Here is a 72,089-nt window from a genome sequence, read left to right as displayed (position 1 = left end):
TAACAGTCACACAGGGTCGGCATCGTACCCACAACTTCCTGCATCCAGACTAATAGTCTACTGGTCGACTCATGGTCCACTGGTAGACTAATAGTCCACTGGTAGACTACTAGTCCACTGGTAGACTAATGCACAGGGACAACTGCCACTGGGAGTTCCCAATGGCTGGACCACATAGCAACTTCGCCCCATATTTCCAAAGCCTGGCCTTCCTCACTGTGGAACCCAGGCCCTCAGCGATTTTGGCTCATTGCTCACTTACTGCACTTTCCTCAACAGATTGCTAAAGGTTATACCGGGAGACCTGCATCTTTGTCTGTGTGTGTAGATGGCCAAGGCTGAAGAGAAGGTGGGCTCCAGGAGCGACGTGCAATGGAGTGCGCTGCCCACATCGGACGGCGTTGCCATCGCCAGTAGTAAAACCCCACTAGGTGATAGATATGATTAGAGAAGTCATGGTGGGGGACGTCATGGTGGCCATAGTTGAAAACAAAATCAAGCATGTGAATGGTTTTGGAATAAAAATGTTGCGAGGCAGGGTGGCACAGCAGGAACACTCCTCGTGCATTTCTCTTTGGAGTCGGGATAATCTCCCCCTGCTCTACATGGGATTCCTCCAGGCTCTTCAGTTTCCTCCCACAGCGAAGGAAAATTATTAAAACATCCCAATGCAAAAAATATAGTGTTGGTGATTATATGCAGTTCAGGCACTCAGTGGAGCTTTCTTGGGTAAACAAGCATCATACATTTTATTATCATTTCAGCAGGAAGGGCCCAATAAGCAGCCACGTTATGTTTCATGGGTGTCCTGCGATCGTTTGGATGTTAAACAAGTCTTCATGTCAAAAGCGCGGTTACATAGGTGGTGATACCAAATTTGTCATTAGTCTGTTCTTCACATGTTATAGGAATACGGAATTGGTTAACAATCCAATGGAAAAAAACCCACTACATTGCTTAATGAACAAATTAAAGAAACGAAAACGTATTTAACAAAACAATATAACAATAGTACAGTGTTAATCATCATCATTGTTCTCATGTTTGCAGAAATCTTGAAGCTCTTTGGGGATTTCCTGACCCCCACCGAGAGAAGCGAGGTCCTCACCGTGAATAACGTCTGGTATTTCGGCGTCCATAACAAAGGCTTTGGCACCCAGAACCATGGCTACGATGATGTCTACAACCATTATGTCTCGGTACGACTCTCCTCAGGGCACGTAACACGTGGAGAACATACAAAGTCTGCACACTGGCAAACACCATGATCATCTGCAGAACATCCGGCCAACATACCTGACACATTCACACAATCACTCTTACACATGCCACACAAAATATTGCATCCATACTCAGTGACTGAATGAGCAGTGACTGGAACAGTATACTTAGTTGATGTGATTGCTCCGCAGGTCGAGCATGAGCACCTCAATTTCCGGTATGAGGTGCTGAAGAAGGTGGTCGGACCTTACAGCCAGATCTTCAAATGCCGTGACCACAAGACCAACACCCGAGTGGCTGTGAAGATGTGGAGACAGTCATTCAGGTAAGACTTCACAATGGCTTGCATGGAGAAGGCAGGACAGTAAATCAATTCCATCTTTATGTGGGTAGTGTTATGGTGCTCATATGTGCGGGTTTTCTCTGGATTTATGTTTAACGTCTTTCGCGCCGTACGTAGCCCACTGTATTAATCGCAGGTGTGATGAAGGACAACTGTCTTTTAGAGCGAGCGACATACTGCGTGTTGCCAGGGTCACTTCTTGTAATTAATATGAAGCTGTGGATTTCCGCTGTGCAGTGCCGAGGAAGACCACAGCCAGTGGATGGAGTACCACATCTTGCGCCAACTTCAAGGCTGGGCTAATGATGATGTCAACGTTGTCAGAATCCTCGACTTTTTCACCTTCAGGGGTCACAACTGCCTCGTCATGCAGCTCATACCGAAGTACGTACCCCGCTGTCTGAGCAGCTCAACAGAGACATGCAAAGCTGGCTGCTCCATTCCATTTTCTCCTCCAGACTTGCTCATTTTTCTACAGCCACGCCAACAACCGGCAGTGTGGCGGCAGTGGTAACACTCGTGCATCATACCAAGAGGTTGGGTTCGATTGCTGACTCGGATAAGTGTCTGTGTGGAGTTTGTTCTCCCCTTGTTCTGCATGGAATTCCTCTGCATTCTCCGGATTCCTCCAGTAGCAAAACACTCGCACACAATTTAACTGGCATCCGACAAATTTTCCAATTCTGAGAAAATACCTTAAAATGACTCAGTTGGGATTACACATAGGAACAATGTCACCCCGACAGGAGAACTTGGGGGGACCCTCGGGAGAAAGTGTTCACATTTAGTGAGGCTTCCATATGATAAACGAGTATAATAATTGTTGATAATTGTTATTGTTGACTCAGCCCTTTACAGGATGGCACTGACTTTGTGTTGTTGTCTCTTTAACAGAAGACGTCTGTTAAGTGCCGTTGATTGCACGGCACCCCAGCATATGGAGATGACAATGGTGAAACTGTTCACCAAGTCCATTCTCAAATTCCTCATTCAACTCCATGCAAAGGGAATCGTGCATGGGGACATCAAGCCGGTGAGTGGAGACCACGTTCAGTGCAAGTGCAGCATTAATTTGAGTTCCCGTTTGGGGCTCATCTTCGTAAAACCTAGACCCATTGATCAAAGCGTTAATGCATCCACTCTGTCCAACTGTCAATAGCTGCGGGTCATAACAGTCATACAGAGGGTTATGTATGGGTGAAACTTAAGTTTAAAGGTTTTTTGCTATTAGGGACTCGCACAAGAGAAAACCAGACACGTCGAAACAAAGCAATGCCCAAATCATGGAGACACAAACCAGTGCAAGTAAAAGGAGGCTTAGCAAATAAGCAGCTGTGCTTTAACCTGACAGCTGCCCACCTGTTTTCATGCTGCTCATGCGCATGAGAATACGTTACCAACTTCATGCATGTGCATGCTTCTGCCTAACTCAAACTCACAGCTACAAGCTCCGTTCGGCCCTCTTGTAACAATCGTTATTCGGGTATGATAAGAGTGCCCTCTTTTACGCCGGGTATCCAAGAGTGCTCTACATGAGATTATCGATTGGCATCATTTCATCTAAATACATTTGAATTGGCACCCCATTGGCAGCCGTCAGAAAACATTCTCTTGAGTCGCTTTGAATAACCTTGGCAAAAGCATGTCATCTCCAATTCCCCTTTTAATATTATGGTAATTTTGCTACATGATCAATGTTTTGCAGGCTGAATAGTTGTGCATGCCTGTAATTCAGCACTGTAGAGCCGCAGGTTGGTGGATCACACCAATGGTGTGAAACATCATCTGTGGCCTCTCCTCGTGCCTCAGAGTGGTTCTCGCTCTTCCAGATAGAGTGAATACTGCATGGCATTGGCGTATTACAAGTTGACATTATCATAACCTCTGAATGTGAATATCTTCTGCTGCCCATCGTCTAGAGGAACATGTCGATTAAAGAGCCTGGGGCAGGGACCATCCGGATGATGAGTTTTGAAAACAGCTTTTTGGTGGGACGCCAACGTGAGTCGTGAGTGTGTGGCTGAGTGTGAGAATGTGTGTTTATGCAGTTTGAGGAGCAGTAGTGTAGTGGTTAGCACACTGCACTACGAAACTGGCGACCCAGGTTCGAGTGGCGGTTTTCTGAACCGGTCATGGGCCTCCCCTAGGCAGACTCAGTCTCAAATGAGTACCTGGTGTGGTGTGTATACAATGCCACTCAGGAGACAAAGGCGGCCAGGCACGGTGCAGGCCACTCACCCCCTTTAAGTGTCGTTCCAGACTTCATAGGTTGTCACTAATTGCACTTACCCCAACAATGTCTAAGGCTACATGGGGGAACTTTTCTTTGTTTATGCAGTGAGGAGCCATAGTGTTGGGGTTAGTCGACAGCACTACAATCCTGGTGACTGGAGTAAAATACGCGTTCATGAATATCTGAACCAGTCCTGGGCCTCCCCTAGGTCGACTCAGCCATAAATGAGTACCATGTGCGGTGCCTAGGCACCACCACTTTAGGAGACAAAGGTGGATGAGCGTGGTGCTGGCCACCCATCCTCGTGTGTGTTGTTCAGGCCTTCATTAGGTGCTCGCTAAAAGAAAATTCCATAGAAATTTGTTAAAGGCTATATGGGGACGTTTTGTGTGTGTGTGTGTATATACACGTGTTTGCATCTCTGCGCCTGTGTGTGTGCATGTGTCTAGACCTATGGGTGAGTACATGTGTTTTTATACTTGTTTTTTGTGCCTGTGTGTTGCTGTTAAAGGCTATATTGGTGATGTTTGTCTTTTGTAATTCACAGGTTCACAGAATTTTTGTTCCCACGCGTACCTTGCCCCAGAGGCGTACCTGGGCCACATGTCATCTTTCCCGGTTGACATGTGGGGACTGGGTTGTACAGTGGCCGAGTTGGCTACCGGACGCATCCTCTTTCCGGCCATCAACAAACTCGACCAGCTCCCGTGTTATATGGAGGTATTGCCCACACAGCAGTAACACTGACAATTCCGTTATTGGCATCAATTTCATGACCAATTTGCTCTTGAAATCGCCCAACTCAGTCATTGCTTCTAACCACGTTCACTTCTCAGCGAGTATTTCCACATCAAGGGTATTAACATAATATTCAAAATTGGTATGACCAATAGAACATGCGACAGGAAATAGTTCCTTACAATTCCCTGAGCAGACCACTTAAGTCGTCTCTTCTGTGAGAAAGAGGCATACAAGTGCTCGCGACTGGTTGCAGGGTTGTCCACACACAAGCTACTGAGTTGCATACAACCGCGTGACAGAAGCAATTACTCAGGCGTAGACCCGTCAAGGTAACCGTGAGCAGAACGCATAGATTTTTAGAGCTGGTGTTATGACTCGTGATAGATTATTGCGTGAGGCCATGGATTGGCCACATGTAACCCTAAAACCACCTGCAAACAATTTGAATTGTCAGATGAACAAGCATTTATCGCGCCAATTATTGTTGTTTCATCTCAACTGCTTGTAATGAAGACAATTGTCACAACCATATAAGCAATTTCAAATGAAGCCACGGGACCCATAACCTCCGCTGTGAATGAGGCAGATGGTGCATAGTATTTTGTGGTTTATTACAGCAGGAAAGACCAGGGCAGTCACTGGGATTGATCGGTGAACTTCTGCAATGTGCTGCGTACGCGGTTTTGCTGGGCCATGCCAATAACACTGCCGTGTGCCTGCATGCGAGAACCATCGGGAGTGGTAGCTGAGTGGTTAGCGCCCTGACCGTGTGGTGTTGAATGTTGGATCAGTCCTTGGCCTCTCAAATATCGACTAAGCATTAAATCAATACCTAGAGTGATTTGTAAAATAGCTACTGTGGTGTGGCCTTGGGTACTGTGCCATCATCAGTAGGTGCTCATAGACAAAACATGCCACCCAAGTGTGTCAATACTGTATGGGTGATCATTGTCTCTTTGTAAATTGTGTGTAGACCCTCGGGATGCCTCCTCAGAATTTGATTGATGGCGCGCCTGGGAGAAACAAGTACTTTGGTGAGTGAAGGGGCGAGCGGGGGAACCGCATTAAGTTTGAGGCGGAGCTGGGTCTGTTAAGAGCTTAGTGGGGCATTACTTTGTATAGTTAACTACTTCCACACGTTTTTTTGCAGTCAATATAATTCATAATGCTTTTTTGGGGAAGGGTTAGACCTCATGGTGATCTGCCCAAATTTGTGTCATTAAGGCTCTCCACCACCTGACACAGGCAAGCAAATTAAAGTACCATGAAGTGCAAGCGATTAAAGAGACGCCAGTTGTGACTAGTAATCATTATTTTAGTAGAATCATCTGTAATGTGAAGGGCAATGCTCAAAACCACGTTTAGCAATCAGATCGGACGTTTTTGGGAAGCTGCAGAGGCGAGGAGACGTTTCCTCCCTCACCTGCAATGTAGAAGGTCGTCGCGTGGATCCCCACCCTGGCTGCTGTACATTGCGGGAACATATCTTCTCCCCTTTGCCTGGTCGCCTTTGAAGAAGAGGCAATAGTTCAGTGGGCTTTACCTGATAAAAAATAATGTTTTGCTTGAAAGAGATTCAATCGCAGTTAAAATAGCTCTTCTTTGTTTACCTCAAGGATTTATCATAGTTAATAAATATTGATTGCAATTGGTATTTGCGCTATCATTCTTAGAATGCAAAGCTATCACAAAGGAAGGTGCCTGCTGTGTTTCACAGACACCAACTGCAGTCATTTCACAGTAGCGGGCATAACGCCAGCACGGTAATTTTATTACTTCACAAGGTCTGTAATGTCCCATTTTAAATCTAACAGCGCAAAGCATCATATGGTTAATACTGAAGTAATAACCAGGGCGGCTTGCAGAATTAGAACCATGAACTTCTGCAACATGCGGTCAAAGCACTCCCACTGATCTATGTCAGAGCACTAAAAGATTTTGTTTCTACGCTGTGGGTGTACAAGGGTGCTGTGGTTTGTTGTGATGTTTTAACTGGTCTGCATCGTTCCTGCAGATGGTTCGGGGATGCCTTTGATGTCCGGACAAAGCAGGGTCCCAGGCAGTCACCCCCTCTACTTGGCACTCGGGAGCCAGGACTCGGAGTTCCATGACTTCATTAGCCGCTGCCTGGAGTAAGAACACCCCCCCGCTCCCACCATACCACTGAGAGGTTTTCCCATTCAGTCACCTGGTAAAAAGAAAAGAGTTTAATAGTTTAACATCACTGGTGAAAGCTCCTCTTTGATCACTAGCTCCACCCTCTATTCTGATTATTCTTCATCTTCCAAGCCATATCTCCCATTAAACACCATTGTCCATAGTCTTGCATGTAAAAACATGCACTTGCATAGAGACCCACAGACTCACGTACTTACATGGCCGATGCATGTGTAGTGACTCAGTCGGAGACAGGGTTCTTAAGGGACCTTCCTTATTCCACACGTCAGGAAACCATATGTGCCCCGCGTGCCTACGCACTAGTCACACATCCATGTTCTTGAAGGTACTACCTAGCTGGAACAGTCTGCAGGCTGTCTAGCTTGCGGCGTCTAAGGTGGTCGGAGACGGAACCGACGAAGGTGACGAACGGTGACACGGCGAGGGGATCCACTTCCAGCAACAGCCGCGAGCTCCCGTCCCGGGCCCCCTTTTATTCCCCTGGCGTGGCCTCGCCCCGCCCTTGCCACGCCCTCTTTCTCGAACCTACTAGCGGGTTCTCAGGCTTCCAGATCGATTTCTTCCTGGGCTTCCCTTTAGATCTCCCTCTGCTGATGTGTGTACTGCCCCCTGCTGCCTCTGCCGCTTCCCCGTCAGCAGCCCGCGTTATAACACTACACACGTAAAGAGAGACCCATATACTGTCATACACTCACATGGTCCATACCAATATCCACAGACTACGTGGTCGAAAAAGATGTTAAATAATGTGGGAGGCAGAGGACATCCCGTTCGCACCCCAAGGTAAACAGGGAATGGCTCTGACTTCAGGCCACATAGCTTTACCTGAGATTGCCCACCATCATGGAGGCCCTTAATGTCCACACACTTACATAGAGACCCACAAACTTGCATACACTTACATCAGCCATACATTTACAAATACATAGACAAATAGACTCACATGCACTGACGTGGTCCATACACATATAAAGACCCAGACTCATACACTCACATGGTCTATACACTTATAGAAACCAATAGACTCACATACTCTTACATGAAAGCCCATAAAAGGAACATATATCGATATATGTATATCATGTATGTGGAGGGGGCTCGGTGAAGGATGCCACTGGGCAACGCCAGGCTACACGTACCTTGAGGCTACTGGACAGTTGTAAGCATTGACCCTCCAACAACAATTGAGGGTAGTGGAGCGATGTTCACAATGAGCGGACCACCAGGGGGAAAAATACATCAAGGTGGCACAGTGGGGAGAACAGAAGGTTCATCTGCCAGTCATCACCAATAGTGGAGGATTTATGCTTCTCCCTTTTTTATATAGTCAGGTCCTGCAATTTTTTTTTAATCAGGGCTCTATGACACAATCAGCCACTATTGAGTCATGACATAGCCAACATCGTGGCGTATACGTTAGATTATTGCAACTCACTAGTCTACGGGACGTCTGCAAAAAGCATTAGGAAGCTGCAGCATGTACAATATTCTTTGCAAGATCCAACCATGTCCGTCCAGTGTTCACGGAGCTGCATTGGATTACACTTGCTAAACGAATACATCACACTCAATACACACAAAGTGCTTACCACAAATGAACCACAAATTAACCACAACACCACTGGGGCAATTAACTTTTAAATATAGATTGAAAACTACTTTTTTTAAAACTCATGATTGAATGTAGTTTGTTGTCCTTCACCCATACCTGCAATTGGCACGGTTGGCTATGTATGGTGCGAAATAAGTTGAACATACACACGTAAGTTAATGGACACAGTAAGAGAAAAAAAATCACGTAAATACATCATTATAACCCTTGCCACGTGTGCCACATATTTCTGTGTGCCTCAACAGATGGGATCCAGCTCTGCGGATGACACCAGCAGAGGCACTGGCGCACAGCTGGCTGAGGGATGAGGAAATTCCGAGGGATGAGGAAATTCCGAGGGATGAGGAAGTGCCGAGGGATGAGGAAGTGCCGAGTCAGTGTGTCCCTGTTGTGGACACATCAATCCACTCAGAGGCATCCGCCAAGGAGGAGACTAGAGAGTGGGGTGAACCCCTGCACAAAGAGAAGAAGAAGTCACGTCTGGTTCGAGCATACAGGGCCGTATGCTCATTCTTCCGTGGCTTTAAGAAATGCACCGCATGCGACCGTAATGCTCATCCTGGGCGCGTACACATTCCACACACCGTATACACACACGCTCGCCTAAGCGAATACATGAGCAACTTCCGGTGCTAGCATCAATATCAGATCCCATCTCCTGAGTTTTTTTACCCCTACACATATAGAATAAACCCCTCTTAACGACGGTAATTGGTTCCATGAATACGGTCATTAAGTAAGCTGGTAATTTAACAAGTAGAGTCGACCCTTCCACATCGCGGGGGTTAGAGGTGCAGGCCCCGCGATCTGAAAAAAACAAGTTAAATGTTTTGGTCCCCTTGGTGAGCGAAGCAAGCACCTCCAGTTACTAAACTTTTTAAATTATCTCTACATGTTCAGCCTTTGCGTGTCGTCTGCTGGCTTTTGCGTTCTTTTAGCAAACTTAACTTTTTACAAAATGTAACTTTAAAAAATAAAGTGTATATTTATGGTGTTGAAAGATACAATAGAATAATATTATACAGTACTGTACATATATTTTATGGATTTATGAGTCCCTAAACTTTTTGTGTTGTCTGCTGACCTTTGCGTGTCATCGGTGGCTTTCGCAAAACTCCCAAAAACTCCCCAAAAATTCCCATTTTATTTCTTATAACGACCCCGCAATATATTGAAACCGCAATGGGGAAAGTCGCGATGCAGAAGGGTCGACTATAATTTGGTCATTAGGCAAGTATAGGAAAGACATGTTAAAGGCTTAATTTGTTTCCATAGCATCAAAAGTTACCCCTTTTCCACCCATAAAACGTACTTTATAATGTTTAAAAAATGTATATTAACAAATAAAGTTACTAACAACATGATAAACACATAATATTAGAAGAAACATTGTTAATTCATTAATATTGCACTACAAAGTTGCATGATAAAGTGAGACGAATACAGCAATACTGTATAGAGTAAAACACTGTCCACGATGACACGCGAGATGCGTATGCAGGCTGAACAATGACCAAGGTGCATGGGTAGCATCTAGATTCGCCTTGCGTGATCTTATGCCGAGGCAGCCATACAACCGCTTATTCCAACTCGCACGGCATAGTTCTATTCACTCAATCGCGTTCATCCAATTCTCATCCGCGTTATAAAAATTATGTGTTCCTTAATACAATATTTGCGTGATGAAAACATGCTTTATAGCAGAACTGACTGTACACACATACACACTACACACACCACACACATGGGACTAGCCCATTAGTGTAGTTAGCCCTACGCTGGGCCCTGCCATCCTGGTTTTCATCCGGGCAGTCCTCAGAGGATGACCTCGCCACGGTTTCCAGGACATGGTAGGGCATAGCTGAACCAGCATTTGAGAGCTGAGGTGGCCTGGTGATATCACAGATGAAGCCAAAAAGGGCAAGTACCAAGGCCACCTGTTAACAGTTAAGATTAATTTTATTCATAGTTATATAAGTATCATTGTTGGTTTAATAGACGTAATAAAAAGACAATAATCGTAACATCGTCTCAAACTCGTCTGTATGTCATGCAACTCGAAGTTCACAGTGGGGGAGGGGACGGGGAGGGGTCTGGGTCTTGGCTTCACCGACTCCCCCTTGAAACCCACGGTGGGACTTGTGCCTCCTTGTCATGCATAGAACGGTTCCACTCGGTGTGGACGCTGATGCGCAGTGGCCCCGATGAGTCACTTTCGGTATGGTCTGATTAAGGGCCCTTGCAATCAATCAACTCAGCCTCTCGACTTGTCTACCGATATGATGTGTTTACACACACTACTTTGTGCATTTTTTCCTCTGGTCAAACAGTGTCCATTCCCTCTACCGCACCTTTAGGCCCCAGGTGTCTCCCAATAACCTCTATCATCTACACAATGCGAAAATGAAGCCTCGAGACCTCATGCACCACCTTGAACGTGTGGTTAAGATGGTGATGGCTTTAATGTACACACGTGGACCTCCGAGTAGTAAGGTTGGCTACGTATGCTGCGAAAGAAGTTCAACATACATACGTGGGCAGAGTCAACCGGCCCTTTATGTTCATGCAGGGCGTTGGATACTCACTTTAGTTTGGTAAACTTAGCATCCCACCAACTCCGAAAAGGCAAATACGCACACTCCCACCTTCTCTGATACTCTGTAACACTCGGCTTGCTATCAAGGCCGATGAAGACAAAGCATCAGAGGGCCTCTCTGGCTCACTTTAACCATTTGTTCTTACAAGTAAAACTCTGGACCGGTTTTAACATTCAGTGTCTCATCAAGAGTCAGGCTTGCTTGAACCATTTTTTCAGTTCCAGCAATACTCTGGACCGGTTTTGACTTTCATTGTCTCATCAGCAGCAGATTCACCTTCATCAGGCTCAATCTCTGCCGCTGATGAGAACCTGAACGTTGAAACTCGTGTGAAATGTGATTCTCATCGGCCCCCAGGCCCATGGTGTAAACCAATGGAGCCTGCAGCTCTTAGCATCCAATCTGCCTCTCTCCTGGCTTCTCTTTGCATGTGCTATGAAGAAGAAAGGGAGTCCATTTCCCAAAACGTCGCCTATTGTGCCTATTGTATATTTTAATGCAGTCAAAGCCTCACATGCTACGCTATTATTGATGACATGGAGAAGGGTTATTGCAAAAAAAGTCACCAGTTCATTGGTTGATGACGTCATTAGATGGGGAGGGGGCGGCTTCCCTGACGTGAAAAGAGTGCAGAACACTCAGGGCAAGAGAGAGACACAGACACAGAAATAAACACAGCGACACAGAATCATGAAGACATAAAAACACACAGAGACACAGAAACACAGTCACAGTGGCAAAGAGGCATACAGAAAAACAGAGATACATAAACACAAAAACACAGAAACACTGAGACACAGAAACAGTGACAGGGACACGGTCACAGGAATACAAAAACACAGACACACAAAGATACAGAAACACATACAGACAGAAACACAGCAAAAAAAACACTCAAAAACACATACAAAGAAACAAATATACAAACACTTAAACAGAGACATAAAAACAGACGGATAGAATCACAAAGACACAGAAACACAGACAGACGCATAGAGACACAGATACACAGATGTAGTTGAGGCGTAGGTTTCCCCCTTCTATTCCACTAACATGGTCCATCCGGCACTCACCCTGGATGCAATAACCCCTTTTTATTAACTCCAACACCACCACCACCACCACTCAGTCTGTCAGTTGGGGCATCCCTAATCCTGAATAGCCATGCGCATCGGGGTAACAAGGGGAAAAAACATAACTATTTACCACAATACGCCCGCACGCTTGTACGCACCTGCCATGCCATCCCACAGAGGTGCAGGCTGTGGTTTCTCGCTCTGAAGAACACGAGTAGCCAGGGCACAGCGTGAGTAGAACAGGCCCAGGGTGGAAGGTCATGGATTGTGTGAGCAGGGGGTGTATGGAATCTTCCGAGGGTAGTCACGATGTCTCAGCGCATACGACTGGGAGCACGCAGTGGTTACGAATGCCTGTCAACCTGATATCTTCAGCCAAGTGTCTACCGTTATGCTGACAATGCAGCATCGTGATAAGCCGCTTTGTATCTATATTCCTGGGATTCCCCGCTCCATGTCCCACTGGATCATGGTTCCGAGGTTAGCAGAGTTAGCCTAATAAACCCTCATAAACATTGTACACAGTTGTTTACAAATGGAGATGTTTACAAATGGTTTAGAGATGGGCGGGGTAGCTAATGTTAATGTGGGGAAGGTCTCTGACACCTGCAGTAGGTCTACACCAATCAACGGGCTGTTTACAAATGGTTTAGAGATGGGCGGGGTAGTTAATGCCAATGTGGGAGAGGTACTACGGAGCTGTGTGGGGTGGCCATTGTATTGTGAGGGTTTAGCATTTTTCTTGTTGCGATCGAAACGTCATGATATTGTTATTAGTTTTTTTTTATTTTTTCTATCTACGTGGCTTTACTGAAAGACCCAAAGAATATGAATTCCTGCAGTCATGAAAGCTTTAAGTCAAGATTCGTACCAGGTAAGGCACACCGAGCTAAAGAGTTATTTTTCAAAGCTACCTGGCCACAAATGATAGCTCAACGAAGTGGCTTTTCCTTTGGAAATTTATAGCATTCAAATACTTTGTAATTTGATTCAATGTGTCATATATGCAACACAGTACTATGGTGATAATGCAAAACCTGGTTAACAAGATGGTCAGATGTTTGTAAGAATATTGTTGCAATTGTTGATGTGACACGGACACTTAGATTATGAACCCAATGCATGAACATCCACACGGCTTGTTCAATCTACTGCTAGATGAATGCCTCACCACAATGTTTTGGTGGCTGTTTGACCATCCCTTGCCGGGCGGTCACGCGTGATGAATCCACTGCTGGATGAGGGCTTCCCTGAAGCCATCGCCCTTTCCACAAGCCCGCGATGTAACAATCCACGCAGCAGCAGCAGCTCGGGCTGCTGCTGCTGCTGTACGCACCACTTTATCTCCCCGGATGTGGTCAATCCCAGACGCGCTCCATTCGCTTGGTCGCCACTCCCCTCGCCGTTCGTGGCCATCAGTCATCGCCCCTTCTGGCCGGGACGCGTCCACTTCAAAGCCCCCTGATGATGATGATGTAGCAGATGATGATGATCATTATCATGTGCATCATGTAGATGATGTGGATCATGATGTAGATGATGTAAATCATGATTTGGACGATGCTGATGATGCGGACGATGGTAATGTGGCCGAAGACGATGGTGGTTGGTCATGGTGATGTGGATGATGGTGATGTGGATGAGGGTTATGTGGAGGATGCTGATGTGGCTGAAGATGATGTGGGTGGTCATGATGATGTGGATGATGATTATGATGTGGATAATAATGATGTTGGTGATGATGTCGATGATGATGTAGATGATGATTATGATGTGGGTGATGATGTTGGTGATGATGTGGATGATGATGTAGATGATGTGAATGAAATTAGATTCGAAGCTTTCGTGACTGCAGGAATTATGTGGTGCCACCACGGCGGAGTAGCTCCGTTGGGGACCGTGCCCACCGCGAGAGATCACCAGGCTGATAGGTTTTTTTTCCAGAAGCCCATAATGGGATTAAGTTTCATGGTTTCCTACGGCCAGGAATTTGGGCGATCTCCCCCCGTAGCTGGCACGAACCGCAGCGACGTGACCTGATATTAAAATCACGTAGTTGCGGCAGAGGCTGTAAAGCCATCACGGACGAAATTACACACGCGGCACGCGGCGTGTGAACCACGAGATGCCTGTTGTTATAGATGGAATTAGGAACTGAATGTCCTTGATTATAGGTGAGCTCACGGATCCAAATGACAACAGGATAGGAGCATTCAGGCCTTTGAATGAGCACGGCGACACGGGGTGGAAGCATCTGAATGCCTTTTTGCGCTAGATAAGGTCACAGAACGGAATGCCTTTGTTAGGATCAGGAATCTAGATAACAAAGGGGTAAGAACATCCAACATCTGAATGGACAGGGCCACCTGGGGTGTGAGAACCACAGTGCGCCTTTATTATGAATGGGATTAGGGACTCGATGACAATGAGATAAAAATAACGCGACTTCCGATTGGGCTGGGCAGCATAGGTGCGAAAGCATCGGAGTGCCTTTTGTTATAGGTCAGCTAATAGACTCGAAAATGAAAAGGCACGGGCGATGATGTGTAGGGTCCGTGCAATATGTTTGGTGATAGGTAGGATAAAAAGGAGTTGAGGGGGACAGTAAAAAAAGTCTTCTTCTGCAAAATCATCGTGGTCCACGGGGTAGGAGGATCAGCCGTTCGAGACGTCCGTGCGAGGAGCCCAGCGCAGCTAGACTCAACCCTCTCCGGAGACGACTCACAGTATCGCCTTTCTACAGCGTTCAGCGCAGCAGAGTGGAAGCAATCGTTAGTAGAGGAGAGGTAAGTTTGGGCTATTGAATAGAGGGTAGAAAGCGGAGCTATAGGCAGGATAAGCTGAATCTGGGCTCCTCGAGGAATAGGTTAGGAGGGTCTGCTGACTTGCGCAGACACTCGTAGTTAGCGGGATACTTGCGGGAAATAAAACCGCTAATAGAGGATAAAGCTGCATCGTCGTCGCTGTGAGTGCGAGGAGGGAGACGGAGTGTTTGGTGTTCGCATACCGGTACGAGTGTATACAGTACTGTTTTGCGCTCGTGCGCATACGCGGCTGTTTGCGGCAGATACGAGAGTAAAGAGTGCTTGGTGGTCGCGCGCACGCATGGTTGTTTACATCGGGGCGGAGGGCTTAGCGTACGCGTGCCTAAGCGGCTGTTTACGGATGTGCTGTTCGGCGGGCACGTGCCTAAGCGACTGTTTTTGGCGGTGTTTAGCGCTCGTGTGCCTGTGCGACGGTGTTGTGGTCGCGTACCTGCGCGATTGCTAATTGCGAAGTAGCGAGCTAAAGCACCGAGCGCGGGCGTATTCGTGCGCTGTTCGAACGGGCTCTTTAACTCAGAGCCGGACGACCCTCCTCAATCGGCGGCGCGCGCACGGCAAACGTCCCGCCCGCCCATCCCTCGACCCCAACCCCCTCGCGTACGATTGGTGTACAGGGCTGGGCATGGGGTAGAGGCGTGTTTGTTATTACCGGGGCACGTGGAGCGGGGGTGGGAGGGAGACACGTGCCAGGCTAGTCAGGTTCACGGGCGGGAAAGAGTTTTTATGGGCGAACGCGTTCCTCGCGGTACACCGCCTCGCAGCGCACCGCGAGCGTAAAGCGACGTGCCCTACCCATTGGTTAACACATGCAGACGTGGTCAGCAGCACAGGAGGGCGGGGTAGTGGAGGTCGCTAGCCCGATCACCCAAGAAGCAGCCGGGGGGTGGTGAGATAAATGTGGCAGGGGAGTCAGGAGCCAACGGCCCCGACAATTCGGTGATGGCGGGGGACATTCGCCCCCACAGTTTGGCGTCAGAAGCGGTACGAACCCCCGCGTTACCCCACGCGAAAATAAGGCATATATTCACCGGCCGGGGTACCCCTTCATGGAAAGCGTTTGCCCGCAACGTCCTAGGGGCTAAGGAAATTAATGGGTGGACGGACGCGCAGGCGTTACGTCAACTTAATATGAATCTGGATGGGCGGGCAGCCGATTTTGTGGAAGCCCTACCCACAAGCGCGCAGACACAGCTAGAGGAGCTGATGCGCCGACTTGATTTGCGTTTCGGTACGCGCGATGAGGAGGAGGCAAAAGCAGCCTTTGAGGCACGCCGTCGCCAACCCGGCGAGGATCTGCGCGATTATGCCGAGGATGTGCGCGAGCTAACAAAGATCGCACGCCCGGGGTACACGACGGAGGTGATTGAGGAGCTGGCCACAGAGAGAATCCAGCGATACTTAACTCGCACGGCGTGGTGGCAGCCAGACATGAACTGTTTGCGTCTCCCCTTTAACACCCTTGTCGAGCGCGCGCGCAAATGTGAAAGAATTTCTAGCAAATGCGCGCAGCTCCGAGGACTGGGACGGGAGCGCACCGTCGCAAGCCTGTCCACAGAGGAGGAAGAGGAAGAAGAGGAGGAACAGGAGCTCGCCAGGACGGTAAGGGTTCGGGAAAGGGAGCCCTCGGTATCCCGCGAGAAAACCCCGGGATGGGTAGCTGGGATACAGATGGGCATCGGGAGGATCGACAACAAGGTAACCCAAGTAGGTGAAAGAATAACCCAAGTGGACAACAAGGTAACCCAAGTGGGTGAGAGAATAACCCAAGTTTACAACAAGGTACCCCAAGTACGGGCACATATAACTGCGCTGCAGACTACGGTGGAGACGGTTCAGACCGAGGTGGGAGGGCTGGCCGGGAGGGTAGCCCGACAAGAGGCGGAGTCTGGGCAGCGGCGTTCGGGAGGGGAAATAGGGAGCGGGTGGGGAGGCTCCTACGGGGCCGCCGCCCTTCCCCGAGCATGTTACCTGTGCGACCGTCAAGGGCACCTCGTAAGGGACTGTCCTCAGATCGCCCGCGTCAGAAACGCGCCACGGTTAAACGCCAACGCCCCCTAGAGAGTGGACCACCTAGGGGTGCAGTCAACACGGTCCCTTTGCAGAACGACGATAATAATAATGGTGAGCGAGTGACCCCCACGCAGATTCCGACCACAACACCCAGGGACATGGTGAGCACGGGCGACTGGCTGCGGGAGCTGGTGGCGGGAATCACGGGAGCCACGTCACTGGTGGAAGGACAGGTGAACGGGCAGCGCACCTGGATCCTACTGGACACGAGATCCGTAGCCTCACTCGTGAGCGCCGTGCACTGCAGCGTGCTCGGGGTTGACGTGAGCTGCCTGCAGGCCCCGTATCACGCGCTGCACACAGCGAGCGCAGCCGGGATGGAGTTGCTGGGAAGGATTTCCCTCGAGGTCCGTCTCGGAAACCAGGTGTGCACAGAGGAATTCTACATCTCGAGTGTATTGTGCCAAGAGTGTATTGCAGGTACGGACCTCCTGGAGAAACTGGGACTCAAAGTGCATCACCGCCAGGGATGCGCCACCGTGGAGGGCAACGGGGAGCAGATCCCATTCCTGGGACCCGAGCCGAATCGCCCTCGCTTCACACCCGTGGCCGCTCCGCTGGTATCGGCCGTCACCATCGGGCCGCTCGCCGAGATGCTGGTGCCAGTTGCAACACCCTCCACCGACCCCACACACCGACCATCGGGCGAAGTAATGCTAACTCCTCACCCGGAGTTGGCAGCGCGGTACGGAGTCGTCGGGTCAGCCACGCTGGTAAACGCAGATGGGGCCGACTGTTCATGCGGGTGTTTAACCCACACAGTACCCCGGCGATGCTATGACGGCGCACCACAGTAGCCACCATACACCCCCAGCACGCGCGCCACTCTAACAACTCGGTGTTCGCACTCTGGGCGGAAGACCCTGGCCGGCCCGAGGACAACCAGGATCTGGCCTGGCGGGTCGGCCCGACTCCCCGAGCCGAGATCATCCCTTTGCATGACGTGTTACATGTGCCTTGGGTGGACCTACCTAAAGGGGAGGCCGATCAGCTGCGTGGGTTGTTGCAGGAGTACACCGACGTGTTCAGTGATCACGATTCGGATGTAGGTCGGACAGACTTTGTTAAGCACACAATTTACACGGGTGCAGCCCGAACTATCAAACTCCCCGTATACCGGGTGAGCGCACCTGAACGGACCCAGATCAAGGAGGCAGTCGCGGATATGCTACATGATAACGTAATCCAGACCTTGACGAGCCCTTAGTCTGCCCCGGTGGTGCTAGTGATGAAAAAGGACGGGTCGACTCGGTTCTGCGTTGATTACCGAAAGTTGAACGCAGTCACCCTCGGCGACGCATTCCCCATACCGCGCATCGACGACACCTTTGACAGTCTCGCAGGAGCTCGGTATTTTTCCACCCTCGATCTGGCGTCCGAGTACTGCAGGTGGAGATGGCGGAGGAGGATCGGCCGAAAACCGCATTTACTACCCTGATGGGGCTGTTCGAGTTTCGAGTGCTTACGTTCGGACTCACTAACGCGCGCGCGACGTTCCAGCGGTTGATCGAGTTGGTAATGCGGGGCTTACAGTGGGAACAGTGCATGATTTACCTGGACGACGTGATAGTGTTCAGCAGATCTCTGTCCGAGCACTGGTCCAGGTTGCGAAAGGTGTTCCAGCGACTGCGAGCAGCCCATCTCAAGCTCAAGCCGCATAAGTGTTACATTGCGCAGCGCGAGGTAGCGTACCTTGGACACCGAGTCAGCAAGGCGGGGGTGCGCACTGATCCGGAAAAGGTGTGCGCCGTAGTGGAATGTCCATGGCCCATGAATCTGACGGAGATCAGGTCATTCTTGGGACTCGCCACCTATTATCGTCGATTTGTAAAGGAATTCAGCGAGACTGCACGCCCCCTCACCCAACTCACCTCCCCTAAGAACCCCTATCGATGGACGGAGGCCTGCAAAACAGCCTTCACCACCCTCAAAGACCACCTCACCCACACCCCCACCCTAGCTTTCCCCGATTTCACCACGGATTTTATCTTGGGCACTGACTCCTGCAGCAGTGGGCTGGGCGTGGTGCTGTCACAGGTACAGGGTGGGACGGAGTGGATCATCGCATACGCCAGGCGGACCCTGAGTGGGGCTGAGCTGAATTATTGCGTGACCCGTCAAGAACTGTATGCCGTGATCTTCACGTGTAAACAGTGCCGATCGTATTTGTATGGCATGAAATGTCAGGTGCGCACCGACCATTATGCCCTGCAGTTTCTCCTTACATTCAAGGAACCGCGGGGGCAGATGGCCCGATGGCTGGCGCAGCTGCAGGAGTACAACCTGCAAATAGAGTACCGAGCCTGGTGTACGCACGCAATCGCGGACGCCTTGTCAAGGTGCCCTGCGGTGTGCGCCGAGACAAGGGTGGAGGAAGTCTGCCCGTGCTTCACGGGGGGCCATTGCCGGTAGGTGGTGGGCCACCAGGAGCGGACCGAGTCTAACCCCCCCCCCCCGGTGAGAGACAGTGCAGTATGCGCAACAGAGACCCCGGCAGGGGGAACCAGGGACCCGGGGGACAACTCGACGGGCATGGAGCCCACACCCTGGGGCCCGACGTATCGCCCAACCCCACCCGATCGGATCCAGGAGGACGTCGGCTGCGCCTTCCCGGGCCTGGACAACGAGCAGCTGAGATGGACCCAGCTGCGGGATCCAGATCTGGCAGCGGTGGAGACGGCCCAACGGTAGAAGAAGGACGCCCTACCAGGACCCTGGAGTGGTTTGTATGCCTGGTTGTGCGTGCAGAACGGGGTAGTATGGGAAATAACCGAAGCCGGCCAGCCGGGATGCAACTGCGTTCCCGCCCAGGTGCGGCCACAGCTGCTAAGTCTGGTACACGACCACCCGCTCGGGGGCCATGACGGGGAGCATCGCACTCGGGAAACCCTGCGTCACCAGTATCTCTGGCCCAAGTTGTCACAAGACGTGGCCACCTGGGTGCAGGGCTGCCGCGCGTGTCAGCAATGCGGGCCGAAACCGGCGCGCTATCAGGTACCCCTGAGACCGTTCCACGTCAGCCGGACGAACCAGCTAGTTGGGATCGACCTGCAGGGACCATTCCGCGATTCCACCGGGGCAACCGGTATGTTCTCATAGCGGTGGAGTACTTCACACGCTATCCTGTAGCGGTGGCCATCCCCGAAAAGACAGCCCTCGTAGTGGCCCGAGCGTTCGTTGAACACTACGCACTTTAGCATGGGATCCCCGAGCGACTCATTACTGATCAAGGTAGTGAGATCGAGGCAGAGCTATTCCATGCGCTGTGCCGGGAGTTTGGAATCCAGAAGGACCGAACTACGGCGTATCACCCCCAGGCAAATGGGATGGTAGAGAGGATGAACCAGACCCTAGCCGGGAAGCTTAAATGCATGGCGGCCGCGAATCAACAGGACTGGGACGAACATCTTCGCTATGCTCTGTTCGCCTACGCGACAACGGTACACACATCTACGGGACAGACCCCGTTCCTAATGATGTTTGGTCGAAAGTCTCACCTGCCTACAGATCTGCTGTTCGGTGTCCCTCCACCGCAACGGGAGGAAGGGAGCTGCCCCATGGACCACCTGATGGAGACCCTACGAGAAGCTAGGGTCCGGGCCTGCCCGCAAGGCGAGACCGCACACCAGCGGCAGGAGTGGAGCGCCCGACCCCGAATGGAACCCCCCTTCTACTCGGCGGGCTCTAAGGTGTGGCTTGCACACCCCTCGCGTCGGGGCCGGACAGGTGGGGACGTTAACCACTTACTGGCGAGGACCCTGGATGGTGGGGCGACAGATCTCCCCCTGGACGGTACTGATTCAAGGGGGAGAGAGGGTCCGGGAGATGGTAGTCAATGTCCGGCGACTGAAACCATGGAGGGCGACCCCAGCGAGGGAGAACCCCAGTTTCTACAACGGAGTCCATAGATAATATTATAGTGCTTAAATACCATTATTATTGCACGCCCGGGGGGATGGGTGTGGGAGTAGTGGCCCAGCCTGCCAACGTGTTACCTCCCCTGCCTCGGCAATGTAGGCCAGGATGGGTGCTCCGCACCGGCCTAGGCCTGACCAAGCCTATGGTAAGTACAAATTTCCTTGCTTCTTACGCTAAGAACTCAGGTTCATTGTTTACTATTATTAAACAAATACGTTGCCAGATATTACAATAATAATTTTTGTGTGCACATAGGAACTCTGGCTCATTGCTGACTATTATGAAACTTATAAGTTGCCACAAATTACAAAAATTATGTTTGTGTGCAGATAACAACTCGGGTTCATTGTTTACTATTATGAAACAAATACGTTGCCAGATATTACAATGATGTTTGTGTGCACAAAACAAAATTTTCATTATTAGCTTGATAAATATTCCCTTTTTTAGCTGTGCTTTTATCACGCTGCGACGGTGTATTGCCAGTCTATCATGTGCTCTGCTGCCTGCTGAATAATTAACGTCAGTGCACTGCCACTCTATTATCTACACTGCTAATATTCCTTTTGACAATTATGAGTGTATGCCAGTCTATAATCTGTTGCCTGCTTCTTTACCTCACTCAGTGTACTCTCAGCCTTTCATGTCCACTATATTCTGCTTTTTCAGCTGCTGCCTGAATTGGCAGCTTTTTATGTCAACTGTAGCAATGCTTATGTCATTGAGTCGGCGTACTGGCAGTCTATAATCTAAACTGTAGCCTGCTTCTCAACTTACCTGTGCGTAATGCTGTTCTTTAATTTACACTGCTTTCTGCTTATTTCTTCAATGCATTTCCATTGTTTCCATTGCTCATGTCACGCTATTTACTCATACGGAGTACTGCGATACTCAGAGCTGTGCCATCATCGGGGATTGCTGTGCGCGTCGATGTGTGTGTGTGCGAGTCGATGTGTGTGGGTTTGAGTCCATATGTGTGCGCGTTTAGGTCCATGCGTGTGTTTAAGTCCATGTATGTGTCTGTCTTTTACGATTGGACAACGCTGATGTGTGTGTGTATGTCCAAGTGTTTGTGTGTCAGTCCAAGTGTGCGTGTCAGTCCATTTGTGTGTGTATCAGTCGCTGTGTGTGTGTTAATCCATGTGTGTGTATCTAAAGTAGATGTCTGTGCGACACAGTTCATATATATGTGTGTGTAGGGCAATGTGTGTGTCAGTCTATGTGTGTGCGTGTAAGTCCATGTGTGTGTGTCTTAGTTGATATGTGTGTGTGTAAGTACATATGTATGTTTACGTCAATCTGTTCTTGAGTCCACGTATATCTGTGTGTGAGTCGATGTGTGTGTTTGTGTCGCTGTATGTGTCTACGTCCATAGATGTGTGTAACTCCACGTGTGTGTATCTAAAGTGGATGTCTATGCGTGTGTGAGTCCATATGTGTGTGTGTGCAAGTCCATGTGTTTGTGTGTGCAAGTCGATATGTCTGTGTGTGTCAGTCCATGGACATGTGTGTTAGTCGTTTGTGTCCGTGGCTCCATGTGAGTCCGTGTAAGTCCATTTCTTCGCGTGTCTGTAGGTCCATGTGTGCGTGTGAGTGAATGTGTGTGCTTTATTGACCTGGTCAAGGCCTATGATACCATCAGTAGGCCTTGCCTCTGGGTTGTTCTTCATACTTTCGGAGTCCCTCAGCCTTTGCTCAAGATCTTTAAGGACCTTCATGATGGTTTCGCGTCAAACTACGTGGCCGTCAGTCAGAGCCATTCCCTCTACACCTTGGGGTGCGACAGGGATGTCCTCTGGCTCCCACATTATTTAACATATATTTTGACCACGTAGTTCGTGAAGACTTGAATGGCTGTACCGGAGGAATTACCATATGGTACATATACAATGGGAGGCTGATCGATACCCGGGTACGGTCAAGGGATGGCTCCCTATTGATCAACCATGTAATGTATGCCGATGCTCTGGTGAATCCTGCTCACTCAGAGGAGGACTTGGAGGCACTGCTGCCGAACCTGGAGCTTGGCACTAAGAGGTGGGGCCTTACCATCAGCCAAATCAAATCTAAGCACCTGGCTGGGTATTTTGTACCATCGGACAATACACCCCCACAACTCACAATTTCTGATGCACTAGTTGTGGAGAGATTGGAGATATTCCCATACCTGGCCAGTGTGCTCATGACCAGCTCCGGTTTAACACCAGAGCTCTCACTCCAAATCAGTTGAGCGCCATTATCTTTTCATCGGCTGCGCTACACTGTGTGGAAGCTACCTGGTCTCTCGCTCCGCATGAAGCTCCAGGTCTTCTCGGCCATGGTAATCCTCTACCTTCTGTACGCTTGCGAAACGTGCACCCACCTAATGGAACATCTTCGCCGATTGGAAACATTTAGGCTGGCCTTCTAACGATCCACCCTGGGTTTAACCATATGTGTGTGTGTGCGTCTAAGTCGATGTGTCTCTATATGTGTGGGTCGATGTCTGTGTGTAAGTCCATGTGTGTGACTGCCTTTTTCGCCCGGGCAATGCCGGGTACTTCCCGCTAGAATTTAATACATTTTTGGTGTTCTTGTACTCTCGTGCTGATCATTTATCCTTTTTGTCCAACATAGCATTTGCCACACGTGCAATTAATCCGGTACACACCTTCTGTTGACAGCATCGGTAATACATCTTTCGTACAAGATATTAATTTATGTATTATATGTACTATGCCAAATATGATTCAGATGCTTTTTTTTCTACAACCATCTGGCTAGTTTACCAATTACTCCTGCAATGTACGGTATTTTAATAGTTTTAATTACTTGGTCAGATTCGACGGGCATGTTATTTGATTTGATTTGCCATTCAGTGCCCTGTTGATTTGTGTATCATTGTAACCGTTCAATTGCAGAGCTTCTTTAACATGGTTAATTTCACTTCCTCGACTGTCACCATTTGACACTTTCTTAGCCCGATGTCTGAGTATCTTGATGAGAGGATTTCTGTGCAGGATGATGGTGGGACTGCATTAATTAAATTAACACTCCAGAGTTTTGCAGTTCAACTTTCACTGATTGTTAAACACTCAGGGGTCATTTAATTATGCACTTGTTTATCAGTCATTAGATTTAACAAACCTAAAATGTGGAAGATCACTACTCCATCGCTACAGCTATTGAGAGAGCCATGCCTTAATCTCGACGCAATGACTATTGCAGAAGACTGCACAAGAGCAACACCTTAGTACCTTAAATCCAATAAAAGTTGTTTCATGGCAAATCCTGTATTTTTATAGAAACGGATTGAAACACCATTGCATAGTTAATGATACATCTACTGGCACAATGCAACTGCAGATCAAGTGTAATGCCTTCACTATTATAGGGGTCACCTTGCAGGGTTGAGAATAGATCACTATTCCATCACCGACGAGACATCTGGTAAATGCATTACCAATTTGCAGCATTAACAACATTCTTTGCAAGATTGTGCCATGTCCGTCCAGTGCTCGATTGAGCAGAATTGGCTTCCGGTTGCCCAACGAATACACTAGAATGTCGCCCTCATTACACACAAGGTGCTTGCCACAAATGTACCACAAAACCTAGCTGATCTCGTCAAGGAGCATAAACGATGACGAAAAATGCGGTCCCCCCTTGCAGCAGTTTTGGCTAACCATTGAACAAAGACGGTCACTGTATCATGCGGCACTTTTAGACGAGCTTCTGCGGATGTCTGGGAACGCTCTTCATTCCTATGTTAGGAAGCCACTGCAGCTATACACTTTTAAAGATAAATTGAAAACGAATTTCTTTAGACCAGATGTTTCTGTTTAGCTAGTTGTCCTTGCCCCGCGCCTCTGATTAGCAGTTGGCTACGTACGGTGTGAAAGAAGCTCACCATACACACAGACACGTGTTTAATACCGACTATACTGTACGACTAAGTGCACACGGTAGCAAGAGCGCACTTTATGAATGGAATCAGTCATTATTCACGAATGTGGGTAATTAAGTAAACAGCCAAAGAGTGTAGAAGCAGTGGCAAAGATGGCTAGGCACCACACTGCTCTACGACCCGGGCACACATGAGTTCAATCCTGGCCATGGCCACAACAATATACAATGGCGAGCGATGTCAGGGCTTGTTGCCCGCTGCCTTTACCGACCCGCACCGAGCACCCGTGGTGGCATGTGGTTAAACAACCCCCATGCTGGGGAGGCCTTCATGCAGCAGTGGATTGGCCATGGGCTGTACAGTATTATTACTTTTTCGCAAATAGCCATTGTAACCGTTCATTTGCAGCGCTTCTTTAACATGTTTAATTTCACTTCTCAGATAACTGATAAACTCGCCAGATGTTTGTAAAAACAAAACATCCGAGTCAGATTTGGCACGGTACATAAAATACAGAATTTTATATCTGTTACAAAAGATGTATTGCTGAAGCTGTGCACATGATTAACTGCACGTGTTGTAAATGTTGTTTGGCAAACAGGACGAATGATCAGCACAAGACTAAAAGAACATCAGAAAAAATATTAAATTCTCCCAAATGCAACTGTCAGCAGTAGCAGAACACGCGTGCTAACAAGGACACTCAATTCATTTTGAGGTTGAAGTTTTGTGCAAAACTAGCTACTACTGGCCAAGACGAATTAGATTATCTATCGAAACTTAAAGAAATCAAACTAACTTTAACCGTTCGGATAGCTACCGTCTTAGCGCTGCGTAGAAGCGAACCAACAAGTAATACATTATTTAAATGTATGCCTACAAAGGGCAGCATACTTCAATAGGGATTATCGTTGGTAGGACTATTTTAATAAACACTAGACAGGAAGGACAAGTTCAAAGGGCTCGCATAATGCACATGCATAATGTACGTTGCATCAGTAATCCCCCCCCTCCCCACATTGTGCAAGAGCACAGAAGGGTGGTCAACACAACTACGCCTCTATATAAGGAACGAAACAGTAAGACTTCACAAATCTGGCTGTCGCCTGATGAAGCTAGTTGTAATTACTGGCGAAACGTCGTACTCAGATTGTAAATGCTGTGGCTTGGCTCTCCAACACACCTGTGGCTGTTCTAGTGACGAATTGGCATGTTCTGTTTACGTGACAACCCTTACGAGTTGGCTGTGTCGGGTGGTGGTGGGTTTTAGCAACACATATATTTACGCGATCTAACCCAAAAAACCTCAATTATGAATAAAGAATTAAATGAAAAATGTTAAGTATTTAATTATGCCAATGTATGCAATTATCCCAATGTATGTAATTATGAAAATTATTCAAAATTAATAAAATAATCAAACGTGTGTGTTCAAATTCTTTGAGTGTAAGTGTAATGTGATCAATCTTATGTGTGGTTAAATGTGTGTAAAATATTACGTGAAAATGTATGTACATCATCTATGTGTGTGTGTGTGCTTGTATCGGAGTATTATTAATGTGTGTGTTAGTTTGTATAAGGATCAATATGTGTGCGTATGGTTACGTGTATTATTATTATTGGCTCGGCTTCGTGGTCTAGGGGTGTATTCTGTGTGTATGGTTATTAATGATTGATGTGTGTGTGAAGTGATGCTCGGCTTCGTCGTCTAGTGGCGTATCGTGTATGTGTGACGGTGTGTGTGATGCTGAGCTTTGTTGTCGAGGGGTGTATTGCCAATCGTGATAATGCAATGATTCTCGTCTAAACATTTCCTGATTATGATTTTCGCTTAAACATTTACTGGTTTAGTGTAATTATGTCCGGTCTCAGGATTCAGATCTCGCCACAGGATATAGTTCTCCTAAGTAAGATAATGATGCATGAACTTAGGAAGGAACCACTCAGACTCTTCTGTGTTAAGCAACTTGAATATATATTTTAAAAACTCTAATATGTGAACATACTTATGATCGGAATTACCACAACGGTACTCTAGCTTATATCCTACTCATATATCCGTAAATGAAACCCCAATGGTTAGGTTGTTAAACTGAGCAATAGAACAACAGGCTAACTCCTCGTAGTAGCGCGACAATACACGACGATAGAAAAGTTCTTAAAAATTACAATATGCATACGGAACCATGCTCAAGAAACATGTGCCCAATTGGTAGGATTATGCAATTAAAATAAATATCCCGAAAGAATAGTGTACATGCGAGTGTGTAGGTTTGGCTAATAGATGCTTATCAAATGGCTAGTGGCCATCAATGAATTCATTGCTATGATTTTGAAATTAAAAGAAATATCTCAAAAAATAATATTCATGCGAGTGTGTAGATTCATGACGTAGATGCGTATAAATGTTTAGTGTGACATCAATAAATTAATTCGTAAAATTACGTGATGTAAATAAAACGAATGACAAATACTTCTAAACGACCGTATTCATGCAACTCAAGGGACAGAACAATGCTTTTCATGACCAGCTAATTAACTCACCGCCTTGGAATGGTAACCCTTTTCGAAGCAAAAAAAGCTCTTGGAACAATCTTTTTCGTACCGAAATACGCATTGTATGTGTGTTGGAGGGCAGTCGCCATGAGGTCTAATGATTATAGTGGGCACTATGCACTGGCGGAGCCAGTGGGGCGGGGGGGGGAGGCGGGTGGGGTGGCCCGTGCACCCCAATGAATCAATCGAAATCCCTAATTTCGATCGCATCATTGGGGTTTATTAATAATATATCGGCATTTTGCGACCCCAATACCACTGTATTGCATACTATTACAGTGAGGGAAAAAAGTATTTGATCCCCTGCTGATTTTGTATGTTTGCCCACTGACAAATAAATTATCAGTCTATAAATTTTAATGATAGGTTTATTTGAACAGTGAGAGACAGAATAACAACAAAAAAATCCGGAAAAACGCATGTCAAAAATTTTATAAATTGATTAGCATTTTAATGAGGGAAATAAGTTTTTTACCCCTCTGCAAAACATGACTTAGTCCTTGATGGCAAAACCCTTGTTGGCAATCACAGAGGTCAGACGTTTCTTGTAGTTGGCCACCAGATTTGCACACATCTCAGGAGGGATTTTGTCCCACTCCTCTTTGCAGATCTTCTCCAAGTCATTAAGGTTTCGAGGCGGACGTTTGGCAACTCGAACCTTCAGCTCACTTCACAGATTTTCTATGGGATCAAGGTCTGGAGACTGGCTAGGCCACTCCAGGACCTCAATGTGCTTCTTCTTGAGCCACTCTTTTGTTGCCTTGGCCGTGTGTTTTGGGTCATTGTCATGCTGGAATACCCATCCACGACCCATTTTAAATGCCCTGGCTGAGGGAAGGAGGTTCTTACCCAACATTTGACGGTACATGGCCCTGTCCATCGTCCCTTTGATGCGGTGAAGTTGTCCTATCCCCTTAGCAGAAAAACACCCCCAAAGCATGTTTCCACCTCCATGTTTGACGGTGGAGATGGTGTTCTTGGGGTCATAGGCAGCATTCCTCCTCCTCCAAACACGGCAAGTTGAGTTGATGCCAAACAGCTCCATTTTGGTCTCATCCGACCACAACATTTTCACCAAGTTGTCCTTTGAATCATTCAGATGTTCATTGGCAAACTTCAGACGGTCATGTATATGTGCTTTCTTGAGCAGGGGGACCTTGCGGGCGCTGCAGGATTTCAGTCCTTCACGGCGTAGTATGTTAACAATTGTTTTCTTGGTGACTATGGTCCCAGCTGCCTTGAGATCATTGACAAGATCCTCCCGTGTAGTTCTGGGCTGATTCCTCACCGTTCTCATGATCATTGCAACTCCACGAGGTGAGATCTTGCATGGAGCCCCAGGCCGAGGGATATTGACAATTATTTTGTGTTTCTTCCATTTGCGAATAATAGCACCAACTGTTGTCACCTTCTCACCAATGTTGTATATGTGGGTGTGTGAAAATTAGATGAAAATGATGAAAATTAAATAAAATTTGAAATTTGCACAATTGATTTATGCACATAAATTATGCTAATTCGAGAGATAAGCATATTACTTTATGCGAGTGGGCGTGGTTATGATAATGCGAGTCCTTATGATAATTAGGTTCAGCCTCGGTGACGAGGGTTGGTTATTAATTGGAACAACGCAATTAGCCGTATGCAGTTGATTAGGTATTGTGAGCGTGAATGAGAGAGATAGTCAACTCGACTTGTTATTTAATTCCGTATTATCAATAAGGATATGATTATCTTCGATTTAACGTTTATTGATTATGTGATGGATTATGGATTAATGTGCTTATGAAAGGTCCGCAGGATTCAGATCTCATTCGCAGAACAATTCTATGCAGAATCACGGAAAGAATCACACACAACCTTTATGCTTTAATCAATTTTATTTTCTAGCTAAACTTTAATTTTTGATTAATATGAGAACTCTCAAATATCGGGATTTCAACACAGCATTAACATGGTACACATCAAGATTGCGTTGTTTCACTTCGATAACGGCACCTGTGGTTAATTCCCGACGCGTAACGCAATTGATCGGTTGTTGAGAGAGAGATTAAACATGCATAAATATTCTATCAAACCTTAACTCTATTATATGCAAATTCGTATACTTGAATTGTTACGCGACACGGCATTCGATCATTGATCATATGCGACCCTTAATGCAATTCTTGTCACGTTGTTAACCAGTAGGACGATTGATTATTATGCAACTCAATGACATCTGAAAAGACACTCAAGCCATTATTATTATTTCTAAAGGCACAAATATGCGTTCATAGATCCGTCATTTCATTCATGGATACCATCAAGATTATGCAGAGGGAAAAAAAAAATAACTCAAATACTTCTAATTTGACATTATCAACGTAATTCAATGGGTGGCGATGTTTTCCTTTGAGATCCTTATCAGCTAATAGTTGACACATTTATCATGAGTCTTCTTGTATGTTTTAATATGAGTGTTGTTGATTTCTTGCGTTAAGCAAACGCCTAGGTTGACATTCCTTGTAACAAAAAAACAATGTTTGTGCGTTGTGTAGCGGTGGGGGAGTGAGGGGGGGAGTGTGGGGGAGGGGTGGGGCATACGAACAGGCTGCCACAGTTTCTGTGCACCGCTGGCTGGATGAGTCAGCGCGATGCTCGCCGTCGTCGCACGATGATGGGTGTCGAGTGCGGGCCTGCTGCCCTCTCAGCGCTGGTGCTGATGGCGCGCGCTCCCTCTCCTTGAAGATGCGCGAACACGCCGTGCTGGTTCGCTGACAGCAGTTCTATCCACTGCTGGATGAGCTGTGCCGGCGCGCGCTCTTTCCGCTGCTGAATCGAGCCACGTCGCACGCGCTCTCTCTGTGGAGATGCTGACACTTTGTTGGCGTCTGGCCAAGCTTTTCCACTGCTGTGTGAGTCGAGTCGCACGCGCTCTCTCTGTTGAGCTGCGCGAACGCGCCCGTGCTGGTTCGCTGACAGCAGGTTTCCTCCACTGCTGTATGACTCAAGTCGCACGGGCTTGCTTGGCGGTGCTGTAAGCAGGCTCTCTTTCCGCTGCTGAATGAGCCACGTCGCACGCGCTCTCTCTGTGGAGCTGCTGACACTTCGTTGGCGGCTGGCCAAGCTTTTTCTTCTGTTGAGTGAGTTGAGTCGCACGTGCTCTCTCTGTTCAAGTGCGCGAACGTGACCGTGCTGGTTCGCTGACAGCAGGTTTCCTCCACTGCTGTATGACTCAAGTCGCACGCGCTTGCTTGTCGGTGCTATAAGCAGGCTCTCTCCACTGCTGTATGTTCTCGTTTGAGGCGTCGGCATGGCTGCTCGTGCTGGCAGATACAGGCTCTTTCCGCTGCTGTATGGCTGGCACTTGATGTAGGAATAAAGTTTGGAGTGATACTTTGTTCCCTGCCTAGACTCACTTTCATTGATACATCACGACTCAGCGATCCTCCCTACTCAGCGAGGCTCGGAGCCAGCCGTTCCATGCGACTGCTTGACTGCTGGACTGACTTCTTGCCGTTGATCCGTCTCGACTGCCTTGACTGACTTGACTTAGCCGTTATATTAAAACATACTCTACGCTCTGTGCAGTGAAAAGGGGGGGGGGGGCGTGGTCTGTGTGTGTGTGTGTTTGTGTGTCTGTGTTTTACAATTCTGGAGGGGAGGAGGGGGCGACCCTTCCCTTGACTGGTTTATTACTGTTTATTGCTCATCTCATGGATTTTCTGGTTTAATGGCCCTGTAACGATGGGCATCTGGTTTTCGTGTGTGACTGGCTTACGTGTTTTATTAATTATTTGTTTTTGTCACTTAAAAAAAAGAATGATATATATAACGGCAAATATTATTGTTAATCTTAATTTTGGTAAAGGCTCGATATCCAACACCAAGCTGCTTAGCAATGGTCTTGTAGCCCATTCCACCCTTGTGTAGGTCTACAATCTTGTCCCTGATATACTTGGAGAGCTCTTTGGTCTTGGCCATGGTGGAGAGTATGGAATCTGATTGATTGATTGCTTCTGTGGACAGGTGCCTTTTATACAGGTAACAAGCTGAGATTAGGAGAACTCCCTTTAAGAGTGTGCTCCTAATCTCAGCTCGCTACCTATATAAAAGACACCTGGGAGCCAGAAATCTTTCCGATTGAGAGGGGGTCAAATACTTATTTTCCTCATTAAAATGCAAATCAATTTATAAAAAAATTTGTTGTTGTTATTCTACCCTATCCCAGAGTCCTCTGGGATAGGGTAGAATAGTCCTCTGGGATAGGGTAGCGGTAGACGGTGTGTCCTGACCACTGGATACGCCGAGCATTAGCCCTCAGAAGGGCTGGAAAGCTGGTCCAGGGTCCTAGATAGTCTTCAGCCTGGGCATTGGTCTTCGTGTAGGGAGATAATTCCCTGAGCTCTGCGCGGTCACCCTTATACTCGTTTGTGGCCAGGTATAACCAATCCCACATTCCCACGTGGAACTGTCTGATTGGTTCTCCCCAAACTGCCTACGATCCACTTCACCTCGTCTGACCCCAACCGTTATGTACACCGAGGTAACGCTGCACTGCCCCCTTGATACCTGGTGGCAATGCAGGTTACCGAACAGTTTGTAGTTAACACCTCTACATATATATGGAAATCTATTACATTAAAAAAGGCAATATCACTCTTAATATAAATTCTTGGAAAAGGCATATATACAACATCACTCTCATCATCGCCGTATCGTTGTCACGGTATCACTGCTGTATCGTTATCATGGTATCATCATCGTCGTATCGTTGTCACGGTATCATCATCACCGTATTGTTGTCACGGTACCACTGCTGTATCGTTATGATATCATTATTGCCGTATTGTTGTCACAGTATCATCATCGCCGTATCGTTGTCATGGTATCATCATCGCCGTATTTTTGTCACGGTTTCACTGCTGCATCGTTATCATGATATCATAATTTCCGTATCCTTGTCATGGTATCATAATCACCGTATTGTCATCACGATATCATCATTGCTGTATTGTTGTCACGGCTTTCATCATCACTGTATCGTCGTCACGGATTCATCATCATTACCATTATATCGTCATGGTATCATTGCCATATCATTGTCCTGGTGTCATCGCCATCTCGTCATCACGGTACATCATAGCTGGATCGTCGTCACGGTATCATCATCACCATATTGTCATGGCGCTATGATCAGCTCTGTATTGTTTTCACAGTATCATTATTGCTATATCGTCGTCACGGTATCATCAACGTTATTACCTTATAATCATCATTGCCATATTGTCGTCACAGTATCATCGCAGCATAGTCATGGTATTATCATTGCCAAATTGTAGTCCTTGTATCATCATTGCCGAATCGTCATCACGGTATAAGCATCGCCATATTGTCGTCACGGTATCTCTATCGCCGTATCATCATCACAATATCATCATCATCATCGCTGTATCATCGTCCGGGAATCATCATTGCCATATCGCCGTCACAGTATCATCATCGCTGTATCATCATTGTGCTACGATCATATGCATATCGTCATCACAGTATCATCATTGCTGTATCGTCACGGTATCATCATCGCCGTATCTTTGTCGTCGTATCATTATCACGGTATCATCATCGCCGTATAGTCACGGTATCATCATCGTCATATTTGTGGTCCTGGTGTTATCATTGCCGAATCGTCATCACAGTATTCTCATCGCTGTATTATCGTCATGCTATCACTATCGCCGTATCATTGCCATGGTTTCATCATTGCCGTATCTTTGTTACGGTACCATCATTTCCGTACCATAGTCGCACTATCATTATCGCCGTATCATTGTTGTCGTGGTGAATCTTAGCCGTAGCTGCCCGACATGGTGATGCAGAAGAGGCTGCTGGGGATGCAATCATCGCCCCACTTGACGATGAGGATGGAGTTTCCCATCTTCGTCACCGTGTAGGTGACGTTGTAGATGACGTTGCCCGTGTGCTTCATGGCGTGCGGGGTCCGTTCACCCCCATCATCAGCATGTCGGTGCCTGTTGGAAGCAGTGGGGGGGGGAAGAGTGGTGGTGCAGTGGTTCACGTGCTGCGCTACAAACCCGGCAACCTGATATTCCGATATCTGAGCCGGACCTGTGCCTTCCCTAGGTTGACTCATTCTTAAATTAGTACCTGGTGTGGTGTGTAAAGCATCAGCCCTGTCGAGAAAAAGGCGGCTGAGCATGGGGCTGGCCACCCACCCTGTCCCCGATCGACCTTTATAGGTGATCACGAACAGAATTTAGCAATCTTTGAAATAGCGTGATCAACCGGACTATGCGTTAATTGTGTTTTGACCGACCGTCCGTGTTGCTTTATATGGTTTCCAAAATTTTGCTAAACCCTGTTTGTCTGGTATGCTTCTCTCTCTGTGTCCCCTGTTGTATCTGTGTTAGTTCCCCCTACTTGGGTGTCTGTATATACATCTGAGGTTATGTGTTTCCCCTCTCTCGTAAATTTAGCTCTTCTGTACCTGATGATGGCTGTTTGTGTTGCAACCGAAACATCGTACGCTATTATGTTATTTGATTATTTCTTATTTATACGTGACTTTACCGAAAAAACCAAAGAGTAATTCCTGCAGTCACGAAAGCTTCAAATCAAGTCTGAACCACCTATTCGGGGAGGTATGAGGTCTGTGTCTTTGTGTTGTCTCTGCTTTTGTATCTGCCGTTGTGTCTTGGCTTGTATTTGTGGCTCTGTGCTATCTCTACCTGTGTGTGGGCCTTGTTGCTTCTGAGTGGGTGCTGCCACGCCCCACTTTGATCCATGCACACCTCATGCTAATTTTGTCCCATTGTCTCTCAGCCTTACCTTCTCTGCCTATTTAAGGCGACTTCACTGTGTGCTTGTCTCTGTGCTGGTTCGCTCTACTTGGATGTCTGTGTGTGTGTGTGTGCGGTCTGTATTTTGAGTTTCATACTTAACTTGCAATTTAGCAATCTTTGAAATAGCGTGATTAACCGGACTATGCGTTAATTGTGTTTTGACCGACCGTGTTGCTTTATATGGTTTAAAAATTTTTGCTAAACCCTGTTTGTCTGGTATGCTTCTCTCTCTGTGTCCCCTGTTGTATCTGTGTTAGTTCCCCCTGCTTGGGTGTCTGTATATACATCTGAGGTTATGTGTTTCCCCCTTTCGTAAATTTAGCTCTTCTGTACCTGATGATGGCTGCTTGTGTTGCAACCGAAACGTCGTACGCTATTATGTTATTTTATTATTTCTTATTTATACGTTACTTTACCGAAAAAAACAAAGAGTAGTTCCTGCAGTCACGAAAGCTTCAAATACAGTCTGAACCACCTATTCGGGGAGGTATGAGGTCTGTGTCTTTGTGTTGTCTCTGCTTTTGTATCTGCCTTTGTGTCTTGGCTTGGATTTGTGGCTCTATGCTATCTCTACCTGTGTGTGGGCCTTGTTGCTTCCGAGTGGGTGCTGCCGCGCCCCACTTTGCTCCATGCACACCTCATGCTAATTTTGTCCCATTGTCTCTCAGCCTTAGATTCTCTGCCTATTTAAGGCGACTTCACTGTGTGCTTGTCTCTGTGCTGGTTCGCTCTACTTGGATGTCTGTGTGTGTGTGTGCGGTCTGTATTTTGAGTTTCATACTTAACTTGCAATTTAGCAATCTTTGAAATAGCGTGATCAACCGGACTATGCGTTAATTGTGTTTTGACCGACCATCTGTGTTGCTTTATATGGTTTCCAAAATTTTGCTAAACCCTGTTTGTCTGGTATGCTTCTCTCTCTGTGTCCCCTGTTGTATCTGTGTTAGTTCCCCCTGCTTGGGTGTCTGTATATACATCTGAGGTTATGTGTTTCCCCTCTCTCGTAAATTTAGCTCTTCTGTACCTGATGATGGCTACTTGTGTTGCAACTGAAACGTCGTACGCTATTATGTTATTTTAATATTTCTTATTTATACGTTACTTTACCGAAAAAAACAAAGAGTAATTCCTGCAGTCACGAAAGCTTCAAATCCAGTCTGAACCACCTATTCGGGGAGGTATGAGGTCTGTGTCTTTGTGTTGTCTCTGCTTTTGTATCTGCCTTTGTGTCTTGGCTTGTATTTGTGGCTCTGTGCTATCTCTACCTGTGTGTGGGCCTTGTTGCTTCCGAGTGGGTGCTGCCGCGCCCCACTTTGCTCCATGCACACCTCATGCTAATTTTGTCCCATTGTCTCTCAGCCTTACCTTCTCTGCCTATTTAAGGCGACTTCACTGTGTGCTTGTCTCTGTGCTGGTTCGCTCTGCTTGGATGTCTGTGTGTGTGTGTGCGGTCTGTATTTTGAGTTTCATACTTAACTTGCAATTTAGCAATCTTTGAAATAGCGTGATCAACCGGACTATGCGTTAATTGTGTTTTGACCGACCGTCTGTGTTGCTTTATATGGTTTCCAAAATTTTGCTAAACCCTGTTTGTCTGGTATGCTTCTCTCTCTGTGCCCCTGTTGTATCTGTGTTAGTTCCCCCTACTTGGGTGTCTGTATATACATCTGAGGTTATGTGTTGCCCCTCTCTCGTAAATTTAGCTCTTCTGTCCCTGATGATGGCTGCTTGTGTTGCAACCGAAACGTCGTACGCTATTCTGTTATTTTATTATTTCTTATTTATACGTGACTTTACCGAAAAAACCAAAGAGAAGAATTTTCCCTGTCTACAGGAGGGCCTTTGTGGTTGGAAGGTGGGGCTGGCATGGTGTGAGCGGGAGGGACATGAATTACTCGGTGTGAAAGGTTGGATTTTGTGACTCACATGTTGGAAAGTGTTGCAGGATACATGTGTGTGTATGACTGTTCTCCCTGGTTTTGCAGTTGACATAGCTACATGTTATGGGTACAGCTAGCTCCTAGAGCTAGCTGTACCCTAGAGACAATCGCCAAGCCCACTTAAGCACCTCTCCAGGATGGAATTTATGCTGTGAATGCGAGGGTTGGCAGTAGCTCTAATCGGCGGCACACCTCGTGGCAGAGCCACCCACTGCCACCTTCACAGTGGAGATTGGTCGACATCTAAGCGTGCCATTGCAGAACCACTGACCAGAGTGTCCACCACACAGTCGTGAACCTCTATGGGATTCGTGCGAGTTTGTGAGTCTCTTTATGAGTCTATTAGTCTCTATGTGAGAGTTTGTATGATCACACCCTGTTCCCTTGTGAGTGGAACCTCAAACTCGCACACAAAACCCCCAAACCCCACACACAAAACCCCCAATACAGAACCCCCAAACCCCACACACGGAACCCCCAAGACAGATGCCCCAAACCCTCTCTACAGCAGGGACGTGCGGTCAGGGAAGGCAGGGAGGCAGAGCCTCACCTGTCATACTCCAATGTAAATGGCGGTTTCGAAAAGTAAAAAAAATAGAATAATCTTGTAAATAAAAAAATCTCCAAATTTGCGAAGCTCCACTGCAAATACCAGAAGAGACGAGAGGTGAGGCAGCGACGAGCTCAGCCTCACCTCTGATTGCGCAACCCCTCAGTAACTGGATTGAGCTCGGACAATAAGCGCGTGCCTGTTACAATCTCAGTATGTCACCAATGTAATGGTTGTAGACCCCTTCATTTCATGTTCTCGCCTTCATGTAACTTATTTCACGTATATGTATGAAGATATCTAGGCTTGCTGGTCTCGTCATGAAACTGCAATGAAAAAGCACCAGGGGAGGCAGCTATCACATCTGCCTCAGTGACGGGGACGTATCTAACAGGCCCCCCTCAGTTAGGACACGCCCGCTCAGTGAGGCCACGCCCCCTCCGTAAGGCCATGCCCCCCTCAGTGTCTGAATCAGGCCCTGACACTAGCCAGTGCCTCACCAGCCATTGACCTCACCTCACGTTACTGCACTACAGATTCCCAAACCCTCCACGCAGAACTCGTGAACGGAACTCTCCTGGTTGTCCCTCATCTCAACCCCCCCTCTTTTCAACTTCATGCAATTTCCTACTCTGTCACACGCACTTTCACACTCTACATTTCATTCTCACGTTCACTGTCTCACTCTGTCCCTCACATTATCTCGCCCACTTTCACCCTCACCATCACATTCATTCTCATACTCAATCTCTCTCTAAATCACTCTTTCACTCACTCTCACACTCACTCACATTATCTCTCCCACTCACTCGCATACTCACAGTCTCACTCTCATTCTCACACTCACTATCTACTCACACTCACTGTCTCACTCAATCTCTGATTCACTTTCACACTCAACATCACACTCACTCTCGATCTCTCACGCACACTGTTCAATATAACACTCACTAACTCTTACACACACTCACTCTCACTGATACTCACTCTCCCACTCACTCTGACAATCACATTCACAAACTTTTTCACTCAAGTCTCACTCACCAGTTACACCACGAATGGTTGGGGGGACACGTGGCCACTCGTTGAGTGGGAGGGGTCTGAGGGTCTGACGCAACAGAGACAGAGGGGCGTGGCCATAGCCGTGGAGGTGAGTGACGTCACTGCACACGTGACTCCAGTGTAGTGAGGCGTGCAGAGAAGGTAGCTGCAGTAGCAGCACAAAGAGCCGAGCTCTTGTTGCTATTCTTTACGGGGAGTGGAGACGAGGAGGAGGGTGCACAGTGAGATTCACGCTCACTCACACACTTTCAGACTCGCTGTTTCACTCTCAAACTCTGCCTCATACTGTATCACTCTCACATACTGTCACATTCACTAATTTACTCATTCTCACATGCACTCTCACTCTCACACTAACTCACTATCACACTCACTCTCTTACGTTCCCGCTTAATAACTCACAAGCATTCAATCTCACGCTCAAATTCACTATCTTACTCATACTCATTGTCTCACTCGCTCACTCACATGCACTCTCACACGCACTTTTGCTCTCCTGCTCACTCTCTCTCACATTCACTTCGACACTAACTCTTAAACTCATTCACACTATCTCACTTACACTGTCTCTCACTGAATCTCACTCACATACACTCTCGCACTCTCCAACTCATTCTCTCACTCTAACTCACTCTCACACTCTTACTCTCCCGCTCAATAACTATTACATGCATTCACCTTCACACTCACTAACTCGCACTCACTCTCTCACTCGCTTTATTACTCTTCCACTCACTCTCATTAAATCCCCCACTCACTTATTCTCACATTCATTCACACTCACTCACACTCACTCTTTCATTCTCACTCAATCAATCTGTCTCATTCGCACTCACTCACTATCACACTCACTGTAACTCTCTCACTCACGTTCACACACATTCACTCTGACACCAACTCTCTCACTCTACCATGCACTCTCACAACATCAATTTCACACTTTCACACTCACTTTCACACTCACATCCCCTCACACACTGAATCTCACACTAACTCTCAAACTGACTCCCATTTAGTCTCAATCACTCATGCTCACTCACTAACTCTGATACTCACCTTCACACTATCTCAATCTCATGCATTCTCACACTTTCTCACTCACATTATCTCTCCCACTCACTTGTATACTCACTCTCGTTCTCACACTCCCTATCTACTCACACTCACTGTCTCACTCAAACTCTCACTCACTTTCACACTCAGCATCACACTCACTCTCAATCTCTCACTCTCTCATGTACACTCTTTCACTATAACACTCACTAACTTTTACACTCACTCACTCATACTCTCCCACTCACTCTGACACATTCACAAACTTTTTCACTCAAGTCTAACTCACCAGTCACGCAACGAATCGTTGGGGGGTCACGTGGCCACTCGTTGAGTGGGAGGGGTCTGAGGGTCTGACGACAACGGAAACAGAGGGGCGTGGCCATAGCCGTGGAGGAGAGTGACGTCACTGGACACGTGACTTCCGTGTAGTGAGACGTGAAGAGAAGGTAGCTGCAGTAGCAGCACAAAGAGCTGAGCTCCTGTTACTATTCTTTACGGGGATTGGAAACGAGGAGGAGGCACAGTGAGACTCCATCTCACACTCACCCACTCACTAACTCACTCACACACTCTTAAAGGCACTCTAACATTCACTGTCTCTCTCACTAACACTCACTCTTTCACTAAAACACTCACTAACTCTCACACTCAATCACTCTCACTCAAACTCACTCTCACACTGACTCTAACACTCACATTCACAAACTTTCTCACTCAAGTCTTACACTCACGGCACGAACCGTTGGGCGGTCACGTGGCCACTCGTTGAGTGGGGAGGAGAGATAGGGGCGTGGCCATAGCCGTGGAGGTGAGTGACGTCACTGCACACGTGACTTCCGTGTAGTGAGACGTGCAGAGAAGGTAGCAGCAGTAGCAGCACAAGTTGCCGAACTCTTGTTGCGATTCTTTACGGGGAGTGGAGACGAAGAGGAGGGGGCACGGTGAGACTCGCGCTCACTCACACACTGTCCGACGCGCTGTTTCACTCTCAAACTCTGTCTCACACTCACTGTATCACTCTCACATACTCTCACATTCACTAATGTACTCATTCTCTCTCACATGCACTCTCTCACTCTCCCACTCACTCTCACAGTAACTCACTATCACACTCACTCTCTTACGCTCCCACTCAATAACTCACAAGCATTCACTCCCATGCTCACATTCACTATCTTACTCATACTCATTGTCTCACTCGCTCACTCACATGCACTCTCACACACACTTTTACTTTCCTGCTCACACTCTCTCACATTCACTTTCACACTAACTCTCAAACTCATTCACACTATCTCACTTACACTGTCTCTCACTGAATCTCACTCACAGACACTCTCGCACTCTCCAACTCAATCTCTCACTCTAACTCACTCTCACACTCTTACTCTCCCGCTCAATAACTCTTACAAGCATTAACTTTCACACTCACTAATTCACACTCACTCAATCACTCACTTTATCATGCTCCCACTCACTCTCATTAACTCCCCCACTCATTTTCACATTCATTCACACTCACTCACACTCATTCTCTCATTCTCACTCACTCAATCTGTCTCACTCGCACACACTCACTTACTATCACACTCACTGTAACTCTCACTCACGTTCACACACATTCACTCTGACACTAACTCTCTCACTTTACCATGCACCCTCACAACATCAATCTCAAACTAACTTTCACACTCACTCTCACACTCACACCCCCTCACACACTGAATCTCACACTCACTAACTCTCAAACTCACTCACATTTATTATCAATAACTCATGCTCACTCACTAACTCTGATACTCACCTTCACACTATCTCACTCTCAAACTCATGCACTTTCACACTTGCTCTCACTATCTCACTAACTCTAAAACTCACGCACTCTCACACTCAATCTAATCCTTACAAACTCTCACACTCACGCTCACTCACCCTCTCATATTCACTTTATACTTTCATGCTCACTATCAGTCACACAGGGTCGGCATCGTCCCCACAACTTCCTGCATCCAGACTAATAGTCTATTGGTCGACTCATGGAACACTGGTAGACTACCAGTCCACTGGTAGACTCATGCACATGGACAACTGCCACTGGGAGTTCCCAATGGCTGGACCACATAGCAACTTCGCCCCATATTGCCAAAGCCTGGCCTTCCTCACTGTGGAACCCAGGCCCTCAGCGATGTTGGCTCATTGCTCACTTACTGCACTTTCTCCAACAGATTGCTAAAGTTTTGATTTAAAGCTTTCGTGACTGCATTAATTCATATTCTTAGTTCTTTCGGTAAAGTCACGTTGAAGGGAAACAATAAAATAATCAAATATATATATAAAACAATACAAATTCTCACGACGTTTTTATTGTTTTATATATATTTTATTATTTTATTGTTTCCCTTCAACGTGACTTTACCGAAAGAACTAAGAATATAAGATTGCTAAAGGTTATACCGGGTGACCTGCATCTTTGTCTGTGTGTGTAGATGGCCAAGGCTGAAGAGAAGGTGGGCTCCAGGAGCGGCGTGCAATGGAGTGCGCTGCCCACATCGGACGGCGTTGCCATCGCCAGTAGTAAAACCCCACGAGGTGATAGATATGATTAGAGAAGTCATGGTGGGGGACGTCATGGTGGCCATAGTTGAAAACAAAAACAAGCATGTGAATGGTTATGGAATAAAAATGTTGTGAGGCAGAGTGGCACAGCAGGAACACTCCTCGTGCATTTCTCTTTGGAGTCGGGATGATCTCCCCCTGCTCTGCATGGGATTCCTCCAGGCTCTCCAGTTTCCTCCACACAGCGAAAGAAAATTATTAACACATCCCAATGCTAAAAAAAATAGTGTTGGTGATTATATGCAGTCCAGGCACTCAGTGGAGATTTCTTGGGTAAACAAGCATCGTATATTTTATTATCATTTCAGCAGGAAGGGCCCAATAAGCAGCCACGTTATGTTTCATGGGTGTCCTGCGATCGTTTGGATGTTAAACAAGTCTTCATGTCAAAAGCGCGGTTACATAGGTGGTGATACCAAATTTGTCATTAGTCTGTTCTTCACATGTTACAGGAATACGGAATTGGTTAAAAATCAAATGGAAAAAAAAACACTACATTGCTTAATGAACAAATTAAAGAAACGAAAACGTTTTATTTAACAAAACAATATTAAAACAATAGTACAGTATTAATCATCATCATTGTTCTTATGTTTGCAGAAATCTTGAAGCTCTTTGGGGATTTCCTGACCCCCACCGAGAGAAGCGAGGTCCTCACCGTGAATAACATCTGGTATTTCGGCGTCCATAACAAAGGCTTTGGCACCCAGAACCATGGCTACGATGATGTCTACAACCATTATGTCTCGGTACGGCTCTCCTCAGGGCACGTAACAAGTGGAGAACATACAAAGTCTGCACACTGACAAACACCATGATCATCTGCAGAACAGGCGGACAACATACCCGACACATTCACACAATCACTCTTACACATGCCATACAAAATATTGCATCCATACTCAGTGACTGAATGAGCAGTGACTGGATCAGTATACTTAGTTGATGTGATTGCTCCGCAGGTCGAGCATGAGCACCTCAATTTCCGGTATGAGGTGCTGAAGAAGGTGGTCGGACCTTACAGCCAGATCTTCAAATGCCGTGACCACAAGACCAACACCCGAGTGGCTGTGAAGATGTGGAGACAGTCATTCAGGTAAGACTTCACAATGGCTTGCATGGAGAAGGCAGGACAGTAAATCAATTCGATCTTTACGTGGGTAGTGTTATGGTGCTCATATGTGTGGGGTTTCTCTGGATTTATGTTTAACTTCTTTCGCGCCGTACGTAGCCCACTGTATTAATCGCAGGTGTGATGAAGGACAACTGTCTTTTAGAGCGAGCGACATACTGCGTGTTACAAGGGTCACTTCTTGTAATTAATATGAAGCTGTGGATTTCCGCTGTGCAGTGCTGAGGAAGACCACAGCCAGTGGATGGAGTACCACATCTTGCTCCAACTTCAGGGCTGGGCTAATGATGATGTCAACGTTGTCAGAATCCTCGACTTTTTCACCTTCAGGGGTCACAACTGCCTCGTCATGCAGCTCATACCGAAGTACGTACCCCGCTGTCTGAGCAGCTCAACAGAGACATGCAAAGCTGGCTGCTCCACTCCATTTTCACCTCCAGACTTGCTCATTTTTCTACAGCCACGCCAACAACCGGCAGTGTGGCGGCAGTGGTAACACTCGTGCATCATACCAAGAGGTTGGTTTCGATTGCTGAATAGGATATAAGTGTCTGTGTGGAGTTTGTTCTCCCCTTGTTCTGCATAGAATTCCTCTGCATTCTCCGGATTCCTCCAATAGCAAAACACTCGCACACAATTTAACTGGCATCCGACAAATTTGCCAATTCTGAGGAAATACCTTAAAATTACTCAGTTGGGATTACACATAGGAACAATGTCACCCCGACAGGAGAACTTGGCAGGACCCTCGGGAAAATGTGTTTACATTTAGTGAGGCTTCCATATGATAAACGAGTATAATAATTGTTATTGTTGACTCAGCCCTTTACAGGATGGCACTGACTTTGTGTTGTTGTCTCTTTAACAGAAGACGTCTGTTAAGTGCCGTTGATTGCACGGCACCCCAGCACATGGAGATGACAATGGTGAAACTCTTCACCAAGTCCATTCTCAAATTCCTCATTCAACTCCATGCAAAGGGAATCGTGCATGGGGACATCAAGCCGGTGAGTGGAGACCACGTTCAGCGCAACTGCAGCATTAATTTGAGTTCCCGTTCGGGGCTCGTCCTCGTAAAACCTAGACCTATTGATCAAAGCGTTAATGCATCCACTCTGTCCAACTGTCAATAGCTGCGGGTCATGATAACTGTCGTACAGAGGGTTATGTATGGGTGAAACTTAAGTTTAAAAGTTGTTTGCTATTAGGGACTCGCAAAAGAGAAAACCAGACACATCAAAACAAAGCAATGCCCAAATCATGGAGACACAAACCAGTGCAAGTAAAAGGAGGCTTTGCAAATAAGCAGCTGTGCTTTAACCTGACAGCTGCCCACCTGTTTTCATGCTGCGCATGCGCATGAGAATGCGTTACCAACTTCATGCATGTGCATGCTTCTGCCTAACTCACACTCACAGCTGCAAGCTCCGTTCGGCCCTCTTGTAACAATCGTTATTCAGGTATGATAAGAGCGCCCTCTTTAACGCCGGGTACCCAAGAGTGCTCTACATGAGATTATCGATTGGCATCATCTTATCTAAATACATTTGAATTGGCATCCCATCGGCAGCCGTCAGAAAACATTTTCTTGAGTCGCTATGAATAACCTTGGAAAAAGCATGTCATCTCCAATTCCCCTTTTAATATTTATTATGGTAATTTTGCTACATGATCAATCTTCTGCAGGCTGAATAGTTGTGCATGCCTGTAATTCAGCACTGTAGAGCCGCAGGTTGGTGGATCACACCAATGGTGTGAAACATCATCTGTGGCCCCTCCTCCTGCCTCAGAGTGGTTCTCGCTCTTCCAGATAGAGTGAATACTGCGTGGCATTGGCGTATTACAAGTTGACATTATTATCATAACCTCTGAATGTGAATATCTTCTGCTGCCCATCGTCTAGAGGAACATGTCGATTAAAGAGCCTGGGACAGGGACCATCCGGATGATGAGTTTTGAAAACAGCTTTTTGGTGGGACGCCAACGTGAGTCGTGAGTGTGTGGCTGAGTGTGAGAATGTGTGTTTATGCAGTTTGAGGAGAAGTAGTGTAGTGTTTATATTCTTTGGTTCTTTCGGTAAAGTCACGTAGAATGAGAATAAAATAATAAATTGATCAAATAAAATAACACAATAATATTCTCACGACGTTTCGGCCACAACACAAGCGGCCTTCATCAGGTGAAGGGCCAAAACGTCGTGAGAATATTATTGAGTTATTTTATTTTATCAATTTATTATTTTATTCTCATTCTACGTGACTTCACCGAAAGAACCAAAGAATATGAATCCTTGCAGTCACGAAAGCTTTAAATCGAGTAGTGTAGTGGTTAGCACACTGCACTACGAAACTGGCGACCCAGGTTCGAGTGGCGGTTTTCTGAACCGGTCATGGGCCTCCCCTAGGTAGACTCAGTCTCAAATGAGTACCTGGTGTGGTGTGTAAACAATGCCACTCAGGAGACAAAGGCGGCCAGGCACGGTGCAGGTCACCCACCCCCGTCAAGTGTCGTTCCAGATTTCATAGGTGGTCACTAATTGCACTTGCCCCAACAATGTCTAAGGCTACACGGGGGAACTTTTCTTTGTTTATGCAGTGAGGAACCATAGTGTTGGGGTTAGTCGACAGCACTACAATCCTGGTGACTGGAGTAAAATGCGCGTTCGTGAATATCTGAACCAGTCCTGGGCATCCCCTAGGTCGACTCAGCCATAAATGAGTACCATGTGCGGTGCCTAGGCACCACCACTTTAGGAGACAAAGGTGGATGGGCGTGGTGCTGGCCACCCATCCTCGTGTGTGTTGTTCAGGCCTTCATTAGGTGCTCGCTAAAAGCAAATTCCAGAGAAATTTGTTAAAGGCTATATGGGGACGTTTTGTATGTGTGTGTGTAAACGTGTTTGCATCTCTGCGCCTGTGTGTGTGCATGTGTCTAGACCTATGGGTGATTACATGTGTTTTTATACTTGTTTTTTTGTGCCTGTGTGTTGCTGTTAAAGGCTATATTTGTGATATTTGTCTTTTGTAATTCACAGATTCACAGATTTTTTGTTCCCACGCGTACCTTGCCCCAGAGGCGTACCTGGGCCACACGTCATCTTTCCCGATTGACATGTGGGGACTGGGTTGTACAGTGGCCGAGTTGGCTACCGGACGCATCCTCTTTCCGGCCATCAACAAACACGACCAGCTCCCGTGTTATATGGAGGTATTGCCCACACAGCAGTAACACTGACAATTCCGTTATTGTCATCCATTTCATGACCAATTTGCTCTTGAAATTGCCCAACTCAGTCATTGCTTCTAACCACGTTCACTTCTCAGCGAGTATTTCCGCATCAAGGGTATTAACATAATCTTCAAAATTGGTATGACCAATAGAACATGCGACAGGAAATAGTTACTTACAATTCCCTGAGCAGACCACTTAAGTCGTCTCTTCTGTGAGAAAGAGGCATACAAGTGCTCGCGACTGGTTGCAGGGTTGTCCACACACAAGCTACTGAGTTGCATTCAACCGCGTGACAGAACCAATTACTCAGGCGTAGACCCGTCAAGGTAACCGTGAGCAGAACACATAGATTTTTAGAGCTGGTGTTATGACTCGTGATAGATTATTGCGTGAGGCCATGGATTGGCCACATGTAACCCTAAAACCACCTGCAAACAATTTGAATTGTCAGATGAACAAGCATTTATCGCGCCAATTATTGTTGTTTCATCTCAACTGCTTGTAATGAAGACAATTGTCACAACCATATAAGCAATTTCAAATGAAGCCACGGGACCCATAACCTCCGCTGTGAATGAGGCAGATGGTGCATAGTATTTTGTGGTTTAATACCGCAGGAAAGACCAGGGTAGTCACTGGGATTGATCGGTGAACTTCTGCAATGTGCTGCGTACGCGGTTTTGCTGGGCCATGCCAATAACACTGCCGTGTGCCTGCATGCGAGAACCATCGGGAGTGGTAGCTGAGTGGTTAGCGCCCTGACCGTGTGGTGTTGAATGTTGGACCAGTCCTTGGCCTCTCAAATATCGACTCAGCATTAAATCAATACCTAGAGTGATTTGTAAAATAGCTACTGCGGTGTGGCCTTGGGTGCTGTGCCATCATCAGTAGGTGCTCACAGACAAAACATGCCACACAAGTGTTTCAATACTGTATGGGTGATCATTGCCTCTTTGTAAATTGTGTGTAGACCCTCGGGATGCCTCCTCAGAATTTGATTGATGGCGCGCCTGGGAGAAACAAGTACTTTGGTGAGTGAAGGGGCGAGCGGGGGAAGCGCGTTAAGTTTGAGGCAGAGCTGGGTCTGTTAAGAGTTTAGTGGGGCATTACTTTGTATAGTTAACTACTTCCACACGTGTTTTTGCAGTCAATATAATTCGTAATGCTTTTTTGGGGAAGGGTTAGGCCTCATGGTGATCTGCCCAAATTTGTGTCATTAAGGCTCTCCACCACCTGACACAGGCAAGCAAATTAAAGTACCATGAAGTGCAAGTGATTAAAGAGATGCCAGTTGTGACTAGTAATCATTATTTTAGTAGAATCATCTGTAATGTGAAGGGCAATGCTCAAAACCACGTTTAGCAATCAGATCGGACGTTTTTGGGAAGCTGCAGAGGCAAGGAGACGTTTCCTCTCTCACCTGCAATGTAGAAGGTCATCGCGTGGATCCCCACCCTGGCTGCTGTACATTGCGGGACCATATCCTCTCCCCTTTGCCTGGTCGCCTCTGAAGAAGAGGCAATAGTTCAGTGGGCTTTACCTGGTAAAAAATAATGTTTTGCTTGAAAGAGATTAAATCACAGTTAAAATAGCTCTTCTTTCTTTACCTCTAGGATTTATCATAGTTAATAATTATTGATTGCACTTGGTATTTGCGCTATCATTCTTAGAATGCAAAGCTATCACAAAGGAAGGTGCCTGCTGTGTTTCACAGACACCAACTGCAGTCATTTCACAGTAGCGGGCATAACGCCAGCACGGTAATTTTATTACTTCACAAGGTCTGTAATGTCCCATTTTAAATCAAACAGCGCAAAGCATCATATGGTTAATACTGAAGTAATAACCAGGGCGGCTTGCAGAATTTGAACCATGAACTTCTGCAACAAGCGGTCAAAGCACTCCTACTGATCTATGTCAGAGCACTAAAAGATTTTGTTTCTGCGCTGTGGGTGTACAAGGGTGCTGTGGTTTGTTGTGATGTTTAACCTGGTCTGCATCATTCCTGCAGATGGTTCGGGGATGCCTTTGATGTCCGGACAAAGCAGGGTCCCAGGCAGTCACCCCCTCTACCTGGCACTCGCGAGCCAGGACTCGGAGTTCCACGACTTCATTAGCCGCTGCCTGGAGTAAGAACACACCCCCGCCCCCACCATACCACCGAGAGGTTTTCCCATTCAGTCACCTGGTAAAAAGAAAAGCGTTTAATAGTTTAACATCACTGGCGAACGATCACTAGCTCCACCCTTTTTTCTGATTATTCTTCATCTTCCAAGCCATGTCTCCCATTAAACACCATTGTCCATAGTCTTGCATGTAAAAAAGCACTGACATAGAGACCCACAGACTCACATACTTACATGGTCCATGCACGTGTAGTGACTCAGTCGGAGACAGGGTTCTTAAGGGACCTTCCTTATTCCACACGTCAGGAAACCACATGTGCCCCGCGTGCGTACGCACTAGTCACACATCCATGTTCTTGAAGGTACTACCTAGCTGGAACAGTCTGCAGGCTGTCTAGCTTGCGGCGTCTAAGGTGGTCGGAGACGGCACCGAAGAAGGTGACGAACGGCGACACGGCGAGGGGATCCACTTCCAGCAACAGCCCCGAGCTCCGGTCCCGGGCCCCCTTTTATTCCCCTGGCGTGGCCTCGCCCCGCCCTTGCACCGCCCTCTTTCTCGAACCTACTAGCGGGTTCTCAGGCTTCCAGATCGATTTATTCCTGGGCTTCCCTTTAGATCTCCCTCTGCTGACGTGTGTACTGCCCCCTGCTGCCTCTGCCGCTTCCTCATCAGCAGCCCGCGTTATTACACTACACACGTAAAGAGAGACCCATATACTGTCATACACTCACATGGTCCATACCAATATCCGCCATTAGCCCCGAAGTGTGTGAGTTCCTCACACAATCCAGCCTGGTTAAACCTAGGATGGATCAAAGGAAGGCCAGCCTAAACGTCCCTAACAGGCACAGATGTTCCTTTAGAGGGGTCCACGTTTCACAAGCATCGAGAAGAGAGGGCATGACTGTGCCCGAGAAGATCTGAAGCTTCGTATGGAGCGACAAACTAGGTAGCTTCTAAACAGCATTGCTCAGCCGATAAATAAACGCCGAAATACTGCTGATTCAGAGTGAAACCTCTGCTGTCGAACCAGAGCTGGTCATAAGCACACTGGCCAGGTTTGGGAAACTCTCCACTCTCTCCACAACTGTTCCATGACAAACAGGGAGCTGAGGGTGTGGAATGTTTGATGATACAAAATACCCAGGCAAGTGCTTAGTTTTGGTGCAACTGATGGTAAGACCACACCTCTCAGTAGTACACTCCAGGTTCAAAATCTGTGCTTCTAACTTCGCCTCTGAGTGAGCAGCAATCACCAGATGACCATACATAACTTGGGTGACCAATAGGGAGCCATTACTCGACCCCACCCAGGCATCGATCAGCCACATTAAATAATGTGGGAGGCAGAAGACATCCCGTTCGCACCTCAAGGTAAACAGGGAATGGCTCTGACTTCTGGCCACATAGCTTCACCTGAGATTGCCCACCATCATGAAGGCCCTTAATGTCCACACACTTACATAGAGACTCACAAACTTGCATACACTTACATCAGCCATACATTTACAAATACATAGACAAATAGACTCACATGCACTGACGTGTCCATACACATATAAAGACCCAGACTCATACACTCACATGGTCTATACACTTATAGAAACCAATAGACTCACATACTCTTACATGAATTCCCTTAAAAGGAACATATATCGATATATGTATATCATGTATGTGGAGGGGGCTCGGTGAAGGATGCCACTGGGCAACGCCAGGCTACACGTACCTTGAGGCTACTGGACAGTTGTAAGCATTGACCCTCCAACAACAATTGAGGGTGGTGGAGCGATGTTCACAATGAGCGGACCACCAGGGGGACAAATACATCAAGGTGGCACAGTGGGGAGAACAGAAGGTTCATCTGCCAGTCATCACCAATAGTGGAGGATTTATGCATCTCCCTTTTTTATATAGTCAGGTCCTGCAATTTTTTTTTAATCAGGGCTCTATGACACAATCAGCCAATATTGAGTCATGCCATAGCCAACATCGTGGCGTATAGGTTAGATTATTGCAACTCACTAGTCTACGGGACGTCTGGAAATAGCATTAGGAAGCTGCAGCATGTACAAGATTCTTTGCAAGATACAACCATGTCCGTCCAGTGTTCACGGAGCTGTATTGGATTACACTTGCTAAACGAATACATCACACTGAATACACACAAAGTGCTTACCACAAATGAACCACAAATGAACCACAACACCACTGAGGCAGTTAACTTTTAAATATAGATTGAAAACTACTTTTTTAAAACTCATGATTTAATGTAGTTTGTTGTCCTTCACCCGTACCTGCAATTGGCACGGTTGGCTATGTACGGTGCGAAATAAGTTGAACATACACACGTAAGTTAATGGACACAGTAATAGAAAAAAATGCACATAAATCCTTACATCATTATCACCCTTGCCAGGTGTGCCACATATTTCTCTGTCTCAACAGATGGGATCCAGCTCTGCGGATGACACCAGCAGAGGCACTGGCGCACAGCTGGCTGAGGGATGAGGAAATTCCGAGGGATGAGGAAATTCCGAGGGATGAGGAAGTGCCGAGGGATGAGGAAGTGCCGAGTCAGTGTGTCCCTGTTGTGGACACATCAATCCACTCAGAGGCATCCGCCAAGGAGGAGACTAGACAGTGGGGTGAACCCCTGCAGAAAGAGAAGAAGAAGTCACGTCTGGTTCGAGCATACAGGGCCGTATGCTCATTCTTCCGTGGCTTTAAGAAATGCACCGCATGCGACCATAATGCTCATCCTGGGCGCGTACACATTCCACACACCGTATACACACACGCTCGCCTAAGCCAATACATGAGCAACTTCCGGTGCTAGCATCAATATCAGATCCCTTCTGAGTTTTTTTACCCCCACACATTTAGAATAAATCCCCTCTTAACGACGGTAATTGATCCAAGAATACGATCATTAAGTAAGTTGGTAATTAAACAAGTACAGTCGACCCTTCGACATCGCGGGGGTTAGGGGTGCAGGCCCCGCGATCTGGAAAAACCAAGTTAAATGTTTTGGTCCCCTTGGTGAGCAAAGCAAGCACCTCCAGTTACTAAACTTTTTAAGTTATCTCTACATGTTCAGCCTTTGCATGTCGTCTGCTGGCTTTTGCATTCTTTTCGCAAATTTAACTTTTTACAAAATGTAACTTTAAAAAATAAATTGTGTATATTTAGGGTATTGAAAGATACAATAGATTAATATTATACAGTACTGTACATATATTTTATGGATTTATGAGTCCCTAAACTTTTTGTGTTGTCTGCTGACCTTCGCGTGTCATCTGTGGCTTTCGCAAAACTCCCAAAAACTCCCCAAAAATTCCCATTTTATTTCTTATAACGACCCCGCAATATATTGAAACCGCATTTAGGAAAGTCGCGATGCAGAAGGGTCGACTATAATTTGGTCATTAGGCAAGTATAGGAAAAACATGTTAACGGCTTAATTTGTTTCCATAACATCAAAAGTTACCCCTTTTCCGCCCATAAAACGTACTTTATAACGTTTAACAAATGTATATTATCAAATAAAGTTACTAACAACATGATAAACACATAATAGAAGAAACATTGTTCATTAATATTGCATTGTAATAAAAATCTACAAAGTTGCATGATAAAGCGAGACGAATACAGCAATACTGTATAGAGTAAAACAGTCCGCGATGACACGCGAGATGCGTATGCAGGCTGAACAATGACTGAGGTGCATGGGAAGCATCTAGATTCGCCTTGTGTGATCTTATGCCGAGGTAGTCATACAACCGCTTTTTCCAACTCGCACGGCATAGTTCTATTCACTCAATCGCGTTTATCCAATTCTCATCCGCGTTATAAAAAGAATGTGTTCCTTAATACAATATTTACGTGATGAAAACATGCTTTATAGCAGAACTGACTGTACACACATACACACTACACACACCACACACATGGGACTAGCCCATTAGTGTAGTTAGCCCTACGCTGGGCCCTGCCATCCTGGTTTTCATCCAGGCAGTCCTCAGAGGATGACCTCGCCACGGTTTCCAGGACATGGAAGGGCATAGCTGAACCAGCATTTGAGAGCTGAGGTGGCCTGGTGATATCACAGATGAAGCCAAAAAGGGCAAGTACCAAGGCCACCTGTTAACAGTTAAGATTAATTTTATTCATAGTTATTTAAGTATCTTTGTTGGTTTAAAAGACGTAATAAAAATACAATATTCGTAACATCGTCTCAAACTCGTCTGTATGTCATGCAACTCGGAGTTCACATGAGCGGGGGAGGGGACGGGGAGGGGTCTGGGTCTTGGCTTCACCAACTCCCCCTTGAAACCCACGGTGGGGCTTGTGCCTCCTCATCATGCATAGAACGGTTCCACTCGGTGTGGACGCTGATGCACGGTGGCCCCGATGAGTCACTTTTGGTATGGTCTGATTAAGGGCCCTTGCAATCAATAAACTCAGCCTCTCGACTTGACTACCGCTATGATGTGTTTACACACACTACGTGGTGCAGTTTTTTCCTCTGGTCAAACAGTGTCCATTACCTCTACCGCACCTTTAGGCCCCAGGTGCCTCCCAAAAACCTCTATCATCTACACAATGCAAAAATTAAGCCTCGAGACCTCATGCACTGCCCTGAACGTGTGGTTAAGATGGTGATGGCTTTAATGTACACACGTGGACTTCCGATTAGTAAGGTTGGCTACGTATACTGCGAAATAAGTTCAACATACATACATATGTGGGCAGAGTCAACCGGCCCTTTATGTTCATGCAGAGCGATGGATACTCACTTTATTTTGGTAAACTTAGCATCCCACCAACTCCGAAAAGGCAAACACGCAAACTCCCACCTCCTCTGATACTCTGTAACACTTGGCTTGCTATCAAGGCCTATGAAGACAAAGCACCAGAGGGCCTCTCTGGCTCACTTTAACCATTTGTTCTTACAAGTAAAACTGGACCGGTTTTAACATTCAGTGTCTCATCAGCAGCAGATTCACCTTAATCAGGCTCAATCGAGCCTGACTCTGCCGCTGATGAGAACCTGAACGTTGAAACTCGTGTGAAATGTGATTCTCATCGGGCCCCAGGCCCATGGTGTAAACCAATGCATGCCTGCAGCTCTTAGCATCCAATCTGCCTCTCTCCTGGCTTCTCTGTGAATGTGGTATGAAGAAGAAAGGAAGTCCATTTCCCAAAACGTCGCCTATTGTGCCTATTGTATATTTTAATTCAAAGCCTCACATGCTACGCTATTATTGATGACATGGAGAAGGGTCATTGCAAAAAAAGTCACTAGTTCATTGGTTGATGACGTCATTAGATGGGGAGGGGGCGGCTTTCCTGACGTGAAAAGAGTGCAGAACACTCAGTGCAAGAGAGAGACACAGACACAGAAATAAACACAGCGACACAGAATCATGAAGACACAAAAACACACAGAGACACAGAAACACAGTCACAGTGGCAAAGAGGCATACAGAAAAACAGAGATACATAAACACAAAAACACAGAAACAATGAGACACAGAAACAGTGACAGGGACACGGTCACAGGAATACAAAAACACAGACACACAAAGATATAGAAACACATACAGACACAGAAACACAGCAAAAAAAACACTCAAAAACACATACAAAGAAACAAATATACAAACACTTAAACAGAGACATAAAAACAGACGGATAGAATCACAAAGACACAGAAACACAGACATACGCATAGAGACACAGATACACAGATGTAGTTGAGGCGTAGGTCTCCCCCTTCTATTCCACTAACATGGTCCATTCGGCACTCACCCTGGATGCAATAACCCCTTTTTATTAACACCAACACCACCACCACCACTCAGTCTGTCAGTTGGGGCATCCTTAATCCTGAATAGCCATGCGCATCGGGGTAACAAGGGGAAAAAACATAACTATTTACCACAATACGCCCGCACGCTTGTACACACCTGCCATGCCATCCCACAGAGGTGCAGGCTGTGGTTTCTCGCTCTGAAGAACACGAGTAGCCAGGGCACAGCGTGAGTAGAACAGGACCAGGGTAGAAGGTCATGGATTGTGTGAGCAGGGGGTGTATGGAATCTTCCTAGGGTAGTCACGATGTCTCAGCGCATACGACTGGGAGCACGCAGTGGTTACGAATGCCTGTCAACCTGATATCTTCAGCCAAGTGTCTACCGTTATGCTGACAATGCAGCATCGTGATAAGCCGCTTTTGTATCTATATTCCTGGGATTCCCCGCTCCATGTCCCACTGGATCATGGTTCCGAGGTTAGCAGAGTTAGCCTAATAAACCTAATAAACATTGTACACAGTTGTTTACAAATGGAGCTGTTTACAAATGGTTTAGAGATGGGCGGGGTAGCTAATGTAAATGTGGGGAAGGTCTCTGACACCTGCAGTAGGTCTACACCAATCAACGGGCTGTTTACAAATGGTTTAGAGATGGGCGGGGTAGTTAATGCCAATGTGGGAGAGGTACTACGGAGCTGTGTGGGGTGGCCATTGTATTGTGAGGGTTTAGTATTTTTCTTGTTGCGATCGAAACGTCGTGATATTGTAATTAGTCTTTTTTATTTTTTCTATCTACGTGGCTTTACTGAAAGACCCAAATAATATGAATTCCTGCAGTCATGAAAGCTTTAAGTCAAGATTCGTACCAGGTAAGGCACACCGAGCTAAAGAGTTATTTTTCAAAGCTACCTGGCCACAAATGATAGCTCAACGAAGTGGCTTTTCCTTTGGAAATTTATAGCCTTCAAATACTTTGTAATTTGATTCAATGTGTCATATATGCAACACAGTACTACGGTGATAATGCAAAACCTGGTTAACAAGATGGTCAAATGTTTGTAAGAATATTGTTGCAATTGTTGAAGTGACACGGACACTTAGATTATGCACCCAATGCATGAACATCCACACGCCTTGTTCAATCTACTGCTAGATGAATGCCTCACCACAATGTTTTGGTGGCTGTTTGACCATCCCTTGCCGGGCGGTCACGCGTGATGAATCCACTGCTGGATGAGGGCTTCCCTGAAGCCGTCGCCCTTTCCACAAGCCCGCGATGTAACAATCCACGCAGCAGCAGCAGCTCGGGCTGCTGCTGCTGCTGTACGCACCGCTTTATCTCCCCGGATGTGGTCAATCCCAGACGCGCTCCGTTCGATTGGTCGCCACTCCACTCGCCGTTCGTGGCCATCAGTCATCGCCCCTTCTGGCCGGGACGCGTCCACTTCAAAGCCCCCTGATGATGATGATGTAGCAGATGATGATGATCATTATCATGTGCATCATGTAGATGATGTGGATCATGATGTAGATGATGTGGATCATGATTTGGACGATGCTGATGATGCGGACGATGGTAATGTGGCCGAAGACGATGGTGGTTGGTCATGGTGATGTGGATGATGGTGATGTAGATGAGGGTTATGTGGAGGATGCTGATGTGGCTGAAGATGATGTGGGTGGTCATGATGATGTGGATGATACTGATGTTGATGATGATGTAGATGATGATTATGATGTGGATAATAATGATGTTGGTGATGATGTGGATGATGATGTAGATGATGTGGATGAAATTAGATTCGAAGCTTTCGTGACTGTAGGAATTATGTGGTGCCACCACGGCGGAGTAGCTCCGTTGGGGACCGTGCCCACCGCCGCGACACCACCCCCTGGGTGTGACAACGCCGACGCGGCGAACTTCGCTGCACCCCCCCCCCCCCCCCCCGCACGAACGCCGGAAGGGGAGATCACCAGGCTGATAGGTTTTTTTTCCAGAAGCCCCTAATTGGATTAAGTTTCATGGTTTCCTACGGCCAGGAATTTGGGCGATCTCCCCCCTTAGCTGGCACGAACCGCAGCGACGTGACCTGATATTAAAATCACATAGTTGCGGCAGAGGCTGTAAAGCCACCACGGACGAAATTACACACGCAGCACGGGGCGTGTGAACCACGAGATGCCTGTTGTTATAGATGGAATTAGGAACTGAATGCCCTTGATTATAGGTGAGCTCACGGATCCAAATGACAACAGGATAGGAGCATTCAGGCCTTTGAATGAGCAGGGCGACACGGGGTGGAAGCATCTGAATGCCTTTTTGCGCTAGATAAGGTCACAGGACGGAATGCCTTTGTTAGGATCAGGGATCTAGATAACAAAAGGGTAAGAATATCCAACATCTGAATGGACAGGGCCACCTGGGGTGTGAGAACCACAGTGCGCCTTTATTATGAATGGGATTAGGGACTCGATGACAATGAGATAAAAATAACGCGACTTCCGATTGGGCTGGGCAGCATAGGTGTGAAGGCATCGGAGTGCCTTTTGTTATAGGTAAGCTAATAGACTCGAATATGAAAAGGCACGGGCGATGATGTGTAGGGTCCGTGCAATATGTTTGGTGATAGGTAGGATAAAAAGGAGTTGAGGGGGACAGTAAAAAAAGTCTTCTTCTGCAAAATCATCACGGTCCACGGGGTAGGAGGGTCAGCCGTTCGAGACATCCGTGCGAGGAGCCCAGCGCAGCTAGACTCAACCCTCTCCGGAGACGACTCACAGTATCGCATTTCTACAGCGTTCAGCGCAGCAGAGTGGAAGCGATCGTTAGTAGAGGAGAGGTAAGTTTGGGCTATTGAATAGAGGGTAGAAAGCGGAGCTATAGGCAGGATAACCTGAATCTGGGTTCCTCGAGGAATTTGTTATGAGGGCCTGCTGACTCGCACAGACACTCGTAGTTAGCGGGATACTCGCGGGGAATAAAACCGCTAATAGAGGATAAAGCTGTGTCGTGGTCGCTGTGAGTGCGAGGAGGGAGACAGAGTGTTTGGTATTCGCATACCAGTACGAGTGTGTACAGTACTGTTTTGCGCTCGTGCACATACACGGCTGTTTGCGGCGGATACGAGAGTAAAGAGTGCTTGGTGGTCGCGCGCACGCACGGTTGTTTACATCGGGGCGGAGCGCTTAGAGTGCGCGTGCCTACGCGGCTGTTTACGGGTGTGCTGTTCGGCGGGCGCGTGCCTAAGCGACTGTTTTTGGTGGTGTTTAGCGCTCGGGTGCCTGTGCGATGGTGTTGTGGTCGCGTGCCTGCGTGATTGCTAATCGCGAAATAGCGAGGTAAAGCGCTGAGCGCACGCGTATTCGCGCGACTGTTCAAACAGGCTCTTTAACTCAGAGCCGGGCGACCCTCCTCAATCGGCGGCGTGTGCACGGCAAACGTCTCGCCCGCCCATCCCTCGACTCCAACCCCCTTGCATGCGATTGGTGTACGGGGCTGGGCAGGGGGTAGAGGCACGTTTGTTATTAGTGGGGCACGTGGAGCGGGGGTGGGAGGGAGACACGTGCCGCCCAAGTCTGTTCACGGGCGGGAGGGAGTTTATATGGGCGAACGCGCTCCTCGCGGTACACCGCCTCGCAGCGCACCACGAGCGTTAAGCGACGTGCCCTACCCATTGGTTAATACATGCAGACACGGTCAGCAGCACAGGAGGGCGGGGTAGTGGAGGTCGCTAGCCCGAACCCACAGAGCAACTGGGGGTAGTGGGATAAATGTGGCGGGGGAGTCGGGAGCCAATGGCCCCGACAATTCGGTGATGGCGGGGTACATTTGCCCCCACAGTTTGGCGTTAGAAGAGGTACGAACCCCCGTGTTACCCCACGCGAAAATAAGGCATATATTCACCGGCCGGGGTACCCCTTCGTGGAAAGCGTTTGCCCGCAACATCCTAGGGGCTAAGGAAGTTAATGGGTGGACGGACATGCAGGCGTTACGTCAACTTAATATGAATCTGGATGTGCGGGTAGCCGATTTTGTGGAAGCCCTACCCACAAGCGCGCAGACACAGCTAGAGGAGCTGATGCGCCGACTTGATCTGCGTTTCGGTACGCACGATGAGGAGGAGGCAAAAGCGGCCTTAGAGGCACACCGTCGCCAACCCAGCGAGGACCTGCGCGATTATGCGGAGGATGTGCGCGAGCTAACAAAGATCGCACGCCAGGGGTACACGACGGAGGTGATTGAGGAGCTGGCCGCAGAGAAAATCTAGCGATACTTAACTCGCACGGCGTGGTGGCAGCCAGACATGAACTGTACACGTCTCCCCTTTAACGCCCTTGTCAAGCGCGCGCAAATGTGAAATAATTTCTAGCGAACGCGCGCAGCTCCAAGGACTGGGACGGGAGCGCACCGTCGCAAGCCTCTCCACCGAGGAGGAAGAGGAGGAAGAGGAGCTCGCCAGGAGGGTAAGGGTTCGGGAAAGGGAGCCCCCGGTATCCCACGAGAAAACCCCGGGATGTGTAGCGGGGATACAGACCGGCATCGGGGGGATCGACAACAAGGTAACCCAAGAAGGTGAAAGAATAACCCAAGTGGACAACAAGGTAAGCCAAGTGGGTGAGAGAATAACCCAAGTTTACAACAAGGTAACCCAAGTACGGGCACATATAACTGCGCTGCAGACTATGGTGGAGAAGGTTCAGACCGAGGTGGGAGGGCTGGCCGGGAGGGTAGCCCGACAAGAGGCGGAGTCTGGGCAGCGGCGTTCGGGAGGGGAAATAGGGAGCGGGTGGGGAGGCTCCTACGGGGCCGCCGCCCTTCCCCGAGCATTTTACCTGTGCGACCGTCAAGGGCACCACGTAAGGGACTGTCCTCAGATCGCCCGCGTCAGAAACGCGCCACGGTTAAACGCCCCCTAGAGAGTGGACCACCTAGGGGTGCAGTCAACACGGTCCCTTTGCAGAACGACGATAATAAGAATGGTGAGCGAGTGACCCCACGCAGATTCCGACCACAACACCCAGGGACATGGTGAGCACGGGCGACTGGCTGCGGGAGCTGGTGGCGGGAATCACGGGGGCCACGTCACTGGTGGAAGGACAGGTGAACGGGCAGCGCACCTGGATCCTACTGGACACGAGAACCGTAGCCTCACTCGTGAGCGCCGTGCACTGCAGCGTGCTCGGGGTTGACGTGAGCCGCCTGCAGGCCCCGTATCACGCGCTGCACACAGCGAGCGCAGCCGGGATGGAGTTTCTGGGAAGGATTTCCCTCGAGGTCCATCTCGGAAACCAGGTGTGCACACATGAATTCTAAATCTCGAGTGTATTGTGCCAAGAGTGTATTGCACGTACGGACCTCCTGGAGAACCTGGGCCTCAACGTGCATCCCCGCCAGGGATGCGCCACCGTGGAGGGCAACCGGGAGCAGATCCCGTTCCTGGGACCCGAGCCGAATCGCCCCCGCTTCACACCCGTGGCCGCTACACTGGTGTCGGCCGTCACCATCGGGCCGCTCGCCGAGATGCTGGTGCCAGTTGCAACACCCTCCAAAGACCCCACACACCGACCATCGGGCGAAGTAATGCTAACTCCTCACCCGGAGTTGGCAGCGCGGTACGGAGTCGTCGGGTCAGCCACGCTGGTAAATGCAGATGGGGCCGACTGTTCATGCGGGTGTTTAACCCACACAGTACCCCGGCGATGCTACGACGGCGCACCACAGTAGCCACCATACACCCCCTGCACGCGCGCCACTCTAACGACTCGGTGTTCGCACTCTGGGCGGAAGAGCCTGGCCGGCCCGAAGACAACCAGGATCTAGCCTGGCGGGTCGGCCCGACTCCCCGAGCCGAGATCATCCCTTTGCATGACGCGTTACATGTGCCTTGGGCGGACCTACCTAAGGGGGAGGCCGATCAGCTGCGTGGGTTGTTACAGGAGTACGCCGATGTGATCAGTGAGCACGATTCGGATGTAGGTCGGACAGACTTTGTTAAGCACACAATTGACACGGGTGAAGTCCGACCTATCAAACTCCCCACATACCGGGTGAGCGCGCCTGATCGGACCCAGATCAAGGAGGCAGTCGCGGATTTACTACGTGATAACGTAATCCAGACCTTGACGAGCCCCTGGTCTGCCCCGGTGGTGCTAGTGATGAAAAAGGACGGGTCGACTCGGTTCTGCGTTGATTACCGAAAGTTGAACGCAGTCACCCTCGGCGATGCATTCCCCAAACCGCGCATCGACGACACCTTTGACAGTCTCGCAGGAGCACGGTATTTTTCCACCCTCGATCTGGCGTCCGGGTACTGGCAGATGGAGATGGCCGAGGAGGATCGGCCGAAAACCGCATTTACTACACCGATGGGGCTGTTCGAGTTTCGAGTGCTTACGTTTGGACTCACTAACGCGTGCGCGACGTTCCAGCGGTTGATCGAGTTGGTAATGCGGGGCTTACAGTGGGAACAGTGCATGATTTACCTGGACGACGTGATAGTGTTCAGCAGATCTCTGTCCGAGCACTGGTCGAGGTTGCGAAAGGTGTTCCAGCGACTGCGAGCAGCCCATCTCAAGCTCAAGCCGCGTAAGTGTTACATTGCGCAGCGCGAGGTAGAGTACCTCGGACACCGAGTCAGCGAGGCGGGGGTGCGCACTGATCCGGAAAAGGTGTGCGCCATAGTGGAAGGTCCATGGCCCAGGAATCTGACGGAGATCAGGTCATTCTTGGGACTCGCCACCTATTATCGTCGATTTGTAAAGGAATTCAGCGAGACTGCACGCCCCCTCACCCAACTCACCTCCCCTAAGAACCCCTATCGATAGACGGAGGCCTTTAAAACGGCCTTCACCACCCTCAAAGACCACCTCACCCACACCCCCACCCTAGATTTCCCCGATTTCACCACGGATTTTATCTTGGGCACCGACGCCTGCAGCAGTGGGCTGGGCGTGGTGCTGTCACAGGTACAGGGTGGGACGGAGTGGATCATCCCATACGCCAGGCGGACCCTGAGTGGGGCTGAGCTGAATTATTGCGTGACCCGTCAAGAACTGTATGCCGTGATCTTCACGTGTAAACAGTTCCGATCGTATTTGTATGGCTGGAAATGTCAGGTGCGCACCGACCATTATGCCCTGCAGTTTCTCCTTACATTCAAGGAACCGCGGGGGCAGATGGCCCGATGGCTGGCGCAGCTGCTGGAGTACAACCTGCAAATAGAGTACCGAGCCTGGCGTACGCACGCAAACGCGGACGCCTTGTCAAGGCGCCCCGCGGTGTGCGCCGAGACAAGGGTGGAGGAAGTCTGCCCGTGCTTCATGGGGGGCAATTGCCGGCAGGTGGTGGGTCCCCAGGAGCGCAACGAGTCTAGCCCCACCCCCCCCCCCCCCCCCCCGGTGAGAGACAGTGCAGTATGCGCAACAGAGACCCCAGCAGGGGGAACCAGGGACCCGGGGGACAACTCGACGGGCATGGATCCCACACCCTGGGGACCGACGTGTCGCCCAACCCTACCCGATCGGATCCAGGAGGACGTCGGCTGCGCCTTCCCGGGCCTGGACGACGAGCAGCTGAGATGGACCCAGCTGCGGGATCCAGATCTGGCAGCGGTGGAGACGGCCCAACGGTAGAAGAAGGACGCCCTACCAGGACCCTGGAGTGGTTTGTATGCCTGGTTGTGCGTGCAGAACGGGGTAGTATGGGAAATAACCAAAGCCGGCCAGCCGGGATGCATCTGTGTTCCCGCCCAGGTGCGGCCACAGCTGCTAAGTCTGGTACACGACCACCCGCTCGGGGGCCATGACGGGGAGCATCGCACTCGGGAAACCCTGCGTCACCAGTATCTCTGGCCCAAGTTATCACAAGACGTGGCCACCTGGGTGCAGGGCTGCCGCGCGTGTCAGCAATGCGGCCGAAACCGGCGCGCTATCAGGTACCCCTGAGACTGTTCCACGTCAGCGGGACGAACCAGCTAGTTGGGATCGACCTGCAGGGACCATTCCGCGATTCCACCGGGGCAACCGGTATGTTCTCGTAGCTGTGGAGTACTTCACACGCTATCCCGTAGCGGTGGCCATCCCCGAAAAGACAGCCCTCGTAGTGGCCCGAGCGTTCGTTGAACACTACGCACTTAAGCACGGGATCCCCGAGCGACTCATTACTGATCAAGGTAGTGAGATCGAGGCAGAGCTATTCCATGCGCTGTGCCGGGAGTTCGAAATCCAGAAGGACTGAACTACGGCGTATTACCCCCAGGCAAATGGGATGGTAGAGAGGATGAACCAGACCCTAGCCGGGAAGCTTAAATGCATGGCGGCCGCGAATCAACAGGACTGGGACGAACATCTTCGCTATGCTCTGTTCGCCTACGCCACCGCGGTACACACATCTACGGGACAGACCCCGTTCCTAATTATGTTTGGTCGAAAGTCTCACCTGCCTACAGATCTGCTGTTCGGTGTCCCTCCGCCGCAACGGGAGGAAGGGAGCTGCCCCATGGACCACCTGATGGAGACCCTATGAGAAGCTAGGGTCCGGGCCTGCCCGCAAGGCGAGACCGCACACCCAGCGGCAGGAGTGGAGCGCCCGACCCCGAATTGAACCCCCCTTCTACTCGGCGGGCACAAAGGTGTGGCTTGCACACCCCTCGTGTCGGGGCCGGACAGGTGGGGACGTTAACCACTTACTGGCGGGGACCCTGGATGGTGGGGCGACAAATCTCCCCCTGGACGGTACTGATTCAAGGGGGAGAGAGGGGCCGGGAGATGGTAGTCAATGTCCGGCGACTGAACCATGGAGGGCGACCCCAGCGAGGGAGAACCCCAGTTTCTACAACGGAGTACGTATATAATAATATAGTGCTTAAATACCATTATTATTGCACGCCCAGGGGGATGGGTATGGGAGTAGTGGCCCAGCCTGCCAACGTGTTACCCCCCCTGCCTCGCCAATGTAGGCCAGGATGGGTGCTCCGCACCGGCCTAGGCCTGACCAAGCCTATGGTAAGTACAAATTTCCTTGCTTCTTACGCTAAGAACTCAGGTTCATTGTTTACTATTATTAAACAAATACGTTGCCAGATATTACAATAAAAAAATTTGTGTGCACATAGGAACTCTGGCTCATTGCTGACTATTATGAAACTTATAAGTTGCCACAAATTACAAAAATTATGTTTGTGTGCAGATAAGAACTCGGGTTCATTGTTTACTATTATGAAACAAATACGTTGCCAGATATTACAATGATGTTTGTGTGCACAAAACAAAATTTTAATTATTAGCTTGATAAATATTCCCTTTTTTAGCTGTGCTTTTATCACGCTGCGACGGTGTATTGCCAGTCTGTCATGTGCTCGGCTGCCTGCTGAATAATTAACGTCAGTGCACTGCCACTCTATTATCTACACTGCTAATATTCCTTTTGACCATTATGAGTGTATGCCAGTCTATAATCTGTTGCCTGCTTCTTTACCTCACTCAGTGTACTCCCAGCCTTTCATGTCCACTGTATTCTGCTTTTTCAGCTGCTGCCTGAATTGGCAGCTTTTTATGTCAACTTTAGCAATGCTTATGTCATTGAGTCGGCGTACTGGCAGTCTATAATCTAAACTGTAGCCTGCTTCTCAACTTACCTGTGCGTACTGCTGCTCTTTAATTTACACTGCTTTCTGCTTATTTCTTCAATGCATTTCCATTGTTTCCATTGCTCATGTCACGCTATTTACTCATACGGAGTACTGCGATACTCAGAGCTGTGCCATCATCGGGGATTGCTGTGCACGTCGATGTGTGTGTGTGCGAGTCGATGTGTGTGGGTTTGAGTCCATATGTGTGCGCGTTTAGGTCCATGCGTGTGTTTAAGTCCATGTATGTGTCTGTCTTTTACGATTGGACAACGCTGATGTGTGTGTGTACGTCCAAGTGTTTGTGTGTCAGTCCACGTGTCAGTCCATTTGTGTGTGTATCAGTCGCTGTGTGTGTGTTAATCCATGTGTGTGTATCTAAAGTAGATGTCTGTGTGACACAGTTCATATGTATATGTGTGTGTAGGGCAATGTGTGTGTCAGTCTATGTGTGTGTGTGTGTAAGTCCATGTGTGTGTGTCTTAGTTGATATGTGTGTGTGTAAGTACATATGTATGTTTACGTCAATCTGTTCTTGAGTCCACGTATATCTGTGTGTGAGTCGATGTGTGTGTTTGTGTCGCTGTATGTGTCTACGTCCATAGATGTGTGTAACTCCATGTGTGTGTATCTAAAGTGGATGTCTATGCGTGTGTGAGTCCATATGTGTGTGCAAGTCCATGTGTTTGTGTGTGCAAGTCGATTTGTCTGTGTGTGTCAGTCCATGGACATGTGTGTTAGTCGTTTGTGTCCGTGGCTCCATGTGAGTCCGTGTAAGTCCATTTCTTCGCGTGTCTGTAGGTCCATGTGTGCGTGTGAGTGAATGTGTGTGCTTTATTGACCTGGCCAAGGCCTATGATACCATCAGTAGGCCTGGCCTCTGGGTTGTTCTTCATACTTTCGGAGTCCCTCAGCCTTTGCTCAAGATCTTTAAGGACCTTCATGATGGTGAGTGGTTCCGCGTCAAACTACGTGGCCGTCAGTCAGAGCCATTCCTTCTACACCTTGGGGTGCGACAGGGATGTCCTCTGGCTCCCACATTATTTAACATATATTTTGACCACGTAGTTCGTGAAGACTTCAATGGCTGTACCGGAGGAATTACCATATGGTACATATACAATGGGAGGCTGATCGATACCCGGGTACGGTCAAGGGATGGCTCCCTATTGATCAACCATGTAAAGTATGCCGATGCTCTGGTGAATCCTGCTCACTCAGAGGAGGACTTGGAGGCACTGCTGCTGAACCTGGAGCTTGGCACTAAGAGGTGGGGCCTTACCATCAGCCAAATCAAATCTAAGCACCTGGCTGGGTATTTTGTACCATCGGACAATACACCCCCACAACTCACAATTTCTGATGCGCTAGTTGTGGAGAGATTGGAGATATTCCCATACCTGGCCAGTGTGCTCATGACCAGCTCCGGTTTAACACCAGAGCTCTCACTCCAAATCAGTTGAGCGCCATTATCTTTTCATCAGCTGCGCTACACTGTGTGGAAGCTACCTGGTCTCTCGCTCCGCATGAAGCTCCAGGTCTTCTCGGCCACGGTAATCCTCTACCTTCTGTACGCTTGCGAAACGTGCACCCACCTAATGGAACATCTTCGCCGATTGTAAACATTTAGGCTGGCCTTCTAACGATCCACCCTGGGTTTAACCATATGTGTGTGTGTGTGCGTCTAAGTCGATGTGTTTCTATGTGTGTGGGTCGATGTCTGTGTGTAAGTCCATGTGTGTGACTGCCTTTTTCGCCCGGGCAATGGCGGGTACTTCCCGCTAGAATTTAATACTTTTTTGGTGTTCTTGTACTCTCGTGCTGATCATTTGTCCTTTTTGTCCAACATAGCATTTGCCACACGTGCAATTAATCCGGTACACACCTTCTGTTGACAGCATCGGTAATACATCTTTCGTACAAGATATTAATTTATGTATTATATGTACTATGCCAAATATGATTCAGATGCTTTTTTTTCTACAACCACCTGGCTAGTTTACCAATTACTCCTGCAATGTACGGTATTTTAATAGTTTTAATTACTTGGTCAGTTTCGACGGGCATGTTATTTGATTTGATTTGCCATTCAGTGCCCTGTTGATTTGTGTATCATTGTAACCGTTCAATTGCAGAGCTTCTTTAACATGGTTAATTTCACTTCCTCGACTGTCACCATTTGACACTTTCTTAGCCCGATGTCTGAGTATCTTGATGAGAGTATTTCTGTGCAGGATGATGGTGGGACTGCATTAATTAAATTAACACTCCAGAGTTTTGCAGTTCAACTTTCACTGATTGTTCAACACTCAGGGGTCATTTAATTATGCACTTGTTTATCAGTCATTAGATTTAACAAACCTAAAATGTGGAAGATCACTACTCCATCGCTACAGCTATTGAGAGAGCCATGCCTTAATCTCGACGCAATGACTATTGCAGAAGACTGCACAAGAGCAACACCTTAGTACCTTAAATCCAATAAAAGTTGTTTCATGGCAAATCCTGCATTTTTATAGAAACGGATTGAAACACCATTGCATAGTTAATGATACATCTACTGGCACAGTGCAACTGCAGATCAAGTGTAATGCCTTCACTATTACAGGGGTCACCTTGCAGGGTTGAGAATAGATCACTATTCCATCACCGACGAGACATCTGGTAAATGCATTACCAATTTGCAGCATTAACAACATTCTTTGCAAGATTGTGCCATGTCCGTCCAGTGCTCGCTGAGCAGAATTGGCTTCCGGTTGCCCAACGAATACACTAGAATGTCACCCTCATTACACACAAGGTGTTTGCCACAAATGTACCACAAAACCTAGCTGATCTCGTCAAGGAGCATAAACGATGACGAAAAATGCGGTCCTCCTTGCAGCAGTTTTGGCTAACCATTGAACAAAGACGGTCACTGTATCATGCGGCACTTTTAGACGAGCTTCTGCGGATGTCTGGGAACGCTCTTCATTCCTATGTTAGGAAGCCACTGCAGCTATACACTTTTAAAGATAAATTGAAAACGAATTTCTTTAGACCAGATGTTTCTGTTTAGTTTGTTGTCCTTGCCCCGCGCCTCTGATTAGCAGTTGGCTACGTACGGTGTGAAAGAAGCTCACCATACACACAGACACGTGTTTAATACCGAGTATACTGTACGACTAAGTGCACACGGTAGCAAGAGCGCACTTTATGAATGGAATCAGTCGTTATTCACGAATGTGGGTAATTAAGTAAACAGCCAAAGAGTGTAGAAGCAGTGGCAAAGATGGCTAGGCACCACACTGCTCTACGACCCGGGCGCACATGCGTTCAATCCTGGCCATGGCCACAACAATATACAATGGCGAGCGATGTCAGGGCTTGTTGCCCGCTGCCTTTACCGACCCGCACCGAGCACCCGTGGTGGCATGTGGTTAAACAACCCCCATGCTGGGGAGGCCTTCATGCAGCAGTGGATTGGCCATGGGCTGTACAGTATTATTACTTTTCGCAAATAGCCATTGTAACCGTTCATTTGCAGCGCTTCTTTAACATGTTTAATTTCACTTCTCAGATAACTGATAAACTCGCCAGATGTTTGTAAAAACAAAACATCCGAGTCAGATTTGGCACGGTACATAACATACAGAATTTTATATCTGTTACAAAAGATGTATTGCTGAAGCTGTGCACATGATTAACTGCACGTGTTGTAAATGTTGTTTGGCAAACAGGACGAATGATCAGCACAAGACTAAAAGAACATCAGAAAAATATTAAATTCTCCCAAATGCAACTGTCAGCAGCAGCAGAACACGCGTGCTAACAATGACACTCAATTCATTGTGATGTTGAAGTTTTGTGCAAAACTAGCTACTACTGGCCAAGACGAATTAGATTATCTATCGAAACTTAAAGAAATCAAACTAACTTTAACCGTTCGGATAGCTACCGTCTTAGTGCTGCGTAGAAGCGAACCAACAAGTAATACATTATTTAAATGTATGCCTACAAAGGGCAGCATACTTCAATAGGGATTATCGTTGGTAGGACTATTTTAATAAACACTAGACAGGAAGGACAAGTTCAAAGGGCTCGCATAATGCACATGCATAATGTACGTTGCCTCAGTAATCCCCCCCCCCTCCCCACATTGTGCAAGAGCACAGAAGGGTGGTCAACACAACTACGCCTCTATATAAGGAACAAAACAGTAAGACTTCACAAATCTGGCTGTCGCCTGATGAAGCTAGTTGTAATTACTGGCGAAACGTCGTACTCAAATTGTAAATGCTGTGGCTTGGCTCTCCAACACACCTGTGGCTGTTCTAGTTACGAATTGGCATGTTCTGTTTACGTGACAACCCTTACGAGTTGGCTGTGTCGGGTGGTGGCGGGTTTTAGCAACACATATATTTACGCGATCTAAACCAAAAAACCTCAATTATGAATAAAGAATTAAATGAAAAATGTTAAGTATTTAATTATGTCAATGTATACAATTATCCCAATGTATGTAATTATGAAAAGTATTCAAAATTAAAAAAATAATCAAACGTGTGTGTTCAAATTCTTTGAGTGTAAGTGTAATGTGATCAATCTTATGTGTGGTTAAATGTGTGTAAAATATTATGTCAAATGTATGTACATCATCTATGTGTGTGTGTGTGCTTGTATCGGAGTATTATTAATGTGTGTGTTAGTTTGTATAAGTGTTAATATGTGTGCGTATGGTTACGTGTATTATTATTATTATTGGCTCGGCTTCGTGGTCTAGGGGTGTATTCTGTGTGTATGGTTATTAATGATTGATGTGTGTGAAGTGATGCTCGGCTTCGTCGTCTAGTGGCGTATCGTGTATGTGTGACGGTGTGTGTGATGCTTAGCTTTGTTGTCGAGGGGTGTATTGTCAATCGTGATAATGCAATGATTCTCGCCTAAACAATTCCTGATTATGATTCTCGCTTAAACATTTACTGGTTTAGTGTAATTATGTCCGGTCTCAGGATTCAGATCTCGCCACAGATATATACTTCTCATAAGTAAGATAATGATGCATGAACTTAGGAAGGAACAACTCAGACTCTTCTGTGTTAAGACACTTAAATATACATTTTAAAAACTCTAATATGTGAACACACTTATGATCGGAATTACCACAACGGTACTCTAGCTTATATCCTACTCATATATCCGTAAATGAAACCCCAATGGTTAGGTTGTTAAACTGAGCAATAGAACAACAGGCTAACTCCTCGTAGTAGCGCGACAATACACGACGATAGAAAAGTCCTTAAAAATGACAATAAGCATACGGAACCATGCTCAAGAAACATGTGCCCAATTGGTAAGATTATGCAATAAAAATAAATATCCCGAAACAATAGTGTACATGCGAGTGTGTAGGTTTGGCTAATAGATGCTTATCAAATGGCTAGTGGCCATCAGTGAATTCATTGCTATGATTTTGAAATCAAAATAAATATCTCAAAAAATAATATTCATGCGAGTGTGTAGATTCATGACGTAGATGCGTAAAAATGTTTAGTGTGACATCAATTAATTAATTCGTAAAATTACGTGATGTACATAAAACGAATGACAAATACTTCTAAACGACCGTATTCATGCAACTCAAGGGACAGAACAATGCTTTTCATGACCAGCTACTTAACTCACCGCCTTGGAATGGTAACCCTTTTCGAAGCAAAAAAAGCTCTTAGAACAATCTTTTTCGTACCGAAATGCGCATTGTATGTGTGTTGGAGGGCAGTTGCCATGAGGTCTAATAATTATAGTGGGCACTATGCACTGCCGGAGCCAGTGGGGGAGGGGGGGGGCGGGTGGGGTGGCCCGTGCACCCCAAGGAATCAATCGAAATCCATAATTTCGATCGCATCATTGGGGTTTATTAATAATATATCGGCATTTTGCGACCCCCAATACCACTGTGTAGCATACTATTACAGTGAGGGAAAAAATAATTTGACCCCCTGCTGATTTTGTATGTTTGCCCACTGACAAATAAATTATCAGTCTATAAATTTTAATGATAGGTTTATTTGAACAGTGATAGACAGAATAACAACAAAAAAATCCAGAAAAACGCATGTCAAACATGTTATAAATTGATTTGCATTTTAATGAGGGAAATAAGTATTTGACCCCTCTGCAAAACATGACTTAGTCCTTGATGGCAAAACCCTTGTTGGCAATCACAGAGGTCAGGCGTTTCTTGTAGTTGGCCACCAGGTTTGCACACATCTCAGGAGGGATTTTGTCCCACTCCTCTTTGCAGATCTTCTCCAAGTCATTAAGGTTTCGAGGCGGACGTTTGGCAACTTGAACCTTCAGCTCACTCCACAGATTCTCTATGGGATTAAGGTCTGGAGACTGGCTAGGCCACTCCAGGACCTTAATGTGCTTCTTCTTGAGCCACTCTTTTGTTGACTAGGTCGTGTGTTTTGGGTCATTGTCATGCTGGAATACCCATCCACGACCCATTTTCAATGCCCTGGCTGAGGGAAGGAGGTTCTCACCCGAGATTTGACGGTACATCGTCCCTTTGATGCGGTGAAGTTGTTCTGTCCCCTTAGCAGAAAAACACCCCCAAAGCATAATGTTTCCACCTCCATGTTTGACGGTGGGGATGGTGTTATTGGCATCATAGGCAGCATTCCTTCTCCTTCAAACACGGCGAGTTGAGTTGATGCCAAAGAGCTCCATTTTAGTCTCATCCGACCACAACACTTTCATCCAGTTGCCCTCTGAATCATTCAGATGTTCATTTTCAAACTTCAGACGGGCATGTATATGTGCTTTCTTGAGCAGGGGGACCTTTCAGGTGCTGCAGGATTTCAGTCCTTCATGGTGTAGTATGTTACCAATTGTTTTCTTGGTGATTATGGTCCCAGCTGCCTTAAGATCATTGACAAGATCCTCCCGTGAAATTCTGGGCTGATTCCTCACCGTTCTCATGATCATTGCAACTCCACGAGGTGAGATCTTGCATGGAGCCCCAGGCCGAGGCATATTGACAGTTATTTTGTGTTTCTTCCATTTGCGAATAATAGCACCAACTGTTGTCACCTTCTCACCAAGTTCCTTGACAATGGTCTTGTAGCCTATTCCAGCCTTGTGTAGGTCTACAGTCTTGTCCATGATATCCTTGGAGAGCTTTTTGGTCTTGGCCATGGTGGAGAGTTTGGAATCTGATTAATTGATTGCTTCTGTAGACAGGTGCCTTTTATACAGGAAACAGATTAGGAGTACTCCTTTTAAGAGTGTGCTCCTAATCTCAGCTCATTAAATATATAAAAGACACCTGGGAGCCAGAAATCTTTCCGATTGAGAGGGGGTCAAATACTTATTTCCCTCATTAAAATGCAAATCAATTTATAACATTTTGTTCTTATTTTACCCTATCCCAGAGGCCTCTGGGATAGGGTAGCGGTAGACGGTGGGTCCTCACCACTGGATACGCTAAGCCTTAGCCCACAGAAGGGCTGGAAGGCTAGTCCAGGGTCCTAGATAGTCTTCAGGCCGGGCTTCGGTCTTCGTGTAGGGAGTGAACTCCCTGAGCTCTGCGCGGTCACCCTTATACTCGTTTGTGGCCAGGTATAACCAGTCCCGCATTCTCACGTGGAACTGTCTGATTGGTTCTCCCCAAACTGCCTACGATCCACTTCACCTCGTCTGACCCCAACCGTTATGTACACCAAAGTAACGCTGCACTGCCCCCTCGATACCTGGTGGAAATGCAGGTTACCGAACAGTGCGTAGTTAACACCTCTACATATATAAGGAAATCTATTACATTTAAAAGGCAATATCACTCTTAATATAAATTCTTGGAAAAGGCATATATACAGCATCACTCTCATCATCGCCGTATCGTTGTCACGGTATCACTTCTGTATCGTTATCATAGTATCATCATCGCAGTATCGTTGTCACGGTATCATCATCGCCGTATTGTTGTCACGGTACCACTGCTGTATCGTTATATTAACATTGCCGTATCGTTGTCACGGTATCATCATCGCCGTATCGCTGTCACGGTATCCTCATCAACGTATTGTTGTCACGGTTTCACTGCTACATCGTTATCATGGTATCATAATTTCCGTATCCTTGTCATGGTATCATCATCGCCGTATCATCATCACAATATCATCATTGCTGTATTGTTGTCACGGTTTTCATCATCACTGTATCGTCACGGATTCATCATCATTACCATTCCATCGTCATGGTATCATTGCCATATCATTGTCCCGGTGTCATTGCCATCTCGTCATCACGGTACATCATAGCTGGATCGTCGTCACGGTATCATCATCACCATGTTGTCATGGCGCTATGATCAGCTCTGTATTGTTTTCACAGTATCATTATCGCCATATCGTCGTCACGGTATCATCAACGTTATTACCTTATCATCATCATCGCCATATTGTCGTCACAGTATCATTATCGCAGCATAGTCATGGTATTGTCATTGCCAAATTGTAGTCCTTGTATCATCATTGCCGAATCGTCATCACGGTATTAGCATCGCCATATTGTCGTCACGGTATCACTATCGCCGTATCATCATCACAATATCATCATCGCTGTATCATCATCACGGAATCATCATTGCCATTTCGCCGTCACAGTATCATCATCGCTGTATCATCATTGTGCTATGATCATATCCATATCGTCGTCACAGTATCTTCATCGCTGTATCGTTACGGTATCATCATCGCCGCATCTTTGTCGCCATATCATTATCACGGTATCATCATCGCCGTATAGTCACGGTATCATCATCGCCATATTTGTAGTCCCGGTATCATCA

The sequence above is a fragment of the Petromyzon marinus genome, chromosome 3 (assembly GCF_048934315.1).
Source record: "Petromyzon marinus isolate PM22_M1 ecotype Great Lakes invasive population chromosome 3, UKy_Petmar_22M1.pri1.0, whole genome shotgun sequence".
NCBI classification, from domain to species: Eukaryota; Metazoa; Chordata; class Hyperoartia; order Petromyzontiformes; family Petromyzontidae; genus Petromyzon; species Petromyzon marinus.
This window is presented reverse-complemented; position numbering follows the sequence as displayed.